Here is a 68685-nt window from a genome sequence, read left to right on the forward strand (position 1 = left end):
AGCTATTGTGGCGGGCGACGCGTTCGAATTGGTCGATCCAATCTTCAACGTCAGCGTGGAGTTCGCCGTGGAACGGAGCCGGTGTCCGAGGAGCGACGGGTAGGTAGACGACGGCAGGAGCGGCGGGGGTCTGCGACTGGTTGGCCATCGTCGACTGCCTGGTCCTGGGTGGTAGAAGTTCGTATTCCGGGTTTAGCCCTTGCGTGCGGCGACTTGATCGAGTCTCGATCTGGTCTTCGTTGGGTCCTCGGGAGCTTGGATTCGGACTTGTACTGCGGGAACTCGGAGGGCTGCGCTGCACGGACATGCGGTACCCCGCACCTCCACCAGAATGTCACGGGTGGTGAGTCGTGACCAATAAACAAGAAATAAACAGAAATAGATAAACGTTTAATGTGGCGAACTTGTGCCAAAAATAAAGAAGGAAACAGAAGAAAGCAGAGCGTCGCGGGCGTCGAAGTCGGCGTGTCAGCAGAATCGAGCGCTGGGGCGAGACTGACTCCGCTCGCCTTGCGGAATCCCTTATGTACCCTCGTGGGTTTCTGGATCGTTCGGCGTAGAAGGTTCGGCACGTGGAACATTCTAACCTCGAATCAGCAAGACGGTTCTCGAATTCACCAGAACCTTACATTACAGTGTCAACAAAAATGCATCTCCGCGGCCAGGAATCGAACCCTGGCTTTCAGCGTGGGAAGCAAGCGCGATAACCGTTAGGCCACGCGCGCGCTGCCTGCTTGGCCAGCTGCGCGCGAGGCAATATTGCCCTAAAATTGACATTTTTCAGCACAAATATGTTTTTAATGACACGCTCTAGGGCAATGAAATTAGCTACAGATGTAGTGCTTATAATTGGTAATATGCAGAAAAAATTTAATGCTGTGTACAATTTTTTTTTTGTTTAGATATTTTATATCAAACGTAGCACTTTTTTGTGCTTCGAATCATGGTACTTCAAATGCCGCTGAGGAAATAATTAAACTATAATAAAATCTTTTATAACATTTAGAGCTACAGTGGTTGCCCAAAAGGTGGACGATGGCTTTTTTTTTCATTTTCAAAGTCATAACGCTCCAGGAGCATTTCAAACTTACCTGTTTTGACGCATATCTTTTTTGGACATCAAACAGATTTATTGGCATCTAATAATATTTATTGTTTGGAATAGATATACATTGCGATGTATTAAATTTTCACAATGATTTTGCTTTGGTTTCTTAATAGGTGTAGAGCTTAGCTAATTTTCAAAACAATTAAAAACTGTTTGGGCGTTTTGTTGCGCTACCTGGCGGATGGCAGACAAACTGCTGATTTCTAATGTTCAAAAAATTTCTGAGGGCGGCGTTGGCGTCTGTATCATCATCAATCTCCGTGTCTTTTTGGCACGGAGATTGATGATGATACAGACCCTCACCTTTTACCCTCACATTTAAAAGATACATTGGAAGATTTACTATCGATAACTGAATGGTTTAAGTACTGGGTCAGGCTAATAAATCTAAGACAAATAATTACACAAGCGTAGCGTGATATGATGTGTTCATTATTCGATATGATTGAAATCAATAAACAATGAAGACGAAGAGGAAAAGAATATACCCGAGTTCACTTTATGCATAGAAACACTAAACGAGCTTCAAAGTATCGGCACTCCGTTCCCCAAAATTGTTTTGGCCGCCGCTATTTTGGGTCTTGCTCAGAGCAAACGCAACTGCCGATCATCATGATCCAAAAGTACGACTTCCTCAGCATTAGATGCGGTGCTAGGAAGCTGATGCAATATTGCAATGCTCTGTCGCGGGTTGTTTAAACATTTGTGAGGGACAGAAAAGCATTTCCTGTGATTTTAGGTAAAGCTTCATATAACTGGCAACCATGATTTTAAGCCACTAAATGGCCAAGTCTCGTTACTCTGAAGCGTAGATAATTTACTGGCACAATAGGGAACGATGAAGAAGAGGCAGGTGTCAAAAGGTAGTGGCTTGTGGAATCCACGGGGCTTACGTCATGGCCCCTCCAGGTATTACAAGCCTCTTGAACAAGAGCATGAACAGTGTCATTAAATAAGCTACGCTTCAGAGTAGCGACACTTGGCCTTATTGTGGCTTAAAATCATGGTTGCCAGTTATTTGAAGCTTTATCTGAAATCACAAGAAACGTTTTTCCGTCCTTCACTTTAAACAGTTTGCGACAAAGCAAAGCAACATTACATGAGCTTTCTAAAACCGAATCTAATGCTGAGGATGTCGCACTTTTGAATCATGACGATCGGCAGTTGCGCCTGCTCTTCACAAGCACCAAAATGGCGGCGTTCACAACACTTTCGGGGAAGAGAGTGCCGATCACTGATCTCAATGACAATTGCTGGATCGCGCTTGCCGCTCCCGCAAGTGAAGCCACCGGGCGTCACTCGCTTGGGATACGATTTGCCGTTTTTGCTAGCCTTTGCTGCGGTTTTCCAGCGTGCTGACGACACGTTTTCTACTCGTTCGTCGTCATTCGCCGAAGAAGTTTTTTGAAGACTCTGTGTATTGTTGAGACTTGCCGTTGTGAAAACGTGGAAAATTTTACGAAAGTGCAGTGTCGCAGGAAAAAGGCACAACGCGTCGAAAGGAAGGGCTGGCGGCGTGTTCAAAGCATCATTGGCACGCCGAAGTGCCGTGTCTCTGTGCCTTCGCGCGCATGGATACCGACCAAGAACCGACGCCGTGTGAATGTGTTTAGCGAGTGCAATGTGCGTGAAGCCGTATCAAAAGGTACAACTCGTCGAAAACGTGTCGCCGGTGTCGCGGCGTGATCAAAGCTTCCTTGGCACGCCGACTGATGCATCTTTGTGCCTTCGCACGCTTGGATACCGGTCAAGAATTGACGCCGCGCCAAAGTTCTGAACGTGTGTCGCGCGTAGATGCCTTTAGATCATTTATATATATCGGCCACGGAGTTCTGGATCGTCCAGCTGTTCCGGTGAGTTGCTATCAATAAAAGGGGGAGATCTGTACGTATTCTTATGTACTATATTAACCATGGCTATGTCCCAAATCTACTCTAATAGATTCCGTGGGAGCACGAATAGGGCAACGTTGTACGTGGAGCCAGGGGGGTTTTCGAAAGCAAATGTAAAAGACGGCGAGAGTGAAAATCTTTGAAGCGCGGCCGATATGGTCGTGTGCAATCTGTTGACCAATTACAATTAGGCGAGTCGCGTAGGTTGATAATAAGCCAGCACTGATCAGTGATGAGGAGCTGTTGTGCACGGTATTGTGTAAATCGTCTAAGGACGAAAAAAAGACGTACCTTCTCCCCATCTTCCGTCGCTAGTGGACGCTGGACTAAGCTCGTTCCTAAACCGCGAGGGGAAAAGACGCTGATCCAGAGGCACGAACAGCTTCACGCACATTGCACTCGCTGAACACATGCACACGGCGTCGGTTCTTGGTCGGTATCCAAGCGTGCGAAGGCACAGAGACACGGCACTTCGGCGTGCCAAGGATGCTTTGAACACGCCGCCAGCCCTTCCTTTCGACGCGTTGTGCCTTTTTCCTGCGACACTGCACTTTCGTAAAATTTTCCACGTGTTCACAACGGAAAGTCTCAACAATACACAGAGTCTTCAAAAAACTTCTTCGGCGAATGACGACGAACGAGTAGAAAACGTGTCGTCAGCACGCTGGAAAACCGCAGCAAAGGCTAGCAAAAACGGCAAATCGTATCCCAAGCGAGTGAAGCCCGGTGGCTTCACTTGCGCTGCAGCGAACAAGCGGGGAAGCGCGATCCAGCAATTGTCATAGAGATCAGTGGTGCCGATACTCTAAGCGCAGCTCATTTATTGGCTCTAGTTCCCGCGAAACTCCTTTTCCCTGACTGAAACTGAAAGTAAATATGAATAATACACCATTATTATAGCTTATTTAGTTATAACCAAATACACATAATGACAGGAGGAAGCGGGCGGGTAGGAGAAACGCGGGTTTTATGTGCGACCGTTCTAACCGTCTCAAAAGAGAGAACGCACGAGCTTGTGCTGCGTTAAAAAGAAAAGGCATCCAAAGAAAAGAGTCGGCACGCTGTGTTCTTTGTTATTATGCGCATAATTGCAAATTGTTGTGTGTATGTTTATACAGCCGGAAGTTAGTCTGCCTTAGTGGGCGTCTGGTGTCTCAGCTATAGATGAGCAATTTAGCCAGTGCGGTACAACTGCAAACGTGGGGTCTTCCACGTGCACCACGCAGTAGTGATACACGACCGCACGCCGGTACGATGCTCTTCCAGATCGAAACGGGCAGGGGCGGGGTGAATTCTGCAGCGCGAGCTTTCGCTCCAAGTGCTCCGAGCTGGTGTGCGCTAGACCATGCACTTGGCCACCGACCCCCCCCCCCCCCCCCCCCCTTGTGCGTCTAATTTATATGCAGGTATAAGTATTTGAAGATCGACGATGGACGTCAATCGTCTCGAGGTAATGTAACGTAATAACATTATATAAATAATAAACTTGTTGAAGGACTGAACGACTAAATTTTTGGTAATCCATGGAGTGGGAGAATCCGAAAAGGAAACGGAGTTGGACTTGAGAAAAAAAGTAGTTGAAGATGTTTTCAAAACAAAAATGAGTGTTGAAGTGACGTTTGTCGAAAGGGTTCACCGCCTTGGAAGGTTACATAGCAGAAAGCCGAGGCCGGTCATATTAAGCTTTGGAAGTAATGACGAAAAACGAAAGGTACTTAGAAATGCCGATCAGCTTAAAGGGACTCGTATTTTTATTAATTAGGACTTTTCAAAAAACGTAAGAGTTATCAGAGGGAAGCTATGGGAGAGTGCAGCTGCAAATAAACGAAATGGAGACAAGGTGTTCCTATCGTACGACAAACTAAAAATCAATGAAGTAACGTACGGATGGAACTCAGATACTAACCAGAGAGTTCAACTTTTTGCAGCCAATGTACCGCTCAATGTACCACATTCTGAACAATGACGTGAACCTAATTCACAGGAAACGAAAAACCTTCTAGTGATCAACCTTAATGCTCGAAGTATTGTCAATAAAACGCTTCAGCTCGAACACATCTTAATGGATCATGACCCCTGTATAGTGGCTATTACTGAGACCTGGCTTGATTCATCTGTGTTCGACAATGAGATAGTTCCCCCTGGTTATAATATTCTTCGAAAAGACAGAGGGAGTGGAGGAGGAGGTGTGGCCCTAATAGTTCAGTCGTCCCTCATCACTTCTGAAATGGAAGGTGCTTCAGGTTTTGCAAAGGTATGGTGTAAGATCAAGTTGAAAAACAGTGAATGCCAACTGGAAGGTGCTCCACAAATGCCTATTGGATATTTGAAGGAGTTAAATGAGTTTCTTTTTAAGTTAAAAGTTAGTTCAAAGAAAGTTATTTTGATGGGAGATTTCAACCTCCGTGGGATAGACTGGGCTGCATTTGGAACTGGGGACAGTGAAGTGTCGTGCTCTGAAGAATTTCTGGATTTGGCCCTCTCGCGCAACTTGACACAGGTTGTCAAAGAGCATACTAGGGTACAAGGAGAATCACGATCCCTAATAGATTTGATATTTGTCAGTGAGACCCCCTCACGTCACACGTACGATTGCAAGATTTACCCAAAAAATTCTGATCACAGAATGGTATACTTCGAACTATCGTTGGAAGCACTTAAGAAAATGGAAATATCTTCATACAGAACCTTTAAGGAAACTGATGACGAATCGATTATTGATAAACTAGGTTTTAACTACGATACATTTGAGGACATTGCTAGGAACCCCCTGATTGGAGTGGACGAGCAATGGCTTAATTTTAAAAGGACTGTACTAGAATGCATCCCTAAGTTCGTTCCAATGCGCGTAAAGAAGCGGAATTTAAATAGACCTTGGACTACAAGGGATATAATCCATCACAAAAGACGCTTAACCAGGCATAGAACAAACGCGCGTGGGAAAAGGGATGGGTTGCTACAGGCTAAACTATTGACGCTAAGTACGGAACTTACAGCAAAAATAAAGGCATCGAAATTCTCCTTCCTTAATGTTCAAATGCAAAACTTCATAAAATATTAATCGCGGAGGTTTTGGCGACAACTAACATCAAGTAAAAAAGGAGTCAGTAAGGTGATAGTAGGAAATAGGGTTATTGAAAACAAGAAACAAATCGCAAATTGTTTTAATGGATATTTCGTCAGCGTTTTTTTTTACTGATAATCGTGTCATACTGGAGTTTTCTTTATTTGAAAATGTTCCCCCAATGAATGACGTAGAAATAACAAAAGAAGGTTTTTTTTTTCTTTTTCTACTTTGTATCGATTTAAAGAAAGCTGCTGGTCCTGATAATATTCCTAACGAATTCTTATATCGTTGCACTGAATGGTGGTGGAAGTATCTTGGCCTTATCTTCAAGAGATCGTTGTCAGATGGAACTGTTCCAGATGACAGGAAAATCGCCAAAAAATACCTGTACATAAAAAAGGTAATGCAAGCTCAGTTGCAAACTATAGACCCATTTCGTTAATATCTAGTTGTTGTAAATTGCTAGACCACATCATTTCAAAGCATATAAGAACGTTTTTAGATGCTTATCAAGTACTTGATAGCAAGCAACACGGGTTTCGGAAAGGTTTATCTACCGTTTCACAATTAACGGATCGAATTCATGATTTTTCTTCGACTCTTGACAATAGAGTCCAGGTCTACATAATATTTTTAGACTTCCAGAAGGGCTTCGACAAGGTGAACCATAATAAGCTGCTCGTTAAGCTAGAACCTTTGCTAAAGAATTCCAAACTCCTGCGGTGGATTGAAGCGTTCTTGATTTTTAGAAAACAGTTTGTTAGTGTTAATGGGCATGATTAAATGCTACGAGAAGTTTACTCGGGAGTCCCTCAGGAATCTGTTCTCGGACCCTCGTTATTTTTAATTTTTATAAATGAAGTCCTCCATGACATTACTGTAAAAGCAAGGCTCTTCGCTGACGATTGCATTTCATATAATTATATAAACGATGACAGTGATTTCATCGAGTTGAACGGTTGCTTACAAAAAATTAGCCAGTGGCGTGAAAGCTGGCAGATGTCTTTAAACCTGGAAAAGACCGTTTGCATGTCAATGACACATAAGAAAACTCCTGCGGTGCATAACTAGCACTTAAACGGAAAGCCTTTGTCTAGAGTAAACGAATTTAAATAGTTAGGGGTAACAATAACTAGCGATTTTCGATGGGACAATCACATATATAATATAATTAAGAAAGCTAAGGTAAACTTTGGTCATTAAGAAGATCGTTAAAAATGGCCACTCCGGAAACTAAACTGTCAGCTTTTAAAATGACGATAAGAGCAAGCATAGAATATGCCAGTGAAGTGTGGCACCAGTACACAAAGAAGTTAGTATTAAAATTAAAGAGGATTCAGAAATTCGCGTTGCGCTTTATTTTCTCGAAGTATAAGAGGCTAGATTCATCCGCGGAACTGTATTCCAGGGCAGGAATCAATCTACTGGAAGAGAGGTGGAGGAATAAACGCTTGAAAATGCTTTACTTGATTTTAAATGGGACACTTCTGCTAGGCAAACATGGATTGATAAGACACCATACCTCTAGAATTATGCGAAACAAACACACACTAGAACACTTGAAGAATATCGTTACACCGAAAATCGCTTTACAAATTCATATTTCTCCCGAACGATAAAACAGTGGAATGCGCTGCCAGAAAGCACTGTTGTAGCCAGCACCGTTTCTAAATATATGAGAGGGTTGCAAAAGTTATTGTAAAATTTATGCACCTAACTCTGTTGCTCACAGTGCTTTGTGTATTTCGTTTTTGTGGGCGTCTTTTCATTGTGTTTGATAATATAACCGTAGAGTACGCTGGTAATGTTGTCTTGTACACCATGTTCTGCGTGGCTGTTTTATGTTCACTTTTGTTGCTCCCCCCTATCATGGTCAACGCTGTGAGGACTAATAGTATTGTCAAATAAAACAAATAAAATAAATATCTTGCATCAATATAAACGTTTCACTTCGGCATTCCCGTAGCCGTCGCACATTCCCCATAGATCCTATGCATTGTTTATCTCCTCTGTAGTCGGTGACAGGCTAGGAATTCAGGGGAAACTCCTCCCATGTCCTCGCCGCGATAGCAAAGCAAACGATGGAAAGGAGGCAATCTTCTCTCCAGCGTTCGCTCTGTTAAAGTGGAAAGACACACGGGAGGGGTTTCTTCTGAAATCTTTAACCTGTCACTGACTATAGTTGGCCGTTAAGAATTTTTTTAATCCCCTCGACTCAACCCATGTCGGCATTTTCAACGATGTCCTGATGTCTTTCTAGAATAGTATTTCCGACTGAAACCCTCAGTTGGGAAACTCACCCTTGAAACCTGGACCGCTGGCGTCCACCGAGACCGAGCCAAATACGATAACAGCGCCACACTTTAGCGACGAGCTGAAAGATGGAAGTTGCTTTGCATAGCTACTGCGAGATGGCACTGCAAAATGGCGCCACCGGCCCTAGCCCGACTCGACGTGCAGCCGTGCAGTTCCCAGCTAGCATGGACCGGAGCCACTTTTTTTTAAACCAGGCTCTATGGCAGTTTCCCAACTAAGGGGTTCTAGTAACGTTGGCTTAGAAAACGAACACCGGCACATCGCTTCCGAAGGCGCGTACCTGCGACAGTTGTTTGCTGCGAACTACGTTAATTGAGATCTACCTCCAAGCACCTCTTTAAACTCAAAACGACTCGCACTCATAAAATTGGCGAGCTCACCGGGCTACGCTCGTTCAGCACGTTCAGCACCATGTTCGTTAACGTTTCAAAACTAAGCGGGAGAAGCAATCTCAGAATACACTTGAAAATAATAATGACTCCATGATAATGCAATTAATGCGAAGGTGAAAGCGAGGTGGACAAGAACGACGATGATAATCCCTGGAGAAGGGGAACCCTAGTTGGTGTTTGACTGGTGTCAGCTGATGAAACCCGTTTGCTCTACTAACGTGTAAATCCTGGTTAGCTCAGTTGGCAGGGCACTCCAATGGAAAGGGAGAGGTTCCTGGTTCGATGCCAAGACCAGGCGAACTTCTTTGGTCGCGCACAAGTCACTTAGCACTGTTTGGAAATTTGAGTATTTCATTTGTCCCTCTTGTTCCCCATCTCCAGGGATTATTTTCGTCAACAATGACTCTATTTTAATTATTTGCTTCTTAAACATAAAATAGTTTTCGATTACTATTACGACATGGAGATACAAATATGCAACCAATCTTTCACACGTCAAGCATATATCCAGCCAATGATAGATGTAGCTATCTTGTAAGCACGGGGCGAAGCTTAGGAGACTGCGACCACCACTTTCTGCACCTAAATTGCGTCTAGCGGCCATAAATATAACTCAAAAAATATTTCTTTTGCGCGGAAAAATTTTGTTTTACTACACGTCTCCCACTTTAACGCTTTCGAAAAAAAATTTTTTTTTCATCGCGGTGTTTTTTTAGTGAGCGCTCGTGTAACTAGGTTTCAAACACATGCAAGTTTAAACCGCGTCGCATCGCATCGCCGAGTTGCCCCAAGCAACCGCCGCTGACGCTATCACGTGGCGGTGCGGCCTTCAGGAGAGTTTTGCTCATATGTGTTTCACGCTTTAGGTTTCCTCAACGACAGCTACGTGAAGTATGCGCATGGTGTCGGCCGAGAAAAGAAACCATGCGGGTTCATCGAGCAGAGTACGAAAATTTTTACCCCCTGTTCTTTTAGTTTGGGTGTAAAGATTGAACTTGTAAGCAGTATTAAAACTCTTGGACTTGTTTTCTCGGAAAACATGCTCTGGACTTATCATGTTAAATGTCTCTTCGCTAAACTGGTATAAATTGTGGGGATTACTAATAAACTCAGGTATATTCTTCCGACAAATGTAAAAAGGGTTCTAGATAATTCGTTAGTTTATTCTCATCTGTGTTTTTATAATCTAGTCTGGGGAAATACAACTTTCTCGAATTTAAACACACTACATTTACCACAAAAAAAAGTGATTAGAATAATGGCTAATGTCCCCTAGATACACCCAACACAGTAATTGTTTAATTCATACAAAATTCTTAATATACTCCAGGTCTATGATTATGAATTAACCATCGCGTAAAAGTATGCGGTATTTGGGCGCTCAAATATAGTTCTTAAACTTTCTGATTTGAAAAATGTGCCTTTTATTCACGTCGACATCACCAGCCTTGACACATTCCGAAGTGTAGGACCAATTACAGTAAACAAAGAATAAGTGACACTTTGCCTGTTTTACTGAATAGCTATTTTGATAGAAATATCGATGTTGTACATCTGTCTAATAGCATTATCCTTAAACTGTTCATTTATCATTGTAAGTTGTCCATTATGTTCTACTCACAAACTTTCTAAATCGAGTTTCCTGCGTTCTGTCGTAGCTGCTGAATAGGGCGGCCGAAACTTAGTAAAGCGGATATCTGGAGCTTTTTTTTCCGGCCCCCTATTCACTACATGTATCGTATCATATCGTACTAGGGAGTTTTAGTAGATCGTTCCGATACCTCCGATAGCCCCGATAACGATACTATGCATGCACAAGGGAGGCGGCGGCGAAGTATCGGGATATCGTTATCGGAGTCATGGGAACGATCTACTAAAACTCTCTATTATATCGTATCGTATCGTATCGCATGATGCGTGATTTTTGGAACTCTGAAGACGGCCCGTGGCCGCAATCACTTGACCCGATCTCGAGCACGAGAGTCCGAGTGCCCTACCGAACTCTGACGCAGAGCTCGCGACCAATCGTTCGGTGGTTAGACCTTCCCAAAGCTGCCCATTTTGGCCACCAGCCGCGCTGACTAGCAGCCGACCGAGGCGCCTCCTGTTCACCGCCCGGGTGGCGCAGACGCTCCACGCGAGTCTGATTTCTCTGCACTCGCAGCAGGGTTGGGCAGAAATACTTAAAAATGTATTTGCAAATACAAATACTGGGATACATTAAAATTGTAGCTGAAACACTGATACTAAAATATATCTGTAAAAATGTATCGCGATACGTATCGGACATACATTTTAAATAGAGGCAAAAAGTCTCTGGATATACAACTACTGGAATACATTTTAGGGAGGGCAGAAATACAAATATAGAAATACTGATAGTGCAATACATTTTTCAAATTTGTTTGAGACGCCAATTGAGATGAAGCTTAAAGTTTGAAGTGGAAGTTTTTGATCTCGAAATTACTTTCCACTATGCTTGGCACTTTGCTTTGAAGGTAGTGGTTTCAGACGACAAAGAGTCTTCAACGAGCTAAAAAAAAAAAAAAAATTCCACCAAGGACTAATTGCGGTCCCTTTCCTGACACGTCTGTCTGACGAAAGATGCGAAACAACTTCGACCTCAAAATAAATTCAATGTCACCCTAAATCCCATCAAAACGTCACCACGCCCCTGCCCAACAAGGACGCCCCTGTCAACATTGATCACATGACGTCACGGTGGACTGAACTAGTATTCCTTACTTGTAGGTGTGGCCTTGACCATGAAACTTTACCACGCTGCTTTATGAAAAAACAGTACGTACTTTCGTTGTAGGTAACCTCGTTGAAGATTGTGCAGGCAGTGTGTCACGCCCGTCGGGCAAAGAGGAAGACAAAGACCATGATAGTTTCGGGAATGAAAAATACGTTATATTATTTAAAGGAGCGGAGAAATTATGAGAAAGAGAGTTAAAAGTAAACCGTCAGAAAAGAAAGAGAGAATTAGCAGAAGAGAAAGTACAATAAAAAAATCTCTGCACGGATCTCAACGCTGATCAAAGTTCGGTCAAGTCATAGACACATCAGGTAAATCGCGCTCACGAGTCCTCCGTGGCGTGTCCTCGGGAAGGCGGTTGCCTTCGCCTCGATGGTTGGAGGTCGTAGCGCCGACGCGGCTAGGAGCCGTGCATGGCAGCCCCAGGTGTCGGAGCCCGGCGAAGGTTCCGTCGTCCAGACCGCTAGACTCAGCGCTCCGCTAACCGTGGCAGCTGCTGAGCAATTTGAAGGCCGACCGTTGCGGTCCGTGCTCAGCTTCCAACTGCCCGCTCGGTCGCACGCCCCCCACCTCGTCATCTTCATATTCTTCTTCGTCTTCGATCGCGGCCGCGGCGCAATCATTGTCATGAGGACCATGACACAGTGTCATTTGACATTTTTGAGGATAGTTAACTACCTGAAGCATCCTGGAACACATGTCTTATCTTCTGTTGCGGTTGAGAAAACGATACGGTGGCATCTCTGTTATGAAGGTCCTTCCTGCCGACCTTCCACCACCGACGCATGAATTGCAGTCTACAAGTTTCGCCTAGCATCATCCAAAGAGAGACCTCGTGGATTGCTACCTGATATTGCCGGCACAGGTGCGAGCCCTACCGTGCGTTCGAGACGAGTCGCAAGTGTAAAAAGTCTGGGTAGGCACAAAGAGGCCACGTCTGGCCTCCTTCTTGGGTTTCGGATCAGCAGAGCAGCGGGTCACGTTCACGTTGGCTGATGACGTACCCTCGAGCCGTGCAATATTACGGGCGCAACCGCAGACGCATTCGAATATGTGTTGAACTTCACTGCGTGAATCTTACTACTATTTCAAATCAACCACCGCCAGGCTCGTGCTGCAACGGACTGTGACGCAGCTTTGCCGGCTGGGTGTACTGTGTACGCTAAGGCAAGAGAGACGGTTAGCAGTGGGCATTGGATGCCAGCAATCAATGACTCAAGAAATCCCTAGCTAAGGACCTGCGGCAGAAGATGCTCTGACTGCACTTATGCCACGCCACCATGGTTCGAGTCCTCGACTACGCAACACTTCGCAGAAGAGAGAAGAGGACGCATAGGGAAATAGTTTGAAGAATTGGTGGGAACCTTGGTCAGCATGGTAACAACGCCCCAGCATCTCCTTGACCCTGGTGCCCTCAAAAAAAAAAGCGTTTGGATTTTTTTTTTTTTTTTTTGGGGGGGGGGGGGGAGGGGGGGGTTGGGAGTATTTTTCAAGAAATGTAACGAAATACATTTCGTCCTCGTTTTATTGAAATAGAAAGAAACATTCCAAATGTATTTCGATACAGGGATACAGATGCTGGCGAAAAAAAAAAATGTATCGCGATACAGAAATGCAGATACGAAATGTGCTTCTCAAATACTTTCGCGATACTGCCCAACCCTGACTCGCAGTGCCCAAGCCTCGGGTTGTTGTTGTTGAAAACATATTTTACTTTATGAAAAGAAGGGGATAGGGGGACTAGAAAGAAATAGCTGATCTTGATCGAGGAATCAGTTTTGGCAGGGTGCTTCTAGTCCGGGGCTCCGATCGCGGCTTGCACCACCGTCGCTCTCCGTGCTAACCATTGTTGGCCTCCCGGATCGCTCCAGTGGAGGGCCGCGTTCCAGCTGTCCCTCGTCGGGTTCGGAATCGGATCCAAACCTTTAATGTGCTTGCACACCCACATCAAGTGGTACAGGTCCCCCCTCGTGTGGGAACTGCGCCTTTGCCACAGCTCGTGGGGACTTGGTTGGAAAAAGCGCGTTGGCCTGTACGCATTGCCGAATCCTCCGGCCGAACGGTAGTGTTTGGGATGAGATGACGGTAAGGAGTTTTCGTAGATCGTTTCCGCCACCCCGCAGCGCGATCCGCAATCCGCTACGAGATTCGTTCTTCGTTCAGTCAAGGCTGCAGGCGCGGTAGCGGCCTCTTCGTTGCGGATCGTCTAGCAGAGGTAGCAAAGCGGCTTACGAAAACTCCCTAATCTTTCAAAGCGTGACGCCATCTGATTAAAACGTTATCCCGATCTTCGGAAGTTTCCGATAGGAAATAGCCGTTTTAGGCAGCAGCTGATATGTGTTCCTCTCGCTGAAAACTGAGCTAGGCTGACGTGAATTTGTCCGTACTGTACGTAGACCAAGAAGTTGCGCAAACTTTTCAGGCCCGGAACCCCTAAATTACCCAAACGCCGTTCGGTGACACCCCGTTTCCTTTTTTCCTCCTTTAGAGCAGTATGAAAGCTACCAGCGCCTGTGGACAATATGGAGTTTAAGAGTAGAGCCGGTGCCCCAATGCTTTACGTACGTTTCCCGAGGGGACGTCGCACTACGCATGCGTAGAAATTTTGCGCCTGCGCATAGCGACGCCCCAAGCTCTTCGAAGGACCCAAAGTGTTGGGCCCCCTATTCTAAAGCCATCTATTTGTAAGATGGGATATATACGCATCCGCAGGGAGCTCTTATAATGAGTTAAGACACGCAAAAAAAAAAAAAAAAAAAAAGTCTGAGATAACTATATTGCTAAAACCCATTAGATGCCACTATAATTGTGGTAAATTCGTTTTATAAGAAAAAGCGTTAGATTCGTCGATAAATTGGATTTAATTTGAGGAACCCGCGGATCCGCCAGTTTATGAAAGCCGCCTTGTTAGGAAGGTCACTAATGCAATCTGCCTCGTCTCTCGACTTATTTATTATCGGGCCTATACAAGTTACACAAAAAAGTAAATAAGTTACTGATTATTGAGCTCAAATTGATTTGAGTAGAGTAGAAATTATTCAAACGGCAAGCAATTGAGTAAATTATTACCCACCGTAAAAAAGTGGCAAATTACTTTTGAAGTCACTTTTATGTTTTCTATGGTAACAACAAAGTACATAAATTTCGATCCGTTAGCGAAATTCTGCTGGCCAAATATAAAGCAGCTTGTGTTTTCACAGAAATGCTTTAATAGCTGGTTCTGCTTCTACGTGCCGAATTGTTTTGTACTTTTTTGTTTTTTGGTCAATGATGTACTGCGAATGTTTCATTTTAACCAGGCATAGCACTTTAGGATTTGTTGAGAGGAAAGGCAGCGCAAAGAGAGAGGTCATCTTTGCATTGTCCTTTATCACGTGATTCTTCGAGTGCAATACTCACACCCGATGCACCAGATGAGCTTCCACTTCTCCCCAACGCAGAGTTCCTGCGTTGGGGAGAAGTGGGGACCAGCCCTTTCTTCAGATGAATAAAGTCTCCTTGAGCTTCGGGACACAAAGAAACTGCAGTAAAGCGCAAAACACATGTACGACGAAACCGTCCGATCCGACGTCCGACCGCGCAATACGACGGTCGGAGGCGAGAGTTTTTAACGCTCTCCGGTGCTACGAAAACCCTCGCCCCCCAAGGTCATTCCGGCAGTCCGCACGTCGGATCGGAAGGTTTCGTCGTACATGTGTTTCGCGCTTTACTCGGCCTCACTGGCGACGTGCCCTTCCGCTAACCACGCGGTGCCCCCCCCCCCCCCCCCCTTTCCAGCCTATGCCGCATGCTTCCCCCTCTTTGCAAATATCAGCTGATCTTCCAACATCTTATCTCTTTTTGTGCAGCAGTGTTTGCTGACAAGCATTCCGACCACTAAAATTCGCAAGTAATTTTTAATTTGAGTAGAAGTTACTCGAAAAAGGTAATTAAAGTAAACTACTAATTACTGAAATCAAAATGTAATTGAAAGTTACTAAACTAGTGTGAAAAGTACTTAAACTAGAGTAACTTAAGTAGAGTAGTTGAACCGCGTACAAGTCTGCTTATGATGCATATATCTGCTAATGTCCCAGGTGGCGCGGTGGCGCAACTCCGATCGTTCTCTTGCATGCACTCTTAAGGTGCTTCTGCCGTAACCTTCCTTGTTTCCGGCCCTCGTTTCGAGCCGATGGAATCAATGGCAGCGTTCACGCAGTCTAAATCTTTTGGTTTAGCGGAATAGGAGCAAGGAGTTGCGTCACGCCGCGGTAGTTCTGCTTCGGGTGCACTTCTGCTCTGGAGGTGTGGGCGGCAGTCCCCACGCGGCACGGGCATTCCTGTGTTGTTTTGTAAGAAATCGGACTAAAACTTGCCTTCCCGTCAAAACGCTGACTCTGGAGCACAACGTGGTCTGGAGCTGCATCAAAAGAGCCGGGAAAGGTGTGAATATCACTTTCCATGTGTTGTCCGCCTGCTGGGTTTGTCTGACAAACTGTGGCGCTCCATTTTGGGTAGTACAAGCTCACCTGATTGGGCCTCGCACTACGTAAGGCACGTTGGCTGAGCTTTTCTCTTCTTTCTGAATGGTGCTGAAGAACGGAAAAACACCTTTGGAGGTCGAAAATCGGTTAGATTCAACGACGCAAAACAAGGGAAAGTGCCAGATTTATGCTACCACCGCTAGGGCACGCGTTTCTTATCTTTGGGTGGTGACGCCAGAACATTGGGCGTCGTGCAACACCACCTAGGCTGTGTTCCAAAATTTACTCGATCCGAATCCGGAGTAAAGATTTTGACCCGTGGCGTTTCCAAACTTCTCGCGCTTACTCTACGACGTCATAACTGGCGTTCCAGAAGTCGGTTGTTTACTCCGGAGTAATTACACACGCTGCCCTCCTCGATCGTCCGATCATAACGTCGGATCAAATCGAGCAAATATGTCACGTGATCTGTTCGCCGTCTCTTCGTCGTCTGCTTTCTGCACCCACAGCCGTCAAAGCTCGTTTTCTCCGTTGGCTTTGGTGGCAGACGTTCGGAAGGACAGAGATTGAGGTACAGCCATATATGTGTGGGTTTTTGCGATTTTGTGTTTTCAAAGCACGACTTGAGTGTGCAGCCCATCCTGACTATGCACCATTTATCAGAGTGCGAGCGTAAACAGGATCTTCTACGCATCCTCGTCCTCGCCGTTGGAGGAAACTCGTATTTTTACGTTCAAGGCTGAAAATATTTGAATACAATAAATGATGTGAAGCTTTTTGTTTAATTTTTTCCAGAGTGTGTGCGCCTGTAAAGCAGGGAAGGCTTCGAAGATTTCATGTAACTGACCAGTCAACAACCCCACCCCAGCTCCCACCACAAGAAATATAGCAGTTTGGAAGTTCTCTCTGTGATCTTGTAACCATACTCTGGTCAAAGCGATTGTAAGTTACTTGTCACTGTTAAGAAAGCCCCCTGCGCTGTGCCGCTACGCCGTGTGGAAGCGATTTCCACCAAACGTGATCGGTGCAAATTACGACGCCTGGAACGTTTGCGTTTAGGGCGCCTGGACTAGACTTACAGCGATCGCGCTGGTTAATAAAAACAAATTTTGGATTTCTAACTAAAAGGAATAACTAATTTTCGTCTCAATGCACAGGCCAGAAGGAAGGTGGGCAAAAGGATTTGATGGAGCCACCTCAGAAAACTCCGCATCATCAGTGTCAAAGAAAAACTTCACAGCGGTTAATGTTATCGTCTCTTCGAGTGCAATTTCTCCACGATCAAAAGAGGTTGTCTACTATTTTCTGCTATCGCTGCGATGTTTTCTTTGTGCCGTAGCCCAAGATGAAGCCAATTCGCGTAGTATCCAGGTGATAATTCCAGCCGTTCCAAAATTGATTCACGGATCGTTTAGTCGCGATGTCACGTAGTATTACCCGCTGATGTAGGAGACGGGTTACTTGTGTAAGATTTGGAACACAGCCCAAGAATTCCTCAATATGCTCCCCCGAAGGGAGAGAGCAGAGTTGCGCATTTGGTTTCTCCGAGCAGCTACGCCCTTATTCGCCGAGATCAATCACTTGAGGAGCAAAGCATACGGTGCCGTGTAAAAAAGCCACCGCTACGGTCGCTCTCCCCACGTTGCACGCGCCCCGGCATATGTTCTCCTGCTTCCGCCTGCCTCCGCTTCCTTCTCCTCCTTTTCTGCTTTCCATGCGCCGCAACGCCGCTATTTGCCCGATTTCAGTCACGTGATGAGCAAAGCATCCAGGACTGTGTAGAAAAGCCGGCGCTACGGCCACCTGCCGAAGCTGAATGAGCAACTCTGCTACCGTTTGACGATAACCCAGCGAACTGTGGAGGCTACGGCCCCCTCGACCCAATGAGAGCGTCGAAGCTAAACACGTGTCACCACGTCAAGAGAGCGTGCGTGTAAAAGAGCCGAGGAACTGATTGTCGTCTGCTGCGAAACCAACCAACTTCGAATGGACGTCCACCGCCTCAACATTGCTATCCGCTAGAGCAGCGAGTTCTTCGGAAACAGTTCATGGGACAACCATACGCTAATTTATTCGCGAATCTGTGGTGGGTGCTAATGCAAAGCGTTCTTTTGAGCGTAAGTGGCCGATTACACGGCTGAGATCAAAAACAGCCACGGCGCTACAAGATGAAAAAAATGGGGAGCGGATACAAATGGTGGTGTCACTTTTTTGGTTTTTCATTTCCATTAAGTTTCTCATTTCCCGAAAGAAACAAGAGAAAAAGGAGTGTGCGTCCTTCGTGTTTCCGGATTTCACCGCTAGGACATTCTTTGGCGCTGCCTGACAGGCCCCCTGAGAGGGCCCTCTTCCCTGATTTCCTTTCCCCTTTACAGCGGTCGCGTTTTTTTTGCGATTTGACCGGCTTTCTAGAATAAACTAGGCTACTGCAGAAAATGTGGATATACAAATTCAATACTACTCCATTTTTTTGGCACCTCTGAAAACGAAACAAAATGAAGCTGTAAGATCATAGTTCATGGAATGTTTATTTACGTCAAGCCAGCTCTATCAATACTCATTGACAGCTTAAGGAACGCAGGGCGTGGCGAGTCACGATCCTCCTCTTATTGCACCGCAGCCGATGAAGTTGCGATATTAGCCGATATTCACGCCAAAACAACCAATCATTGAACATCAAACGCAAAAAGCCACGCCCATGTTTCTTCAGCTCTCGAAGACTATGCAGCTAAATAAGTGGACGTTTTGCGACGTTTTTGTCTGTTCCGCCGTATTGTAACGTTTCTCGAGGTACTAAGAGAAACATTTTTTTTTGTACATTCTGTGATGACGTTCGAAAATGGAAGAAGAGATTCAACAAAATCTGTTTCTGATTTTTTTTTTATTATTCTCTTTCAACGACACAAATATTTCTAGCCCCGAGCTTTCACTTCTTCTCTATCAGCACCGTCACGGATGCATCTGGGGTCTTTTCAGGAGATCGGAGTAGTACTGTTGGTGGACAACCATCTCGGGCCTGAGTTGATCGACGGATGTGCACCCTGCGCGGCACAATAAAAAAAAAAAAAAAAAAGTTGTAGACTTAAGCCGTAGCCACGCAAGCTCATTATACAACATGCAAAAGACACAGCGTTCGCTGCACACATGATGACGTCATCTTCTGCAGGCACGCCTCAAGGTTGTTCGCAGCATGTTTGCTTGAGACGTCTGCATGTCTCGAGCATGTCTGCATACAGTGTTTGTATGACTAATGTGACGTCACACAAGGAAGGCTTCTGGCAGTGTCTGCCGAAAGTCTTTTGTTGGATGTACTATCAGTGTGACCGCAGCCTTAGAGGATCATATGAAACTCAATTTTATTATCATTAAACACATTAACACAGACCTGTTCGCCTTCACCACTGCGCATGCGCGGCCAATTAATTTTCTGGAAAGTGAAACAATGGCGCATGTTTTGTCCGACAGCCTACGCTAATAACAGGAAACTGCTTTAAAAAAATCGACTTAAATTGTAATTTGATGCTAATACGTTTACAGTCATATTTCCGTGCTTCCTCTCTTTCATTGGCCGGACGTACACTTGGCGCTTTCCGCTTTTGCCCGCCTCCTCCTTTAGCATATTCTCGCCCTTTCTTACTTTGCCCCGACTGGTTTGTTATGAGCAGGGTTCAGGCAGCGTATATGGTACGCTGGGATTCGCTTCATGCTTCGTTCTGTCTTCCTCTCGCTCAAGCCCCGCCCTTATCACGCTTGAGACTTCGAGTGACTGACAGCCAGCCCTGTACACGTTACCCGAAAAACTTGATCGAGTTCAATAGACCCTTTCCGAAGTTGAGTGCCGTATGGCGGCTGAAATGGCGGTTTAGCTTTTGCCGTATTGAATGGCGGCAATGAACTTGTAGCCTGCAGTATTTTATCGCGCACCGTCACTTTCGCAAGTCAACGGCGCACAATTAGTTCTCTATCATCTCTTTCAGTGTAGATGGCCACAAAGATGCAACCAGTCAGAACGAAGTGCCATCTCAGATAGATGCCTCTATAAAGTTCCATACATGAAGGAGCTTTCAAGTGGATTCTCGGCTACTAACAGATTGACTGGGCCCGATTTATAGAAATGAACGCTTACGTAGCTCTTTTATTCAATTCCTTCTTCGCAACGTGCTAACGTCTCGAATGTACGGGCCTAGAATCCTCAGCCTTAGAAGAATCTTCAGCTTGTTCCTTCATGAGTAAACAGAAGGCCGCCATTAGTACGGCACATATGCCATTTTCCAGATGATGATAGTCATCAAAGTGGCCAGACTGATTTTCGGAAAGGGTCTATCAATTATTCTTGCTTAAAAAGCTACGGAATTAGATCACTCGATTACTTGAGACAAAAAAAAAAATAGTTGGCCGTTACTTGAAAAAAAGTAGCCGGTACTTCTCCATTTACTTCGGATCTTCAAAACGACAGAGTTTTCTGCAGCTCTGAAATCGGGTCTTTATTGTTCTCCAGTTGTGAATTAAAATCAATGAACTATAAACTCCTTATTTTTTTAATTCACCAATCTTGGTAAACTATCCTCCGGTCGGGGATTTGGTTTGAGAATTCCTCGGTAGGAACCTCGTACGAATAAAGGACGTCAAGAAACGGGAGGGGGAATATACCGGTTACAAGAAATTTTATTACCTTCAAGAGTAATAAGATTACTCTCGCGATCACTTCACCAGAAACGTAATCAAATTATTACAAAATTATTCTAAAAGCAATTGATTACAAGTAATATTGTTTGTTAACCAGTAATGAGTACTGAGCAAATCTGCTGACTGCACAGAATCCCCACAACTTTAGAAATCTTCGCTATAAAATACTGTTAACTAATCTATAGGCCCTCAAAATGCTGAACACAAATGAGTTTTTGGTAGCCAATATAAAATATACTACGAAAAACAAATTTTTAAATCAGTTTAAAAAGTATGGAAATAGTTTATAACTTATAACGTATAGACCTTAATATCCTTCTTCTACACTAATGTTTTATATTTATTTTATCGTAAGTTACAGGTCAAGAAGGTATCGGCCAATGCCCCTCGAAGGGAATCATATATCCCTCCGCCACCTCCGCATCCAATAGCGTCCCATCGGTTCCGAGACGGAGCGGCACACGCGCAAGGGGGGTCTTGCCTTTCTGTACATATTTGCTTTATCTTTCGACTTTGACTTAGCGTTGAGGAAGCCACGAGAGGGAGATTAGAGTCTTCCCCCTCTGATGAAGACAAATACGACTTTCGGGGATTAGCTTCCCCCTCTGATGCTTTCAGGGGATCGGATCCGCCTCCGATGAATACAAAGGTCGCTTTTTTTTAAAAAAGTGGGATCGGAGACAAGTTGGAATCCGTTGAAGCGGAACAAGGAGCGTTTCCAGTGAACTCTTCTGTCGACTGCGGAGAGATTCGAAACGGGTTCATCACGCTTGTGGGAGGAGCTTCTCCTACCTTTTTGACTCTCATGACGTCATTTCCGATGACCTCCAGAGAGGAGGGAAAGAAGGAGCTCCCCTCTTATCAGGATCCTCCTTTGTGCCACCCAGATTTTCACAGACGTCGCTATTTTCCTCCCAGAAGATTATAGAAGATTAACCTGTCACTCAAACTTTTTACAAAAGCAGCTTCCCTCTCCTCCTTTTACATGGTGATCAAAAGTATGCGATGTGACGTCAGTGCAAGGAGCCTATAGCAATTTTATTTTCCCGGAGGACCGTATTCTGTCGCCTTTGACCTAAATGTGAAACCGACTCTAAACGTCCTCATTCGCAGAGCGATCAACAATGCACGCTTGTGGCATCGGCCCAACGCATCTGACGCTATAAATCTAAGTGATAATAGAGAGTTTTAGTAGATCGTTCCCATGATTCCGATAACGATATCCCGATACTCCGCCACCGCCTCCCTTGCGCATGCATAGTATCGTTATCGGGGCTATCGGAGGTATCGGAACGATCTACTAAAACTCTCTGTTGTAGAAATTGAGTTCGTGGTTTTAATGTGTTGGCATTAGAACGCGCGTTTTCACGAAAACACGACGGTGTCAGTCCGTACGTCCGTTTGTCGTCGCCATGTATTACATCGCGAAAAGAGTGGAGTGGTTAGCAGGTACCGTGTTTGCAGATTCATTTTCTCATCACGGCGGCGGAGAGAGAAAGAGAGGTTGACGCGTGCTGACATCAGCGCTTCAGTCCAATACAAGCGTCGCACAGCTGGCGTGGAACCAGGGACGGGCAGGCGCTGCGCCGTTTCTGAATGCTGCCCAGGTCAGTTGCCGCACCGGTGATGGATATGGTTCTTTTCACCAGTGATATGACTGACCGTACTGAAGAGCGACGACGGACGCGCGTTGGTGACGTAGGGGGCCCTAAACTCGTGAAACACAAAGTTTGAGCAGAAAGAAGCGTGCCGATTGGACGTCGGCGAAAAAAGCGCGAAGTCATCATTGCGATAGGCCAATCGGTGCGCTCCGTCAACTTCGGCCCCAACTTCGCGTTTGACGAGTTTAGCGACCCAGGCCGAGACAGAGGAAAAGCGTAAAGCGCGATCCAAACCAACGCTTCTTTTTGCGCCTGTAGGTCGTGCGGCTGCGGATGTGACGCATTTTCGTGACGTCGCGCCGCTTCTTCGCTCGTTCCGGGCGCGCACAAGAAAGTTGGTTGATTTCAACTTCTTTCTCAACGCGCACAAAAACGCGCGGTGACGTGGTAGGGCGCTCCTGTGTTCCGGCCAATCGGTGGAGGGCAAGCTAGTTCCGGCTCAGCGTTTCTCGCCGTCTGGCTGCCCTCTCCTCCCCCCCTTTTATTCTCTTCCAACATGACAACGCGATCTCTCTCTCTCTCTCTCGCCGTCTGGCCGTCCAGTCTGTCGCAGTTGCACTTTGCTTGTGCGCTCGTGCCTGCGGGCGCGCGTGCGCGCTCGCCCGAAGTTTCGCCCGTCCAAACCAAAGCGCACGGTTCTGACTCAGAAAGCACGCCCGGAAACAGCAAAAACGCCACGAAATGCGTCACATCCGCAGCCGCACGACCTACAGGCGCAAAAAGAAGCGTTGGTTTGGATCGCGCTTAAGCGTTGTTTGGCTGCTGCCGCAGAAGGAAGCGTGCAGCGGAAAGCAAAGAGGAAAAGCATTAATAAACAACAAAAAAGTGGTGAAAAACGAATGGCCAGGGGTCCTATTTATTAAAAAAAAAAAAAAAGAAACTTGAATCAGTGTCTTGTTAAACTAATACACACATGTGATAAGTATTTTCAAAATCTTTTCAGCACTATTAGTTTCTTAGCATGAACCGTGGGTGGGACAAGCTAATCGGACGTTGTAGAAGGAGCGAGAAAAATCGGCGCCTGCACATGGAAAGTTCGAACTTTCACCGAATGTGTACTAAGTCAGTTTTAGCGTCTAAAATAATAAAGCGTTGTTCTCTTCCTTTAAAAAATAAAGGCAACATATTTTCCAAAGGCAACGTCAGGCGTGTTCGGAGACGATATTGTCACGGGTGGTGACCAAAAGAACAATACATAAACAGAAAGAAATAAACGTTTAATGTGGCGAACTTGTGCCAAAAATAAAGGGGTACAAAAGATAACAACAGAGCGTCGCGGGCGTCGGAGGCGGCGGAGCGGCAAAGTCGAAAGCTAGGGCGAAGCTGACTCGACAAGGTCGCTGTTGGTCTTGAATCTTGATTCTTGCCAGCTGACGAGCTTCCTCCGCGCGCTGGGAGATCAGTAGAGCGTCGTCGTTGCCATCATCGGTTGGCACGTGACGTAGCATGGCGTCGAGCATTGTGGTAACCGCCCGGCCGTGTACCAGTTGGAAAGGCGTCACTCCCGTTGTTTTTTTGAACCGCTGTGTTGTACGCCAACGTAACGTACGGCTACACCTCGTCTCACGTCTTGTGCTCCACGTCGACGTACATGGAGATCAAGTCAGCGATCGTCTTGTCGAGCCGCTCTGTTAGTCCGTTGGTCTGCGGATGATAAGCTGTGGTTCGTCGATGGTTGGTGTGATTAAGCCGAAGAACCTCTTGAGTCAGGTGTGCCATGAAAGATGATCCTCGATCTGTGATCAACACTTCGGGTGCGCCGTGTCGAAGGAGGATGGACTGGACGAAAAACTTGGCGACCTCCAGCGCTGTTCCCGATGGCAGGGCTTTCGTCTTGGCGTATCGTGTAAGATAATCGGTAGCGACGATGATCCACCGATTTCCTTGCCTAGATGTTGGGAACGGCCCAAGTAAGTCCATTCCGACCTGCTGAAAGGGCGTAGTCGGGGCGGGTATCGGCTGCAGGAGGCCTGCTGGCTTCGTCGGAGGCCTCTTACGTCGTTGGCACTCATGGCACGATCGTGTGTACAGATGGACTGGTTTCGGGAGTCTCGGCCAGTAGTACTTGTCACGAATCCGTGTGAGCGTCCTGCTGTAGCCGAGGTGTCCAGCCGTCGGGTCGTCGTGGCATGCTTGAAAGATTTCTTCTCGCAGGCTGGCCGGAACAACCAGCAGCAAGGCAGGGTTGCTCGTTCCAAAGTTCTTCTTGAAGAGCACGCCTCGCCGCAGAAGGAAGCTTGACAAGTCTCGGGCCAAGATTTGCGGAACTGAACTTCCTTGACCTTCGAGGTGGTCGATCACAGCGCGAAGTTCCGGGTCGTCTCGTTGAAGTGTTCCCATGTAGGTATCTGTAACTGCGCCGAGAAAACGGGTGTCATCGTCGTCGTCAGTGCTTTCGGTAGGAGATTCGACTGGGGCCCTAGACAAACAGTCGGCGTCGTTGTGCTTGCGGCCAGACTTATGCACAATGGTTACGTCGTATTCTTGCAGTCGAAGGCTCCAGCGAGCGAGGCGTCCTGACGGGTCCTTGAGGTTGGCGAGCCAACAGAGAGCGTGGTGGTCCGTGACAACGCGTAACGGGATCCCGTACAGGTACGGGCGGAACTTGGTTAACGCCCAGATGACAGCGAGACATTCCTTGTCAGTCGTTGAGTAATTTTTCTCTGCTTTGGACAGTGCCCTGCTTGCGTAAGCGATCACCCTTTCTGCTCCGTCTTGCCTCTGGACGAGTACCGCGCCGAGTCCGTCGTTGCTGGCGTCCGTGTGAACTTCCGTTTCCGCTGATGGATCGAAGTGTCCGAGGATAGGGGGTGACTGGAGTCTTTCCTTCAGTTCGTTGAACGCTTGTTCTTGCTCCTCCCCCCACTGGAAGTTGACGTCGTCCTTCGTCAGATGCGTGAGTGGTGTAGAAATCTTAGCAAAATCGCGAACGAAACGTCTGTAGTAAGCGCACAGCCCAAGAAATCTTCTGACGGCTTTCTTGTCTGATGGCTTCGGAAATTTAGCAACAGCGGATGTCTTCGCAGGATCAGGGCTTACACCCTGAGCACTCACGACATGACCCGGGAATTTGAGTTCGCCGTAAGCGAACCGACATTTTGACGGCTTTAGTGTCAGTCCAGCATTCTGGATAGCTTTTAGCACGGCTCGCAAACGTCTCATGTGCTCGTCGAAGTCGCTTGCGAATACCACGACGTCGTCGAGATAGACGAGGCAGCTTTTCCATTTCAGGCCGGAAAGAACAGTGTCCATTACGCGCTGGAACGTCGCCGGTGCTGTGCACAGTCCGAACGGCATCACTTTAAATTCGTACAGTCCGTCCGGCGTGACGAAGGCAGTCTTTTCACGATCCCGTTCGTCGGCCTCGATCTGCCAGTACCCACTCTTTAGGTCCATCGACGAAAAGAATCGGGCGTGGCGCAGCCGGTCCAGAGTGTCGTCGATGCGTGGCAGCGGGTAGACGTCCTTTTTTGTTACGGTGTTTAGTCGACGATAGTCCACGCAGAACCGAAGAGTCCCGTATTTCTTTTTCACCAGGACTACCGGTGAAGCCCACGGACTGTTTGAGGGCTGGACGATGTCGTTGTCGAGCATTTCTTGCACCTGCTTCTGGATGACTTCTCTCTCTTTCACAGAGACACGATACGGTGACCGATGAGCAGGAAGCGCGTCGTCATCAGTAATAATTCGATGTTTCGCAACCGTCGTTCGGCGCACCTTTGACGACGTGGAGAAGCACTCACTGAACTCGGCGAGAAGATCACTGAGCTGTCGTCGTTGTGGGGTAGGCAGGACTGGGTCTATGTCAAACTGCGAATGCGGCGTTGCCTCGTGTGGCCCCGAACAGATGTTTTCTGCTATTCCGGCGATTGAGGCTGAGTCCACGAGTTCCTCGGCGTGACCCACGGCGGTGCCTTTCGTAAGGTGCTGAGCCTCCTGTCGGAAGTTTGTTACGAGTGCAACAGTATGTCCGTCTTGGAGCTCCGCGATGCCTCTTGCGACGCCGATCCCTCTTCCTAGAAGCAACTGGAGGCTTCCCTCGAGCAGAACGTCACCGCAGAAACCCCCGTCGATCCCGATGGGTACGAAAACACTGGACCGCGGCGGTAAGTTCACGTGATTTGCGAGGACTCGGACCGCGGATGACGTCGCTTTGGGTTCCTCCAGCGCTGCAGCAGGTTTTCATAGCGTCAGCCGGTTTTCTCCGAGGTCAATGACGGCGCCATACTCGCAAAGAAAGTCCATTCCTAGGATAACGTCTCTCGAGCAGTCTTGCAGAACGACGAACTTGACAGGGCACGTCTCACCGTGGATCTCGACGCGAGCAGTGCAAATCCAGATTGGTGTGATGAGGTGCCCTCCTGCAGTTCGTATTTGAGGTTCATCCCACGGCGTCGTTACTTTTCGAAGGCGGCGGAGAGCCTCCCACTCAAGACTGAGTAGTCTCCTCCGGTGTCCACGAGTGCTGATGCGTCGTGGCCGTCGATGACGACGTGTAGGTTATTGGACACCACTGCAGGGGCGTCGTTTTGGTCTCTGGTAGCGTTCGAGTGGGGGCCCCCCGACGTTCGTGGAGGATCTTGGCGTCGGACGTCTTCGGCAACTCCACCTCCAGGGGTTGCCGCGCCTAGTTTCCCCGGCGAGGAGCGAGGGGGGACAGGCTTTCACGTCGTGGTCGGTGTATCGGCGATGCTGGACGTCGCGGCGACGGCGACCGAAACTCTCGGCGGGACGCAGGCTCGGGGGACTGAGGTCGTCGCAGGTACTCGTCGATCTCAGTAGGGCGTTCACTATGACGGGGGCGCGGGTCATTTGGGTGGAACCCGCGTAGCCCGAGTCGTCGATATATGGGCATCGGCGGTAGGTGTGGTCCGCTTCCCCGCAATGGAAGCACAGAGGGCGTCGGTCGGGCGTTCGCCACACGTCGGTCTTGCGGGGTGCGCGAGGCTCCGGGCAGGCGTACTGGACCTGGTCGTCGTGGCGTCGGTCGTGCTGCGGCGCAGGAGACTGACGTCGGGGCGGCGCGACATAGGTGCGACGAGGAGGCGATGGCCGTCGGGCCGCTGCGGCGTAACTCAACGTCGGTGGTTCCGGAGCGGTGCTGACGAGAACCTCAGGCTGCAGCGCTTGCTGGACTTCTTCCCTGACAATCTCGGCGATTGAGGGCGAAGCTGGGCTGGCGGCGGCAGGTAGACGCTTCTTGATCTCCTCCCGCACGACGTCCCGGATAATCTCGCGGAGGTCCGGGCTGTTGCAGCTGGAAGTCGAGATTGCAGCGACGCCGGGAAGTCGCTGGTAATGGGAGGCCCGTGCTTGAAGGGCACGTTCGATGTTTGTTGCCTCCGTGAGGAAGTCTTGGACGGTGATAGGCGGGTTCCGCACAAGGCCGCCGAAGATGTTTTCTTTGACGCCTCGCATCAGGATTCTCAGCTTCTTCGCTTCGGAAGCTTGAGGATCGGCGCGGTTGCTGAGTCGCAGGACATTCTCCACGAAGCTGACGATGCTCTCGTTAGGGCCTTGGATCCTCGCTTGAAGAAGCTCTTCCGCGCGTTCTCTTCGATGTTGGTTCGTGAATGTTCTTCGCAACTCAGCTTTGAGTTCCTCCCAGGAGGTGATCGATGCTTCGTGGTTCTCGAACCAGTTCCGAGCGGTTGCTTCCAAGGCGAAGTACGCATTCTGTAGACACTGTTCTGGTGTCCACCCGTTATGACGGGCCGCTCGTTCGTACTGTTGAACCCAGTCGTCGATGTCTTCGTGGCTTTCGCCGTGGAAGGGAGCCGGTGTCCGAGGAGCGACGGGTGGGTAGACGACGGCAGGAGCGGCGGGGGTCTGCGACTGGTTGGCCATCGTCGTCTTCTTCGGCTTGGGTTTGTCCAGCAGCAAACCGTACTCAGGATCCTCTCCCTTGGTGCGGCGGCTGGTCCGGGTTTCAGGTTCCGCGCTGAGTGGTCTTCTCACCGAGCCGGGAAACGGACTTGCACTGCGGGCCCTGGGAGGGACACGCTGCACGGGCATGCGGTACCCAGCACCTCCACCAAAATGTCACGGGTGGTGACCAAAAGAGCTATACATAAACAGAAAGAAATAAACGTTTAATGTGGCGAACTTGTGCCAAAAATAAAGGGGTACAAAAGATAACAACAGAGCGTCGTGGGCGTTGGAGGCGGCGGAGCGGCAGAGTCGAAAGCTGGGGCGAAACTGACTCGACAAGGTCGCGGGCGGCCTCTTATCTAGAGTGAGTCACTATCTGGAAGAATCGGCGGAGAAGGTTCGAGCGTAGCGCGCTCGGGCGAGAATGAACAAACACTTTCTAGAACAACAAAAGCTGGGATGAACGATAGAAGTTAGGCCGCAGGAAGAATAAACGAGAACTTTCTACAAGTCCGTGACCCTGCGCGTGGCAATATTACTTTGTGACGCCATCCCCCGATAGGCGCAGCAAGAAGAAGACGCACTATATTATCTGCTCGCTGCGTCTATCGGGAGATGGCGCCACACGTGAATGGCGTCACTAATTCTGTGCTCTGCGTAACACGACGTTAGCGCTCGACGTTGACTTTGGTGAGTTTGTTAGTCTAATGATTTTTTTTTGTTGGTGTTTTTTTTTTTTTTTACAGGAAGAGAACTACGCCTAAATTTTCGCATGGCAAAACTGACCTCCTCAGTGCATATTCGGCGAACCGTGAAACTTTCCATGCGCAGGCAACGTCAGATGCTCTTGTGGCATGCCCTATACTTCTTCCCATGCAACTTGAAAGGTATGAAGTTCAGGCTCACCCATCAGCGCGAGTGCCCGATCCAACTCCTCCCTTAGTATCTCCAGCATCTTGCTCACGCCGGCTTGACCCTGCAAAGTGCGTCACGAAACTGACGATATTCCGCGCACGGACGATATCCTATATCGTCCGTGCGGTAGGACTACGCATTCAATAAATACCACGGATGTCAGTGATTGAGCGAGAAGCGGAACTTGGCACATGAACATTATCCGGGTCAAATCGTGCAAAAAGCAAAAAATCGTACGCCTTTATTTTCGGCGAGAGGTATACGACGGTACAGGTTCAAATTGAATTGAATTGAATTTATTTCCGCCACATTGTGCCGAGGACACCGGACAAAAAGCCTTCACGAGGAGACTTGACAGGGTCCGGTGCCCTTGTAGGTACAGGACATCGTTTTTAAATGAAAGCAAAAGGACACAAGAATATCTATCTACGCAAAGTAAGCATACAGTGATTTTTTTGTTAAACAATGAATATCAACACCATCTGTAATGAATCTGTTCAGCAGTTTAGGCAGGTTATGAACAAGGGATTGTAATGCATAATTGATGCGAAAATGAGGAACATTCAAGAACTCTTTGTGACGGATATTTATGACGAATTCGCGTTTGGTTAGATTTGATAGAACGGATAAAAAAGCAATGCACTCTGCAGATGAGAATAAATACGAAGACAACAAACGATAGTCATAAACATAAGAGACTTTCATAACATTATGGTTTGAAAACAATGGTTCGGCATGAGTATCATAAGGAACATTCGCAATAAACCGTAGCATCTTTTTTGTAGAATCATTAGTCAACTGATATTTGTTTTAGTGGTGGTGCCCCATACCAGGTGGCAATAATTAATTTGCGAACTAAACAAAGCATGATAAACTTGAGTTTTAACATTCGTAGGCAATAGAGACCGACAGTGACCGAAAGTACCAACCACTTTTGCCAGTTTGTGCGCTAAATATTCTATGTGATGATCCCACTGCATAAATTCTGAAAAAAATTACACCTAGCGTTTTATGATAGCTTACTATTTCAGTCTGACTGCTGCCAATTGTTAGAGCATAACTAGTATTAATGAGTTTATTTACAGGTCTGAAAACAACAGCCTTTGATTTGGCAGCATTTAGCTTCAAATCGTTTTTCTCCGACCATAAAAAAATATAACTTCTCCAGCACATTGTTTCCGCTCGTAAAAAGTTCATCAATATCCGTCGCAGACAGGAAATTACTAGTGTCGTCGGCATACATAATAAGACGTGATTTATCACAAATATTCACTATGTCATTGATATACACATTGAACAATAGCGGGCCAAGTATACTGCATTGCGGCACACCAGATTTCAGTAGTTGCAAAGAAGATACATAATTATTCACTCAGACACATTGCTGACGTTTTGCCAGGTATGAATGAACAAGGGTTTGAGAGATGCCCCGTACACCGTAAGACGAGAGCTTATCAAGGAGCGTTGTATGACTAAGACAGTCGAATGCTTTACTAGAATCAATAAAAAGCCCCAGCGTCAATTGTTTCTGTTCTATATTACGCAATATAAGTTCCTTTTGAGATAATAATGCACTTTCTGTGAACTTTCCCTTCCGAAATCCGAATCGAGAGTCCGTTAACACTTAATGTTTGACAAAGAAGTCGTCTAAACGGCACAGAATAATTTTTTCTAGCCCTTTAGAAAATATGGGCAGAACAGTTATCGGTCTCTAATTCGTAACTATATTTTTGTCCCCTCCCTTATGTAATACAGAAACTTTTGCGAGTTTCATGTTACTTGAAAATTGGCCGGTTGACAACGCAAAGTTAAATATATAAACTAATAATGGGGAAATGACATCTATCACAAATTTAATAGGCTTTATTTGTATGTTATCGATGTCATTACTTTTGCTATTTTTCAGTCCGATAAAGACACGAAACACTTTTGATTCGTCCGTAGGTGCCAGAAAAATAGTTTCATTTGCCCTATTTACGACGAACGAGGACGCACTCTCATTGTGTGCTTTTGAATGTATGTTCGTAAAGTGGCGGTTAAAATGCTCCGTAACCTGTACCCCCGATACGGTGTCACCGGCAATTGAAAGTGAATCTATTTGTTTCGTATGTTTGCTTTGTTGAAGCACTTTGTTTATCGATTGCCATACAAAGACAAAGCGCTTTTTTTGCGAGTCATAAAATAGATGTCTATGATATTCTGTTTTTGATTTTTTTAGAGCAGATGTAAGCTGATTGCGATATGTTTTGAAAACTGTAAGATCCCCGTCATCTCTTGAAGAAAGGTAAGCCTGATAAAAGCGATTTTTTGTTCGTATCATTTCTAAAATTGCTGGGGTAACCTATGGGTTACGTATTCGCTTTCTAACGACAACCGTTTTTATACGGGAAAGAAGTGGCATAAATATATTTAAATATATTAAGAAACTCATCATACGCTTCGTCCACGCACTGCTTGAAACAAACAGAACTCCAGTCTGTGTCAATAACTGTGTTACGAAAAGAGTGCAGTTCGCAGTCTGTCATAGTTTGATAAGTAAACACCTTTTTAACGCTCCTTGATAACCCTTGTGTTCTAAAACAAAGAAATATTGGCAAATGATCGCTTATGTTGGTGCTTATTGTGCCGGCACTGTTGACATTAGTACCCACATTAGTAATGAAACATTCAATAGCACTTGATGTTGAATGGGTGATTCTGGTGGGAGAATTGATGACGTTAAAAGAAAACACTACTAGTTAAGGTACTTCTCAGTCGAGACGAAATGGAAGAGTTTTCTAAGGTGTCTACTTTTTAATCACCGCCTAAAACAAGCGAGTACATATTTCTAGAGGCAAAATCTAGATATCTCTCAATAAAAGACAAGCAATTTTGAAAGTTACCGGCTGGCGGTCTATACATCACAGAAAATAGCTGGCTTTCATGCCTGAGACTTACAATTTCATAGTTTCGTTTCGTTAAATAGATCGACTATTTCGACCTGGATATCTTGTTTGACATAAATGCAAACCCCTCCCCCTGGTTTCCCACTTCGGTTAAAAGAAATGATTGTAATCAGGCAAAACAAGAACATCGTCTTCGGTTTGATACCATGTTTCAGATAGCATTACTATCTGAAATTGAAAACAAAACTGATCTGAGAGTGTAATAAAACTGTCAGTTTTACATTTGACCGAACGTATATTCAGGTGCAGGACAGCAGTTGAGCCTTCTATTCTTGCATAATTCTTTACTTCTTCAGGCAACAAAAGTTCATGGTATCCTGCCATGATGCATGATTGGAAGAATTACGTCCCAACAGCGCCTGAATTAGCGTTGCCGTCAACATTATCGAAGTGGCGTGATACAGGAAGCGGTCCCAAAAATCTGTCTGAAGATACAGCCCTCTGGCCTGACAGATGCACTTTTCGAGTGCATCTTTTTCAACAAGAACGTGAAATGATGTATAATACATGAGCTTGGTTTTTAGTTTCGTGCATACATATAGATTACCTTGCAAAACAGCGCTGATCAGCTCTTCCACGTCGCCGGTTTGTGTTTCGGGTGAAAGCCTTGACACGAAAAGAGCACTTTTCTGGTGTGGCACGTTGTATCGCAGCTACCTTGGATGCCTTCGAAGTACCGACAGACAGCGGGGTGGGCTTGCGGCGTGCCCAACAAGGGTATATATAACCTTCACAATCCACTTTGTTTCGCTGAAAAGCATCCGATTTCATTGCAGTAGCCGGTGGAACAGATCCAGTTTGACTGGCGTTGGGGAACCAGGGGCGGAAAGGCTGCAGTAGTTGAGGCGTATGAACGCAAATCACAATTTTCAGCTGCGTCGTGCGTCTTCGAGGTGGGCTGGTTCAGAAGCAGTTGAACGTTATCGTTGAGGCGACTTGCATACCTCTTGGCGAAGCGCTGCCTTTTCCGTTTTCAATAGTGCAAAGCTTTCGACGAGCTCTTCAAGCACCATCTGAATATCTTTCTTGGAAGTTGCAGGGTCCTTGGCATCACAATTGTTGTCGTGACGGAACGCGGCCTCGTTTGCAGCTTCGCTACCATGAACTTGCGTTGTAATAGGCGTAAGATCGTCACCGTTGTGGTTACTTCGCTTGGTGCATTTTGAACATTTGTAGCGGCTTATGTCATCTTCCATCAGCATGTCGTAGTCCTCGTTCAAGACATTGGCGCTATTACAATGAAACTGCGTCGAGCATACACAGCAAGCGATTACTTTCTGACGACCGAAAAAACCCACGGAGCAGCTGCCGCATGCATCCTTCGGTACCGTCGTCATCACGAAAAAAAAAAAGAAAAACTTATTTTGAGGAGTTACTTAGATTATATGGTACGTCTTTTTTTTCAAACGAAGTTGACATACCTGTACACGACGTAAAAAGATTCAAACGAAGCTTACATACTTCGTTTGAATATTAGATACAGTCAGAGCATAGCTTACGTTGTACGCCAGTCCCCAGATGGCGGGTCGTCCGACGAAGACCGCCTTGGCTCCCAGGGCCAGCGCCTTGACGACGTCCGTACCTCGACGCACGCCTCCGTCCACGTAGACCTCGACACGACCCCGAACTGCCCTCACGACTTCGGGGAGGGCTTCGATCTGCGCACCAAACGGGGCACGGAGTGCAGTCCCTCATCCTCTCCGAATCCACGAGGACAACCCTCCGATCGCGATTTCCCTTCATAGTGGAGCTCTGTTTCAGGAACGCCCGCCATCTAGTAAATGTTGCGCCAGTTATCCCATTCCCACATTGCTTGGATACGTTCTCTGATGGATTGGACACGAGGGCTGCGGCAGCGTTTGGCAAGGACTCGAACCCCGTCGAGGGCTTCGTGCTCAAGAACTGGCTACCGCCAATGTTGCTCGAATGGGCTTTGAAAAGGGTATATTTTCCTTGCATGCACTCGCAGCTGAAAATGACCGAATCGAAAAGTGGAGAATCAGGGGAGGTCCTCGTTACAAAACGACAGACAGGAAGAAATTTGCTCGCTTGCGTTCATCGGTGAAGAGCTTACAACAGCTCTTATTGCTACCGTCTGGTGTGCTTATGACGAAGAAAAGATGATGTTGTCGCCGACTATGGGCGAACTCTGTCGCGACCCAAAGCATGGAGAAGTGGAGAGCGCACGTCGCGTGTGGTCACAAGTGTGAGCCCATAGAGGGTGAAAATAAACGAAGGTGGTGAAAAGTCTTGTATGAGCTGCCATGTTAGCACCACCATTTTGGGCAACGTTTGCATCTGGGTCTCGATTGCGCATTGCGGGCATTTTAGTTCCACGGCGTTCCCTGGTCGCTCACGTACAGTCAACACCCAAGGTCCCCGAGTGACGAAGACCATCAGACCCTCTCTTTAGCGGATGCGGCGTTCCTTTGAAAATTAAGTTTTAACACACGCACAGCCCTTCTCATAAGGAGGAATACCTTATCATATAAGTTTACATCCCTAACCTTAATATTTGTTAAAATCCTGTGTGACGATTTTTTTTTTTTAATTTTAATACGTATAACACTGCATGGGCAGTTGATAGAGTTACGTTCTTTAGCGACTTTAGCGACATGAGGAACGCAGCTCATCGCATGCGTTCCTCATGTTTTATTTTCCTGATTTTTTTAAATTTGCTTTATGAGTTTTTTTGTCATGTAATACCGTCTCCATTTTCGTAATGAACATACTTTGTTTATCTTACTTCATCCGACGCAGTCCAGCAACGGCAAACGCTTCGCTCATATATTTAACAGATTCATATCCTATTGCCATCGATGCAAAATTTACCAGCTAATTGTTTTAGAGCGCAGCTCTTAGGGGCCCGTTTCCGGCTTGAGCGGCGTCGGCGTCGCCGTCGGCGTAACCGCGAGGTCACGTGACCCCCCGAGGTCACGTGACCGCCTGAGGTCACGTGACCCCCTTGAAATCATGCGACCCCCTCTCCCCCCTCCTCCGAGGTCACGTGACCCCACTGAGGTCACGTGACCCCCTGATGTCACGTGACCCCCCTCCCTCGACGTCACGTGACCCCCCTGATGTCACACGACCCCCCCTTGAGGTCACGTGACCTCAAGGAGTCACCTATCCCTCAGTACGCCTCCATCCTCCTCCTCAAGAGCTGCGCTCTAACCGGCGTTACAGGGAATTGTAAACGGCTTCCATTTTTTCTAAATAAGAGTATGGTTGACACATACCGTTGACGGGACGCCATCTAGTTGTCGTCCACCATGGTTCGAAACCAAGATGGCTGAGACCCCGTGCTTGACAGCTTCCTCGGCGTCTTCGGCTGGAACGTTTGAAGCGTTCAAGAAAACTTCGCAAAAGTTAGCAAAGCCCGTTCACGACGTAACAACAAAAAGACATGACAACCGCCTACGCCGCAGTATGCATACCTGGGGGCAACTTTTTGATTCAGTGAAGTCCAAGCTGTTTTAACATGAAACGTTCTTTGGCTAGTGTGCTGGGCATTTCGTGAAGCCCTGATTAAAGTGAATGCTGGATAAAAGAGTGGCCGCGTCGGCTCGAAACTGATTATCATCGTTATCGGTTGGGAGAGGAGGGGTGAGCTGCTCGACGTTGAATGGTTAATGGGGAGGTCATGTGACCCAAGGGGTAAGCAAGGAGGGATGAGAGAGGCGTGGAGGAGGTCGACCACCTGTGCGCACTGAGGGAGAGAAGCTCGGGAGTATGGAAGGCTCTGGATGATCGTTAGGTTTATCAGCCCGATTAGCGGTGGTATCGCTTCATTCTAGGAACAACTATCAAGAGATCATTGAACGCCTGGAATATGTATACATATGCCAGGCGTTATATCATCTGTCGATGAGCGCTGTAAACCTGGGCGTCCATATAGCGTCCGGAAACTCAGAGTATCTCTAAACGTTTGTGATGCAAGACCCTTTCAGGTATCCAACACTATTATTGCATAGCGATTCGCCATACATTTTGTTTTAAATTTTCGTTTTAACCTTTATTTTTTAGGGTTGTTTTGAAAAAGTACTAGTGTAGGGAAGGCGAATGAATTAAAATCTGCGCATCTTTCTCATCTCGTTGAGAAAACAAGAAAACCTCCGCTGTGCCTTGCATAAGAGTACTTCTCGAATATACTACGAGTGCTCGCGCAAGAAAGAAAAATAGAGAAAGAGAGAGATATTGAATGCATCTTTACATGCAAGTAACAAGAAACTAGAGCTCGCTGTCTGACCCCTCTACGAAGTGGGGTGCCTGATCGTGCGTGTACGAAAGCACCCTAAAACGAAGCCTTCTTCTTAGTTTTTACCACTGTGTTGTAAAGACAGCATTCTTACACAAACAAATTCAGGACACATCGGTGTTCTATTTCATTGCCTCGTTTGGTTGCATTCTTATACTGGGAAAGTCTGCAAAGCTCCAAGAAGCTCCTCTCAACCACGCAGCATTGGCGTCGCCTCTAGGAATTCAGATATCGCGTCTACGCTCTCCTTTTGTTGGTAGAGAGAATTCATCAAGAACCATGGCATAAAAAAGACATTTAGGCAATGACCCTCCATTCGATTGAGCTCGTAGGTAATGTTTCCAAAGGAGGCGTCTCTGTTTTGGCGCCATCTATCCGCGCGCAAAAAAAAAAAGTGCCAGACCCACAGAAGAGGGGCCCGATTGACGCAGTGCAGAGGTTGGGCTCTGTTCGAGTTTACCTATGGCTGGCAATTCTTTGTCCTTCGACCAATTTTCAGAACATCGCTTTACCTTAAGACCAGACGCAGCCTACGCTAGCAGCTGATGGGACAAATCAGAAAACGTCAAAAGGGCACAATCATTGTCTTCGCCTTGTTTTTGTGCGTGGTCAATCATTGCTGAACCAATCATCGACAGAGAAAAGGCCTAGTGTCTTGCTCTTCTGACCCTGCTTGATTGGTCCCATTAGCTTGTAGCATCGGCTGCGTCTTGACTTAATCTGAAATGAAGTCTAGTCTATCATGAGCGCAGCTTTGCCAGTTTCTTCCTTTCTAGAGCCGGTTTCTTCACATGATCAGGCAATGCCGCTTCATCATGGGCATGCACCGACGGTTGTGCACGCTTTGGGTGTCCACACCACCAAAACTGCTGCTTTATTGAGCCTGCGCTTTTTTTTATCTTATTTTTGCAATGCCTTTTTCATTGGTGCACCGCGAGTTCGAAACTTTTGCTACGAAGAGCTTAATAAACGCAGTGCTTGGCAAGTCGGTAGAATTTAAATATTATTTCGCTGCCAATCAGATTAACGTAGCTATGAATATAATAAGAAACAACCTGCGTGTCTTAAAGCTATCAGTCACTACACAGTCATCGACAGATCATAAATGCAAGGCGGTCTTAGATGCGTCCTAACGCCTTGCTTCATAATTCCTTCTTCTGCGTTCTTATTGGCGAATACCGCTCTCGGGCTGGTTGCGGAGCGACCATAATACCATAAAGGATGCTCGAAACTTGCCACATTCTCGATTTCTTAAGCTGTCTGTAGAACCCTACAGACAGCTTAAGGACATGATCTGACCACTCCCGTTGCTTTTGTCGCCGCGGAGTGAAACATCCCCTAAATATGCCCCTTACGCCGTTCGAAGTACTGAACACTCCGCCTGGCTCACAGAAGGCGACATTTTAGAAAGGACAGAAAGAAGCGCGTGTTCACGTGTCAGAATCCCCTTCGCAATCACGGGCAACTTGCTGATGCTCTTGAGCCAGGCGACGTCATCCCAGGTGACGGAGGCATCGAGAACTTCGCGATAAAGGCCATTCCAAGTTTCCGCACGGGGTATCCCGGAAGCGCCCAATACGGTGATAATGCTGGAGAAAGAACAACAACATAAATCGGTTCGAAAACTACATCAGGTCGCTTTGCGTTAGCGTTGCCCGTTAAATGATTCAGTTGTCTTTATCGAGACGTGAGTTTTTTCTCGGCACTGCCACGGATCTCAGACCTTAATTTATGGATGGTTGTTTGAGTCACTCATTTTATTCTCTTTTTGTTTTGTTTTTTAGCTAGGAAAAAACAAAAACAAAAAACAAACAGCCGCCGTGTTGTATGTGGGCACTGCGGGATAGTGGCCTGAAAGAAGGAAGAGACCTAGCTGGTTGAGAAGACGAACAGAGAATGAGTTACTCGCAATATCACCCATGAGATTGCGCTCACTCTAAAGCATTTTGTAAAATTGAACTCCTTCTAGACAAAAAAAGTCAAGGCCATGGATCCAAATGAACAATATAAGCATTTTCGGTGAACGTGGGGTCTATATCCGGTTCGTGGTTTGTCGACAGAGCGAGCATAGATATGCAACCGCGTCTAAATCCGCCACCAATGGGAAATTCACTTCAGCTGAACATTCCTGCGAATCCTCATTACAATGGTCTCGGCATAACTTCCCGATGTCCGCGACATTATCGAAACAACATGCGTGTCAATCTGCGACCGCAGATCAACAGCGAGACAATTATCCTCAATAGCCTGGAGTATTTCAGCCGTGTTGCCTGAACCGTCAATCTCTTGTTAGTGAAAAGTGCCACAGGAACATTAAAGCCCACTTAAAGAACTGGGCTGAAAAATTTTTCCGGCACGGCAGTTTGGATTCCTCTATGCATATCCTTGAGACACTACTTATACTTCACTTCGCTAACATCTGCGGTGCTCACAAATGTATAGGTACGAGCGTGTAGCCTTGAGAAGTGTCTTCTGTGCGTGAGTTATCCAAACAGAGCCTTCTGCTGAGCGTAGCTCACACGCCCGTGCCTTCCTCCGCTCTGCCAACATTCGTTAGATGCAGTATACCTTCAGTGTACACATTGTAACCATGACAACATATACCAGCGGGAATACCCCACCCAGACATCCTGAAGCAGCAGGCTTTCGTTACAGAGCGTGGCGAGTACACTAGCGCCATCCCTTGGATCGAAGCACATTTGCTTCGTACATCTTCAAGCACGTCAGCAGACTGTCACTTGTGTGATGTATGGGCAAGTGTGGCTTTAGACTCTTACCGAGGGGTCGTGCAGAGCCTGTGCGTCGTTCCCGAGGGTCGCGCGTCCGAACTACCTTTCAGTGTCGCACACCGAGCTGACCACCAGTCAACCCACCTGTTGCTCGCTGCCTTTCTCATTTTTATCCAGAGTCCCGGCACGGGCACGTCCACGGTCATCACGAGTGCCTTGAAGCCCGCTTGTTCGGCGCGCTCCACGAGACTCCTGGTAAAGTCGCGGTCCTTGTAGATGGACAGCTGGAACCAGAGGAGCCCATCTGGGACCGCGCTCCGGATGTCTTCGATGGAGGTGCCACTAAAGGTGCTCAGAACCATTACGGTTCTCGCATTCTGTGCAGCTGGTAACGAAGACATCAAGAAGCAGTAAGGTTAGATGTTCAGTCACTCGCAACATTTAAAGTGTTCACCCGCGGCTGGACGGGAGAGAGGCCTCCCTCGCGGCCTTTGCTCTCGCTTTGGAACAATGGGATTTTTGGGCCGCGATCCCGGTACAAGCTAGCTGAAGTACGCTCGAGATCTGTTCTGCCCACAGTGATTAAAAATGTGTTCTAATGTACTCATCTTACACGACCCTAGTGCGTTGATTGATCCTTTTTTTATAAGTAATCGCTTGTTTATAGAAAACTGTTTTTTTTTTTTTTTTTGAGAAGACAAAGAAAAAGAGGTGATCCGCATAAGTCTCTGCAGGCAGGCGGCCTCAAGGTCCGTGGCACTGACTGGTCTGGAAATCGCTCCAATTCAGACCCTGGAATGAATAAACCCACATAAAGAGGGGGGGAGGTGGCCTGGTGCCTGTTTAGAAGGAGATACAGTGCCGTAGGGGGCGCTAAGACTAACCGTATATGCTCTGCTTACGTAGCAGAGTATAACAACGGTTTCGAATTTGTTCCTTCAAGTATTGCGGGAAAAGTTCGGAAGCGCGCGATCGCGCGCTTGGTCGTCGTGGTCATTGTGTCGCCTGCTTGCTCACGGCCACTTACGCACTTACACATATCTAACACAGAATGTCCGAAGGTTTATGAAGCTTCCTACTCGCTATACCTCCGTGTAATATCGGCGTTTTGCGAACGCAAGGCCAAATACACGTTCCGCCTACAAACCCGGTGCTCCTCAAGGCGGCTTCCCCGCAAGCGCGAAAAACAAATTTGGCGCATGTGACCTCTTCTCCGCCAATCAGGAGTTGACAGCGAAAGACGAAAATAAAGGAAATATCCTCTTTCCGCCATTTAGTTACCCTAGGAGAGGTTAGAGCTGCACTTGAGCAGGAGTGAGGTCGCAGCGACCCAACCATGATGCGGTGCCAGGGAGAAACTTTCCCCGTGTGAAGGCCGGAAGAGAGTGATCCGTTTCACTCTAGCCCAGCCCTGGTGCATCGAAGCGAAAAGAAGAGCCTACGCGGTGAGCAATTGCGGGAGAGGAGGAGATGAGGCGCGGTGGAGAGAGGGTGATGACGCGTGCAACAAAGCCGTCCCCGCAGTTTGTCCTGGGTCCGGAGCAGACGCCATTTAAGCCGCGATTTCCTCGTCGGTTGGAACGCGAGAAAAACGACGTGCCCGCAGATGTATTTCCTCTCCCCTTTCTCCAAAGTCAAAGCAGTCATGGCTACGACGAGCAGATGACGCAGGCGTTCGCTGCGGCGAACGGCAGGCCCTGACGCCACTGCTCGCCCTGGGCGAAGAACGGACGACGGTCTTGCTCGCGCCGATTGTAGCGTGAGGAGCGCGCAGAGACAAAGGCGCCTTGTCTTTGCACTACTATCCTACCAGACTCGCAGGCACGTGACAACAAACGAGGAAGTCAAGGCCGAAATTTCCGCTGAGGAGCAGCTGCAGGTACTCCGCTTTTAATAAACATTTTCAAAAGTTTTTTTTTTTCTTTTTTTTTTTTAGCTTTCATGTTTGACTGCGTGACTCGAAACTTTGGCATTTTGTCCCAACCACTGTCGCTACATTTGAGTGTAGTATGCGCCACCAGTGTCGCTCGATTTTGTTACGATTTTAAGTAACGGACAGATTTCTTCTTTTTTTTTTTCCTTTTTTTTTTTTAGCTTTCATGTTTGACTGCGTGACTCGAAACTTTGGCATTTTGTCCCAACCGCTGTCGCTACATTTGAGTGTAGTATGCGCCACCAGTGTCGCTCGATTTTGTTACGATTTTAAGTAACGGACAGATTTCTTCTTTTTTTTTTTCCTTTTTTTTTTTTAGCTTTCATGTTTGACTGCGTGACTCGAAACTTTGGCATTTTGTCCCAACCGCTGTCGCTACATTTGAGTGTAGTATGCGCCACCAGTGTCGCTCGATTTTGTTACGATTTTAAGTAACGGACAGATTTCTTCTTTTTTTTTTTCCTTTTTTTTTCTAGTGACGGTGAACGAGCATAAAACGTGTCTTCAGCACCCTACCGTCCATCCTCTGCAACGCTTCAAAAGGTCGACTTCCGGTACATGCATCGTGGCCATACAAGGATCATGTGACGGGCTAGTTGGTTATACATTACGAATTTAAAAGTAGCGCTAAAGACGAGGACAAGTAGAAGACACAGACACGGACAGGCGCTGACTCGCAACTGATATTTAGTGAAGAATAAAAGGAAGATAAAGCAGAAGTGCAAGGACATATACGAAATGAAAAAGAAGACTAACCAAAACGAAAGAAAGCAACAATTATTTTTGACTTCAAAATTAAGAAATTTTTTGCCGTATTTTTCTTATTTCTTAATTTTGAAGTCAAAAATAATTGTTGCTTTCTTTCGTTTTGGTTAGTCTTCTTTTTCGTTTCATTTATGTCCTTGCACTTCTGCTTTATCTTCCTTTTATTCTTCACTAAATATCAGTTGCGAGTCAGCGCCTGTCCGTGTCTGCGTCTTCTACTTGTCCTCGTCTTTAGCGCTACTTTTAAATTCGTAATGCATCGTGGCCACCCGGGAGGGGCAATGGGGTACAGCGGGGCTTGGGCCGCCGGCGGGCGCCGCGAAGCAGCGTGTACGGGTGGGCCAAGTTAGTTAATATTTTTTTAATGAGCCATCCGCAGACTGTTGCCGCCAGCTGTGTTAGGGAGGGGGGGGGGGGGGGGGGAGGGGGTTACGCGCGCCCCATTCATACACCCGCTGTCCCCAATTGCGCCTCCGAAAAATGCGACCCGCCGCATTCACTAGAAATGTCGCCAAGTTTTGTCGAACCTAAGATTCGACGTCAAACCTCGAGGTTCGACTACTTCGACGAACCTTTGAACTTTTTTGCGATGTTCGAAGAAATTCGACTTATGGACGGTGTAGCCTGGCTTCTACACGAAGGTCTCAAATTTTAAAAGACAAACCATTTAGAAAGTAGTTTATTTGGTCTTATTTTTCTTAAATGATTACGAATGTGTAAGAGATATAAAAACTAAAATAGTTTATTTTAAGGGGGATTCACGCGTTCGTCCCTCAATGGACAAATATCGCTACACAAACCTGAGTTACTGATTCTTTTGAAAGTTCATTATGAAGGCCTAATGAAAGTCGAACAACCCTTAGATTTTCCTCTGAATATGCTAGAGGTTTTGAATAAAATCTATAAAAATGACCATTTTGATTGATTTGAGCGCATTTGAAGGCAATTTTAGAATTAAAATTACTTAGGAGATAAAAGGGACGAAACGAATGGTTATAGATACTAGGGTGTTTGTGTAAATAAATTTGACAGGACAAATTTCGCTCGATCTATTTCGAATAGGTTCAACGAGATGGCGACACCCAGCACCAAATGCCCCAATCCAGAGCATTTGTTTGTGGTGGTGTTTTCTCGAGTTTGCACGGACGGCGGCTCGCGGCACACGTCGACTGACACCGCTGAGATAAGTTTTGCCGGAGAATGGCCTCTAAGAACTTTGAGCATACATTACATACATTACCGTGTTCCGCGTACCGCACTACCGGAGCCTTTGAAGCAAGCTTTTAAGCGCGCGCCCCGGTAATACTGCGGCTGCTGGGCGCGCGCTGAAAAGCATGCTTCAAAGGCTCCGGAAGTGCGGTACGCTGAACACGGTGACGGCTTGATAAAAGTCCCCACTGTTAGAACCACTGGTTTCTTTGAAACAGGCGACCCCAAAAATCCCTGGATGCAACAATGCGCGCGTTGCATTATGGGACCTCTTTGGCCATAGAGGGGAGTGACGTGGTTTCGATTTGGATTGCTCCGTTGACGAAGTAGTGCATCTAAGCGCTGCATAAATATAAAGTCGGAGCCCGCTTGCATTACATCCATTCCACTTACTGAGAGCAACCGTTGAAACACAAACCCACAGCGGCCGTAAGTGCGTGCCTAGATTTGGCGAGGAGTTGGAGCACGACCGGCCGCGTACTATACCTTTCTGGGGCCTGGCTACCACTCGAAAGTTCAGCATTAGCATGCAGGCGGCAGCATAGCTAAGGAAGAAAGCGGGGGGGGGGGGGGGGGGGGGGGGGGCGCCCTCGAAGATTTAGCCGACCCTATAATATACACATGAATTTTGACACCCCCTCCCCCCTCTCCGCGCCCCAATTGTCATCGACATCCCAGCCTCCTCAGCCCCCCCCCCCCCCCCCCCCCCCCCCCCCCCGATAAAAAAAAAAAAAGAAATAATTCCTGGCTACGCGACTGCATGCAGCATGTGGAAATCTGCTTACCAGCCGAGTTTTACATTACATTTTGGGACATCCTCGCTGACAGACTGTAAACATGGGTCACCGGAATATACGTGTTTCAAATGCCGCGTGCCAAGTTGTTTCCTTGAACTCATACCATGCGGCATTCGAAGCACGGACGTCACGGTGACTCGCGTTCGAATTTGTATGCAGATTGTCTTTTGCATGGTGCATAAGCAGTGTGGCCCCGGCTTTAGTCCGCCTCGTTCATATTTTCCTAGAGATGGTTGAAGTGCCGCCATCCTTCAGGCGAGGTCGTGTAATTCTTCTCCCGAAGGAACGTGGCTATCTGTCAAATCACCTTGTTGAACGCGGATTACAAGTTGGTGGAGTCTCTATTTATCTCGTGCCTGTGCTCAGTTTTGCCCCACTTGGTATGGTCAGTTCAGACATGCTCTTTGCCGGGAAGGAACATTTTTTTTGTCCTTGTCTCTCACACGTACGCGACCCCTTCGTCTGTGTCAATTTCACCCATCTGTGGCGGCTTATGGTTCCCTCGATCAGGCAAAGGGATTTGATAGGGTCGAACACCATTTCTCTGCTAGAGGTTCTGAGGGCGTTTAGCTTCCCGGACGCGTTCATTTGTCTACTGCAGTTCCTTTACACTGGGTTAACCAGTCATTTACAGGTAAATGGGTGGCTTCTTGCACTTCTTCCGGTCACGAGGGGAATCCGCCAGGGCTGCCTTTTGTCCCCCTGCTGTATGTTTTCACCCTCGACCTGCTGCTTTATTGTTCTTGTGTCAGGCTTCCGGATAGCTCCCGGATTGGCACTGGGTGCGACGCCGGGAGGCGTCGCTCCTAGTACACATTTGTTAGAGGTCACATACTCGTGATGGCGGAGACCTTATCTGGGTCCGGTACGTGCTATGCCCTTGGCGTTGACGACCAGGCCCAGGAACTTGAGGGACGACACGCCAACCTGACACTTGGAGGCGTTAAGCGTAACGCCCGCTTGCTGCAGTCTCTTGAGGACGGCGTCGAGTCCGGCGTCGTGCTGCGATCCGTCTCTGCCGAAAGCGATGATGTCGTCCACCATGTTCACACACCCCTCGAGGCCCTCGAGGATACGTGGCATCTGGCGTTGAAATACTTCTGGCACTGAGGTGATGCAGAAGGGAAAGTGTCTGTAGCAGTAACTCCTAAAGGGCATGATAAACGTTGTATATTATCGGCTGGTTTAGGACATGCTCTTGATAAAACCCCGACGTTGCATTGAGTTTCGAAAAGACTATGGCACTCCTCAGTAGTCCCAGAAACTGGTAGATGGTCGGCATCAGGTGCCTCTCCCGGAAAACAAACAGCGCAAGGACTGTTTGTTTTCCGCTAATATGAATGACCAACTAGCCCAATCGTCAACACTACTGATCTCCCGGAAAACGACCTGGTTGAACTTGGTTAGATCGACGCAGAGCCGATAGCCACCCGCAGCCTTTGGTACCCAGACGAGGCCGGCCCACCACGCCGTAGGTCTCTCAACACGACGGACGCCTTGTCTCTCCATTTTGTCGAGCTCGTCTTTCACCACCCCTCTGAGAGGAATTGAAATCCTTCTTGGTACGCTCAGCGAGAAGGGCACAGCTCCGGGTTTGATGCGGATGTGGTACACGTCCGGCATCGTACCAAGTTCCGCGAATAGTGGAGCAGCGGCAGCAGGCGGCGTCTGAGCGGACGGCGACGGAGTCGTCTGCAGCAGGTCGGCGTCGGTTACGGAGTCGACGACCCCGAGAGCGACTATCGCAGCGTAGCTTAGCAGAGGAGTGTCTACGCCGCCGACGACGTACGGCTTCTTCAGCACTGTACGACCTCGCCATGCCAGGGTAGCCGGGAACGTCCCGAGAAGGTTGAGACGGCAGCGTCCCGGACCGACGAGTTGCTCGCCCCTGGGTTTGTCCAACGAGGCACGACGTCCCGGAAAAAAGCGGCGGACGACAGAAACGTCCGCGCCGGAGCTCCATTTGAACTGGAAAGGGCAGCCGTTGACGTGTACGACGACGTACCGGCCGGGCGCTTGCGGTGATTCCACGGTGTGCAACTGAATATGGCTGAGACGCTTCGTTTTCAAGCGTCAAACGGACGCTAAATGTCCCGCTTTTCGGCAACGGTTACTCGTAGCTCTCCTGAGAGGACACTCGGAACGTGAGTGCGGTGCGTTGCCACAGTAGTCGCACGACGCCTTCGATCCACGAGGCTGGCTGGGTCGTGGTCCCGGCTTCGAGAAAGTTCTCCCACTCTGGAGACGGGCGCCATCTTGGTTGACTTTCTCGACTGAGCGTCAACGTTGAGGGCACTTGACTGCGAAGACGTTGTTTGAAGTTTTCTCTCGTTTTCCGCATCCTCGTGTTTTCGAAGCAGCATGAGCGCGTGTCGGAGCGTCAGCTTCGAATTCCGGCAAAGGTGGTCGGACAGGCGCGGGCTTTGCAGCCCAACGACGGACCGGTCTCGTACAATGCGGTCCTCCACCGCCGGTGCCGGATAGTCGCACTTTTTGACGAGGTTATGCAACGCAGTAAAGAACGCGTCGATGGTCTCGCACGGCAACTGCGTGTGCTTGTGGAAGCGGCTCGACTCGTACACCTCGTTGACGGGGTGCACGAAGTAGCCCGTGAGCTTTGCTGCGATGTCGGCGTAGAAACTGATTGCACTTAAATGTGCAATCAGTTCGGAATAAATTTGATGAACTAAGCATATTTTTGGACAGTTTCAGTTTTCGATTTGATGTGATCATGCTTAAAGAAACGTGGTATAAAAATACTGATGAGGTGGATAGATAGGAGGGCTACAATATATTCAATTTAAATCGTAGTGATAAGCTAGGTGGGGGTATAGCTATGTATGTGAAAAAACACTTCAAATGTACTGTTATTACCGAATTCACTATAATTTCAAATGACTACGAAATCTTAACTTTGCAACATGAAAAATCTATATACTCAGTAGTTTATCGTCCGCCTTGTGGGAATATTTCTCCTTTTTTTGAAATCCACGAAGTGTTCTTTCGGTTTATTGGTGAAAACGGCATTACTCTATACTTTGGCGGCGACTTTAACATAGATATGCATGCTCCCTCTTATCATAAACAAGAAATGATATCTTTATATCAATCGTATGGGTTGTCCAATGTTATTCTTCAACCTACTCGTGTAACACCTGTGCATGAGGCGTTACTAGACTTATTTTTAACGAATTTTTCTACGTCGGAAGTAATTGCCGGAGTAGTTGGAGAAACAATTAGTGATCACCTTCCGATATGCCTACTTTGTAATGTGAGCTATAACCTGAAAGAAACTGGTGATCCTGAAGTATACTTCAGGAATATAAGCGCTAAAAACCTTGAACTTTTTGAACACCATATGAATTCTGTAAACTGGAGTGCGGTACTGTCCAGCGTGTCCGCAGATGAGGCGTTTGACTGTTTTCTTGAACAGTTTAGAATTGTGTACGACCGCTGTTTTCCTTACAAATTGCAAAATGTTTCCCGAAAATCTCGTAAACCCTGGGTTACGATAGAAATATTAAGAATGATAAATAAAAAAAAATGCTTTTTACCACCAATTTGTGCGCACTAAAGACGCAAGTATATTGTCTAAATTCAAAAAGGAACGAAATCAACTAACAAAGAATTTAAGGCAAGCTAAACGTGCTTATTTTAACAATTTATTTCTAGATACTAAGCGACCAGATGTTATGTGAAAAAAGTTGAGTGGCATAATTAAGCAAGGATCGTATGGGCATCGAATCACAGAAATGGAAATCGGAGGTGTTAACTTAACGGGATCCGCTTTAACGGAAACTTTCAATGAGCATTTTGTTAACCTTGTTCATAGTGTATACTAGGCGGATGCTTCTAGATTTGTGCAGAGTATTTCTCCTAGTTTCTTCTTCTTTCCAACTGACGAAGATGAAGTTTGCTCAGTTTTCCAAAATTTAAAGAATAGTAAAAGCACTGATATATATGACCTTCAAATTAAACCTGTAAAATATGTATTGCGGTGCATTGCTCCCTGTCTGACGTATATTTTTAATCTGGCACTAGAGAATGGAACTTTTCCAAAAAAACATGCAGGTGGCAAAGGTAAAGGTACTGTACAAAGGTGGGGAAAAAAACAACTTGGGAAATTTTAGGCCAGTGTCCGTTCTACCTGTATTTTCTAAAGGACTAGAAAAGATTATACATAACCGGTTGTATAGTTTTTGTGAAAAATATTCCATTCTTACCGATTCTCAATATGGATTTAGAAAAGATAAATCTACAGAACTCGCATTATTAAAGCAAAATGAGTTAGTCTTAAGCAATCTAGAAAATAATCGGTTAACACTTGGAGTATTTATAGATTTTTCAAAGGCTTTTGACCGCCTCAATCATAATACTTTGCTCCAAAAGCTTTATATGTACGGTGTGCGTGGTAGATCCCTAAGTATAGTTAAAAGTTACCTTCAGTATCGCTACCAGTGCGTTGAAATAGATAAAGAGCGATCTCAATTGCAGCCATTAGCAGCTGGAGTGCCACAAGGTAGTATTTTGGGACCACTCCTCTTTAACTTGTATGTCAATGACATCGTAAATATTGATGACAATGTACGTTTTATTATTTACGCGGATAATACCAGTGTATTTTTTTCAGGTACGAATACTGAGCAGATTATAAGTACCGCAAATAAATTTCTAGATAAATCAAATACTTGGACAGTGTCTAATTCCTTGCAAATTAATTGTAGCAAAACTAAAGCCGTTCTTTTTAGAGCAAGAAATACAAATTGCTTTCATACCTCTGCTTTCATACCCTTGGTAACCATAAAATAGATATAATCGAAAGTGTAAGAGTTTTGGGTGTAATATTTAATCAATACATACTATGGGATGAAATGGTACATTATACATGTCAAAAACTCTCAAAGGTCGTAGGTGTTATGTACAAACATCTTCATATACTCCCAATGTCAGCAATGCTTCTTATATATCATTCTTTATTTTATGTGCATTATAATTACTGCTTCTTGGTTTGGGATAATACAACGTCCACAAATCTTAAGCAGATACAAATTCTGCAAAAAAAAAAAGTTGTCCGTATTATGTGCCATGCTGCATACGGTGCCCATACAATACCATTGTTTAAAAAACTGAATATTGTAAAGATTCCAAATTTCTGTAATTATAAACTTTGTATTACCTATAAAAAGTATTTTCATCAAACGAAAACGTATTTCTGTCTATTTCACAGATTACAACTAGAGACACGATTTATGCTACACGCAGCGCCGATACGTGGCTAGTGCCGCACTCCAGAGCAGATTATGGAATTCAGATTTTGCGAAATACCCTTCCTCGTCTTTTAAATCATTTGGGGGAATTAAACATAGAACCTTTGACTTTGGTAAACAAATATTTGCTTTCATTTTTTGTTTAGCTTTCAGTGTCAGTGTAGGTGCATGACGTGTGGCGATTTTTCATTTTTGTTTTCTGTGATGTATCTGCTTATGCTATAGCAGATGGCGGGACATGTTGGGAAGCGCGCGGTCCCCGCGTGCTGAGAGCGCGCGGTTTGAAAGAGCACGGGTCTCGGTCAGTCGGGAGCCATGATTAAAACGAACGAGTCGAGCGACTAACGGCTGCAGCTGGGTCTTACTCGCGATACATCACACTTTTGGCGACGAGGTCGGTGAACGGACACCTCAAGGGCGAGTGAACGATGGCTACCCAGGGCAAGCTGGAAGAATTTGATGGAACAGCGTGGCCCTCTTGGGCAGAGCGACTTGGATTCTACTGCGAAGCAAACGGAGTGCTGGAGCCTACAAAGAAGAGGGCTTTACTGCTGACCCTTTGCGGAGCCAAAACCTACGAAGTTGTACGAGCGCTCCTGGCACCCAAGACTCCTGGTGAGGTCAGTTTCGACGAGCTCATGGCGACATTGAAGAAACACTACGACCCGCGGCCGTCGGAGCTTTTCAGCAGGACGAGGTTTCAGCGAAGAGACCAACAGGTGGGCGAGTCGATATCGAGCTATGTCGCAGCTTTAAAGAAGCTTTCTGCCGACTGCAATTTCGGAGTTTTGACGGCAACCCCAGCGGCGGTCACAGCTAGCACCAGCAACGCAGGTTCCGCAGGCGAAGCACAATCTCCTGCTCGACAGCCAGAGCTGAACCCAACGTTGCTGCCTCTCGAGGTAATGTTGAGGGATCGTTTTGTGTGCGGCCTGCGCGACGAACATTTACAACAGCGACTGTTCGCAGAAGTAAGCCTGACCTTTCAGAAGGCGCACGACATGGCGCTGCGGACAGAGAGCGCCGCACAGCATCAAAAGGATTTGAAAGCAGAGAATTCCGAAATTCACGAAATCCAGAACGAGAAAACAACACAAAAAAAAGAGATATTAAGGAAAGGAGTACATCCGAATCGACCAGATGTTACAGGTGCCAGGAACAGCATCCAGCTCCGTAACGCGCGATGTAACTTCTGTCACAAAACGGGCCACATTGAAAAGGCTTGCTTTGCGAGGACAGGATTCAAGAAATACCCGAACTCTACACATATCATCGAAAAAGAAGATCATGCATCTGAAACCGAGGATGATTCCCCTGGAACTTCGGCAGATCTATACGAGCTTAATGCTGTGCGAGCATCAAGTACATCACCCAAGTTCATGATCAAGCTCAAGATTGAAAATCGAGTCATGGATTTTGAGGTGGACTCGGGAGCGGCCTGCACCATCATCAGCGAGGAAACATATCGTCAAATGTGGCCAAAACACCCTCCGAGGCTAGACCAAGAAGATGTGACCCTACACACCTGGTCAGGCGAAGGAGCGGAAGTGCTCGGCACAGCCGATGTCCAGGTACGACATAAGTCCAAGGACTACGTACTACCTTTGTTAGTGACGCGAGGGAGGGGCTGCAACCTGCTAGGTAGGAACTGGTTCAACGCACTAAGAATCCGAGTGAGCGGAATACACAACGTGGGTGCCAACGACAACGTTGCAAGGGTTCTAAGCACACACGACAAAGTTTTCGACTGCAAGATCACCGGACACAATGGCCCACCTGTGCACCTGGAGTTGAAAGAAGATGCCAAGCCACATTTCCTCAAGGCACGACCGGTGCCGTTTGCGATGCGGACAGCAGTGGAGGGCGAAATTCAGATGCTCCAAAATCAGGGCATCCTCGAACCAACTCAACACTCGGAGTGGGCTACGCCAGTCGTAGTCGTACGGAAGAAAGATGGCACTATCAGATTGTGTGGAGATTACCGTAGCACGGTCAATAAAGAAGCAAGGACAGCGGTGTACCCAATGCCTACGATTTCCGAGATACTAGCGAATCTCCAGGGCGGATCAGTGTTTTCAACTCTGGATCTCACTCAGGCCTATCAACAACTGAGCCTGACTGCTGAGACTGCAAACGTGTTGACCATCAACACCACAAAGGGACTTTTTAGGGTCAAGAGGATGCCTTTCGGTATTGCAGCAGCTCCGGCGATTTTTCAACGATTTATGGAGACAGTGCTAGCAGGGACTCCTGGAATCGGAATATACTTAGACGACGTAATTATCAGCGGATCAACACCATCACAACATCTGGAAAGGCTCAATACTGTACTATCACGACTTTCCCAAGCAGGCCTTCGTCTCAAAAGGGAAAAGTGACGTTTCGCAGTTGATCGAGTGCGGTACCTCGGACACGTCATTGATGCGGCAGGCATTCATGCTACCGACGATAAGCTCAAAGCCATCAAGGAGATGCCTGAGCCAACGAATCGCACAACTTTGCTGTCGTTTCTCGGCCTGTTGGCATTCTATGACCGATTTATAGCAAATCGGGCAACCATTGCAAGGGAGCTCTACGCTCTCCTCGAAAAAGTCGCTCCCTGGAAATGGGACAAAAGGCACCGGGAAGCTTTTCAACAGTTGAAAGAAGCCATTACCCAGGAAACGGTGTTAGCACATTATGACGAGAAGAAAGGCTTGGTGGTATCATGCGACGCGTCACCGTATGGCGTTGGAGCGGTTTTAGCGCAGCTAGACAAAGACGAAAACGAAGCTCCCATCATGTTTACCTCGAGAACCTTGGAAGAAGCGGAGAAGAACTATTCGCAATTGGATCGAGAAGGACTGGCGATTGTGTTTGCCATGCAACGTTTCCACCGATATCTTGCTGGACGTCACGTGACAGTAACCACCGACCATCAGCCTTTGCTTGGGATTATGGGTCCGAAAGCTCCAGTGCCAGCGGTTTTGTCACCGCGCATGACACGATGGTGTGTCAAATTAGCTGCATACGACTAGGAACTCGTCTACAGAGCAGGAAAGCACAACCAAAACGCAGACGCGTTGAGCAGACTACCATTAACAGTAAGTGAAGATGAACCGCGACCACCAGGGCACGTTCTTATGCTGGAAGCACTGACTAAGCCTCCCATGATAGCTAAAGACCTTGCAGACCAGACTGCTGTGGACCCCACGCTTTCTGAAGTTCTACAAGCAGTCAAGAGTGGAGAGGTCAAGAAGCTAGCTGGCGAGCGTTTCACAGCCTACAAGATGAAGTCCACGGAACTATCAATACACCGAGGTTGCCTAATCTGGGGATCGCGCATCGTAATTCCCCCCTCTATGAGACCAGAGGCATTAGCCTTGGTACATGCAGGACACAGGGGAGTGGTCGCCATGAAGGCTTGCGCCCGAAGTTACCTCTGGTGGCTGGGGATCGACAAGGAGATTGAGTCCTGTGTGGCCAAGTGCGACACGTGTCAGCGACACCAGAAGGTGATACCCAAAGGAAGCAGCCCAACATGGGAAAGACCGTCGACTCCGTGGGTCATCCTTCATGTAGACTTTGCGGGACCGGTGGACAGGAAAGTGTTCCTGGTCATTGTGGATGCGTTCACTAAATGGCTTGAAGTACGTGCTATTCCGAGTATGACCTCAGCATACGTTATCTGTGAGTTACGCAACGTTTTTGCGATGTTTGGTGTACCACGAAAAGTCGTATCGGATAATGGGTCGGCTTTTGTTTCCAATGAGATAAAGACATTTTACCGCTTAAATAGTGTTTTGCCGGTCACAAGTGCGCCGTACCACCCCGCAACAAACGGTCAAGCGGAACGGATGGTGCAGCAGCTGAAGCAGGCACTTGCTAAAAGAGAAAGGGAGGAATTGAAGTGTTTTCTACCACGGTTCCTCTACAACCAACATACCACAGTGCACACGGCGACAGGCAAGACACCAGCGTGGATGATGTTTGGACGAGAGTTGCCATCGCCACTTGAGAGACTGATACGCGTACCCAAGGACGAGGTACAAGCGACAACCGAAAATCCACGCCAGTTTATGGTGGGACAATCCGTATGGGTTCTGAGGTTCCCAAGTGGACGAACTTGGATGTCGGGGGTCATCACAGAGCGCCTGGGTTCGCGGTCATGGATAATCCAGACAGAAGACGGACTAGTTCGACGGCACATGGACCACATACGACCAAGGCTATTAGTTGCGCGTCGGTCGAGTGATACACCCTCAGCAGCCTGGGGCTTGGACGTTCAGGCCGAAGAGGTACCAGCTGACGCGATAAGTGCAGAAGGCCACGAACTGTCTGAACCTGTGGCTATGCCCATCCGGGCAGGAACGCGGGAGCGAAGACCGCCCACAAGATACGGGATCACAGCCAAGTGAGGGGAAGATGTGATGTATCTGCTTCTCCAGCTCGACGCTCGCCCTCCCGCGGCGGAAACGGGAAGCGCTCTAGTGAGGGTCCCCCGACTCTCCTGCTCAGCGGGCATGGCGGAACTTCTCGCGATCATGGCTCCCGAAATGTCGTTTCCGAATGTAAACAAGACTCTTCACTGTCCCAACGTAGTGCTGCAGCCGGTATGGGATTCTACCTTACTGGAGAGTTTTAGTATTGCGCATAGAAGCAAACGCAAGCGGTATGCGTTTGCGTTAGAGTTCCGTGCCCCACGTTGTGCGTGCGCCCCATCGCCATGCGCCATCCAAGACCGCAGTTTCGGGCTCCGCGCACGCGCAGTGTAGAACACGTAAAGCTAACGCAAACACACAGGGCTTGAGTTCGCTCGTATACGCAATATTAAAACTCACAACTGTTTCACCGGCTTCCAACGCCAACGAAACGTGCTGCAGTGACCAGACGTGCAAGCAGGTAGGCGTTCCTTCGAACTGGAAAGGTTGGTATTGGCAAAACAACGGCGAGCAAATACAAAAGTAAATAAATGTTATGAAAAAACTAATAACTAAAAAAAAGCTTTTTTATTTTTTTCATTTTTTTATTTTTAATTTTTTTTAATTTTGGGCATTTGGTTTGGAAGGTTTGGCGGCGACTTTGGGCGTTTCGCCGGTTGTCAAAAGTGGCGACTTTGAGCACAATATACTTTATTCACAATTAATGTAATTTTACATGGATTTCTCACATTCGCTAAAATGTTTTCATTGATTTTAGACTATTTTTTATTGGTAATTAAAATGCAGCAACTGAAACCAGTGATGATAATTAGCACAGTTTTTATTGTCATATTTCTTCGCGCGTTTAAAATTAGATTATAAGCAACAAGTTATATTATAACTTGAAGAATTACTTATTCAAATATGTGACTTTTAATATTATTATTATTAATACAAATCGCGGCAAAGTATGCCTCCAATTAACGCCAAGATCGCGAGAATACGCTATTTAACAATAATAGTCTTTCCAGAAAGGTATAATTCTGTTTTCTTTTTAGCATATGAAAAACTCTGACATAGTTATCAAGATAGACAAACAGTCAAACAATGGATGTAATATGAAGTCCTACATGTCACGCGGTGCTATAAACACACACACACACACTTCAGCTGTCTGACTCGGATTCCGCCATTGGGTTGTTGCAGTGAGAGCAGCGTTTATTAGTTTATACGTTTCGTGGACATATTATAAAAATTAGAATTATTTTCTTATTCTTGTGCTAGAATAATTGTCATTATTTCGCATGACAATTATCTGAGCGAGAGAAAGGCTGCGAGAACGCATAGATATCAGCACTGATTTTTTCAGCAACTACAAATATCACCCTGGATCGAACAATATGTCACAAAATAAAGTTTCCGCGAAGAACTTTTCTAAGTAAATAATTACGATGTGAGACACATCTTGAGTCGTGAAATAATTCGAAATTAAGGCCTATATCGAGAAATTAAATCCAAAATAGAGGTAAGTTTCGGTTTCGCTCCAGAATTAAAACGCGCATCCTTCCGTAAAAAAATACGCTAAACACCGTTCTTGTTTTCAGGTTAAAGGGGTAACCTGCGCTCATAAAACATTAGCTTCCTTGTATTACCAGAAATAATTTATGTCGCTCAGTGAAGCCAGCACACTAGACGGGCTCAACAGTGGCACGCATCTCTGACCCTCACTAAACCCGCCATCTTGGAAAAGGAGTGGCGCCACCTGTAGTTAGTTGGAGTCGCGGATAGCAGATGGCGGGACATGTTGGGAAGCGCGCGGTCCCCGCGTGCTGAGAGCGCGCGGTTTGAAAGTGCACGGGTCTCGGTCAGTCGGGAGCCATGATTAAAACGAACGAGTCGAGCGACTAACGGCTGCAACTGGGTCTTACTCGCGATACATCACATTTTCCTTCTGTTTTATATCAAACGAATAATTACATAAAACATTTATTTTTGTGTTAACTGTTTTGTGTGCTGTCTCAGCTGCTGCTGAGGGGAGATGGAGACCTGTCAAGCAACTGTCATGTTGCTTTTTTCTCTGTCTTCCCTCTCCAAATGGAGAAAAATAAAGCATTTTTTTTTATTGAGCTGTAGGGCCTCGTCGTCTGGCATCATGGACGAAAAGACCACGCGAGCTTGGGGACCCATGCAGTATAGGACGGTGCGCACTTTGGTTTCTTCAGACGCGGCGGACAGGCCCGATGGAAAAGAGTAATCTTCAAATTAAGCAGAGCCAGACAGGCCACTGGCTGGCTTCGTCAAACTTGAACGGCGGCAAAGCCCGGAGCGAGAAGGCAGCGGCTGCTGGCAGAAGCGGCATCGTGGAGTAACCTCCGACCATGCTTCGGACACCATGAAGTGGTCGCGTAACAGCGTGGCTCGAGGCCCATAAGCACGGGGCTCAGGCGCGAGCGGCCGGAGCGGCCGAGAGGGAGGAGACCCGCCAGCCTAGTGTGCCAGTTGAAAAACGCCCCCCGTTTATTACGCACGGCGTTCATAAATACAATCATCACCGAAAAGGGGTGCCACAATTTAGATACAATTGGGTTGCTACATTAGTGCCCTCTACACGTTGAAGGAGCAACAGTAAACGCGGGAGTACTTTGAAAGCCGACTTTACGAGCAGTCCGCATTGTTCCGCCGGATCGCCCGCATCCACAGCTGCCGCTTCGTTGGATGCAGGCGCATAGAAGGAACAGGCTTAAGCTGAGCCATAGTCAGCGACAACTTTTCTTTGCAGTGCAGTGGAGGGTACAGGCACGCGTTCCCTCTCCCATTTTGAGCGCTGAATAAAGCTGTGCGCGGGCTCTCCTCCTCTTTACTGCATTGCCAAGAAAAGTTGTCGCCGCGTTAGTTGATTCAAACTTCTGGTAAGGCCAGCTGCACTAGAATAAACATACACACCGCTGGACTAACAACTGATTTTTTCCCCTCCTATTCTACTAGGAACCCCACATTAGGGAAGTATTCCTTTTTTTTTCCTTCCTACTTCACCGAATATTTATGTCCCGAAGAGACTTTTTTCTTTTTTTCTTGTGTAGCGCGAGAGAAGGTGCACTAACGATTTCATCGCCCTTTTCCTCAATGGCAAGGGCCTCCAGGATTTCACGTCCCAGTGTTTTCCTGTTCCTTGCCACAATGTTTACATTGTAGAACAGTGCTGAACATTGATATGCTCGACATTGGGTTAAGAGATGTCCTCCTTCTGACAGGTTTTTCACTGATGTAGCGTGCTCCCCCGTCCGATCGTTGATGCATCGGCCGGTTTGTCCAACGTAATTTCGGCCGTATGTCAGTGGAATGTGGTAGACTACCTCCTTCTCACACAGGCCGTATTGAGACTTGTGAACTGCTCCACAAGCCTAGATCCTGGTAGCGATTTGCGAGTAGGTCTCCAGAACCATCAAGCGCGGATTTGGTTCCACGTATAAAACTATACAAAGGAAAAGAAAAACTCGACATGCGGTGGTGCTAGCGCCCTATGTTCATGGGATGACCCACGAGTTAAAAAAGGTTGCTGGACGGAAGGAGTTCAGGTGGTGTGTTCGGCTCTGAACAAAGCCTATTCCATGTCTCGCAGGGTTAAACAGGAGCGAAGCAGCAAAGAGAGGGTGTGTGGCACAGCTGACAAGTTTCTCCGCTCCTGAAGGAACATAGGCTAAGAGCGTTCCTCCCTATGGGTAGGACCACATAAACCCTTTCTTCTATGAGTGTACCTTACGTCAGAATCGCAGCCAGCGCATCTTGCGGCGTGTCACATCGAGCGGTACGCGTCGCCAAGACGGACGCGTCTGCTGCTTTGCGGAGGTTCTAGTCGAGCTTCAACGTGTTTGCCGCTTGGGGTGGGTCGGGGTACCACTAACAATGGCGTCGTAGGCCTTGTCTCCTATAGGTGGTATTGGCTGTATATACAAACACGTGACCCTGACGTCACGGTGCTGCTGGGGCGCTGCTATTGCAAGGGGCACGCTTAACGCGAATATGGTTCCTGCGCGGGTGCAATGCCCCTCCCTCGTGTGGGGTTGTTTGTAAACGTCGCGTTAGTCGATAGACCCACATGCCTGCGTCTTTATCTGCTGGACTGTATACATTCGTAAGATGGAGTATAAAAGATTGTGCGCTCTAAACTAACCGTAAATATCGGCGCCTGCACATAAACAGCTTTCTCCGTATATACATTTAGGCGGTGGACTTCGTGGATATTCAAAGGCGTAGCTCTCTTTATGCGAAAAATGAGACTAAAAAACTTGTCAAACTAAAAAACGTCTGACGTGTTCGCAGACGACGAGGTTAGGGATGATTGTAACGTATGGCGCCATCTTGGGTCCATATCACATGAGCGAATGACGTTTTACCGAACAACGGTCATTTGGGCGAATCCAGGTTTTAGCGAAAAACTTGGGCCTGTGTTAACCCACCTCTCCGCCTGCGCTCAGACCGCTTCGCGGCGACAGTCTGCGGCGGCTCATTGGAAAAAATGTTAGCCCACCTAGCCCACCCGTGAACGCCGCTTCGCGGCGGCCGACCATTCGATAAAGGTACTTTCGATGAAAAGTAGGCTTTCAATAAACGATTTTTCGACGAACTTAGTGCCGCCCCGCCATCTTCCGCTCGGTGCAGTGAGCTGAAGACAGAGTGTGACATCTGCTCGCTGCACCTATAGCGAGAAAATGAGCCACGAATGACAACCATCGCTAGCTGGGCCGTCTGCGAGCGCGTCCTCTGTTGGACCCGGGCAAGTTTGTTCGTCTCATTTTCCACAGAACGAGAGAAACGCCTTGAAGTTGCACCGAGTAATAGTTACCACTTAAATGCATATTCGGTGAAAGTTTCGAATTTCGGCGTACAGTCGCCGATTTACGGCTCGTTTGAAAGCGCCGGGGTTCATTGTGGAAGCTCTATATAACGAAGTCGGAAAATCTGTAGAATTACGAAAGAAAAAGATCCAGTGCGATACTCGGAGGAAGCCTTCTAAAGGTGTCTCGGTGACGGCGGCTTGCTCACCCTTTGCGGTAGCCACTTCACCATCCGGGTGGGCTCCCGTGTGAGATGCTGTGGGCGAGATGCCCACGGGGAGGGAGAGCTTCTGGTCTCCGAGTAGGGTCACCTCCGTGCTCCTCACCGCGACGCCCTGTAGCACCCGTGGACGCAGGCGTAACCTGTGCGCGCAAATCCAGCAAAGTTACTGGCTATCAACCCTCGGTCGTTCGTGCGTGTATTCGCTACTTTAGGGTTATTACGCAACTCCAGTGGAGACGACGCCTTCCGGCGGAAAATATGTGAAAGGGAAAGCGTTGAGCTAGCGTCTCTGAGGGTGTAGCGAAAACTGTCGCGGCCTGGCGATGAAATTGTAAAACGAAGGAGTGGTGTAGCCATATATATATATATATATATATATATATATATATATATAATGTGTGTGCGATTGCACCAGCACCTTGAAACGCCCCCCGAAAATATTTTCTGGCCACTGGTTCGTGTGTTTGGTTCTCTTCTACCTCAAACTGGAGCCAGTGCTCTGCTGTCGCTCATGCTCTCGCTCTGCTCTTGTTCTCCTCAGCTGCCGCGTTTTCATTGTTCCGCCTCCCGCGCACTCCGTATACTTCGTCTAACACTCCAACAGGCCTCGAGAAAGTCGTATTTACATTGCCATCGAGGTACCATTCGCACCATCCATTCTCCTCCACAAGTGTATGCACAGTTTCTCCCCACTAACGCATCACACTCTGTGTTACCACTGGCTTCCATACTAATACGGTCCATAGGGCGACCTTTCTTTTATTTTACAGCGATGATTGTCATAGAGGCTTTCGAGTTGCACGCGCGATGTCTGCGTTGTTCAGGACGGAAAACTCAGCGACGACATCCAAATCAAGTTACCACATAAAACCAGAGTAGCTCACCCCTCGACCGAGAGATGGCGGTTGCACCCACTTCCTGGGACCCTAAACTCGTCAAACATAAAGTTGGAGCCGAGAGTCCGCGGAGCGAGCCAATCGGACGTCGGCAAAAAAAGTGCGAAGTCATCGTCGTGAAAGGCAAATTGGTGCGCTTGGCCACAAATTTCTGTTTGACGAGTTTAGAGGCATTTGATGATGTAAAATCCTGAAGCAAATCCGGAGCCCTGATTGGCCTATTTGGACGTCCCGCTCTTTTACAAGCAGGAGACGACGGTGTCCCTTTCGCACTCGTTGTTTGCTTCTGGAGATAAGGCGGCTCGTGACATTAAACAGAGGAACGCTGACGGCGACATCCTCTGGGACGGCCACCGAGGACGGCGAGCGGGGACACGATGGCGGCTGAGGGTATTTTGGCGGGAAATGACGGTAGTTTTGGCCCCTTCCCTAGCACACAATCAGTTGTAACGACGCGTCTGCTCTGCAAAAAAAAAAAAAAAAAGGGGTGTCGTTATCGTTTTTGTGTGCATCAAGTAGACGATGGGAATAAACTTGACCTTGAGTACAAACAGACTGGGTGCTCAAGGTGCTCAATTATTGGTACTGGTTGAGTGACTGTATATTCTTTCGAAAACAACGAACGCTATGCCTCTGAAATGAAGAAGCTCGTGTTTAGGCTCATTTTTCTTTATGCTACAATAATACAAAAAATCGAACAATAATAGATATGAAAAGAAGACGCATTAACAATGGTAATAGTAGTTAGCACCGAGTGCTATTTAGCGAGGAACGAACGACTTGCCATTCTTAGGGGTAAGACCAGAACGAAGAAAAAGCAGGACTGTATGCACGAGGTGTGGAGTTTGTAAGGAAGAACAGCTCTTTTCCGGCAAACAATTTCCATGCGGACTGTACACCGGGGGGGAATTATAGTCGTAAAAATACGTCGCTGGTAAAGATGCACATTGCCTATAGCACAGTCCAATAAGGCTGATTGACCGCATATCGCACCGCCATGTTCAATATCGATTGCCCGCAAAAGACACGAGGAGCATCTTAAGAAGCGGGCACACACGCACCTCATGAAAGCCGACTTGTTCTCCCGAAGCGTCTGCTCCTGCTGTGCACCGCAGTTGTAGTAGACGAAGTACCGCGGAATCAGGCTGGCGTTTGCGAGGCGTTCAATGTCGTCCAGCGTCACCACGACGTCGTCATCCGCAGCAGCGAAGGTGTCGTTCGTGGCGGGGGGCAGACCGTTTCCTTCATTCATGCTTCGAGATTTCGTCGAATCAGTTGAGACCAGCACGTCCACTATTCGGCACGTTCTCTTAATGCTTGAGGTTCCTGCAGGTGCGCCTACGAGTGCGCAGTGTGGACGTGGACCTTTAGATGCCTGCGTGTGTTTCTGTCTGTGTGTGAGAGAAAGAGAGTATACGTGTATATGCTGCACATGTGTGTGCGAGCGCATACATGACCTCGTCACCGCTCTGTGACTTTGCACTAGAATACGTGGAGCGCGCATCCGCCTGCTCACTAACGTCAAAATGGGACAACCAAGTTTCAGTAACAAACAGTTCACTTTGTACAACGTGTCCCTCTACAAAAAAAAAAAAGACCTGTTTTTTTAATGTAAAGTTGAACTATACGCATCGTTGAACGCCCATTCTCTCCTCAAAAGTTAACGCTAGCCGTTCTAACCAGATACCAAAGCTTCAGAACTAATCCTCCTCTCATTCAAAAGTTACGTGATTTGATGAGGGTAAATTATGCTTTAAAGGCTGGAAAGTGTAGTTTGTGGAAAGGAAACACTTTCGATTCCTTGGGGAGACGGGTGAGGATGGTGGGCGTGTTTTTAATTCATCCCGATGTCTGTTTAAGAATGGTAATGATTTCAGGAGATAAAAAAACGACATGTCTGAATCAAAAGGTACTCATAAATTTGATGTATAATTATTGTTTTATATCGTGAAGGTATAGTTTTTGTGTGAGCTGGTGAAATAAACGTTTCCAATAAAACGCAATTTTATTTTGCATTAATAATATTTGGTTAAGATTTGATTTTGTGGTCGTACTCGAAAGAAGATGGCAATAAGATATTTGTGATTCAAATAACGCGATTTTATATACTTGTAGTTTTAATTTCTTGGGGAGAATGACTCAACAACCTACAAGCACAACAACAATTTTACGCAGTTTGCTAACGACCTGGAGTATGTGTTGATCCCACAATAGATTTTCCGAAGAGGTAATACCTAATATTTTATCTTCTTTTACTAACTCAATCGGAATGGATTAAAAACGGAGAGTTTCACTTATATTTACATGTTTATTAAATTATTTGAATAACATTGCCTTTGTTTTTGTTTCATTAATATATAGAGCATTTGTATGCTACCACGAAACAAATCTGGACAATATAAAAACATTTATATAAAATATAAATTTAAATAAATAAAAGTTTAAAAAATTAAAAATATAAAAAATATAAAAAAATTAAATATAATTTTAAATTTTTATTATAATTTATTTTAATTTAGTAGTGTAATGTAGGATTTAGGGTGATTTATTGACATCACTTTAGGTGTGAATCTTTTGGTGAAGGTGATGAAGTAGTATAAAATTTCACCATCTTCCCGAGGGGAACCATGGGGTGATGCGGACTATCGCGGATCGTTATTAACGGTGTTAGTAACGTTGTTGAACTTCACGGTCCCGACCCTCAGGTTCTGCTGTTCGACGTTCACGAACCAACGCGGCTTCCCGTTCTCGAAGGTCGGGTTCCGCCGCTCGCTTCGTACGTTTACGTTGAACTTCACGGTCCCGAACCTCAGGTTCTGCTGCTCGACGTTCTCGAACCACCGCTGCTTCACGTTGTCGTAGTTCAGCATCCGCCGCTCGACGTTGACGAATGGACGCCGCTTCTCGTAGTTCAGGGTCTGCCGCTCGCTTCAAGCGTTTGCGCTCAGCGTCGCGTGCCCTTCGCTGCGCAGCTTTGTCTTCAGTGCACGTAGCGTTGCTGTTAGTTTGTGGGGTGGTGCTGACGCTTGCTTGCGCCAACCCACTAACTGACGGGACTGTTGCTTCCATCACACTTCATCGGAAGAACGGAGTGGAGTCAACAGCGGTGAACTGAACGCGCGCAGCGCGCTACCGCTGCTTATATTCACACTTGAAGGAGAGGAGTCTAGAGGAGGAGAGTTGCGCATGCGCGCGCGGTGTGAGTAGAAGCGAACGCACGCGAAGTGCAAGCAGCTGGTAGAGAGAGAGAGCGGAGAGAGTAACGCGCAGCTGTTGGAGAGAGGGAAGGAGGAGAGTTGCGCATGCGTAGTGTGAGTGCGGACTACGACGCCGCGGGACATAGACCCGAGCAAGAGATGCTCCGCATCTAAAAGTTTCAGTTGATAGTCAGCGGTGTGTATGTCTGTTTCTCCCTGTCTGTGTTTTGTCCCTGTCGTTCTAGCTGACCGTTTACTTTTGCATTATGTACCAACTAGCTCAATTTCAGCTTGTTATTAAATTTTCTTTGGTTAGTAAGTCATCCGGATCCGCGTCACTGACGAGCTGACTGGTGTCATCCACGGAAAAGAAAAGAAGACATTTTCAGGAATGTTCACAAGATCACTAATATTAATATTAAAGAGCAACGGACCCAAAATTCTACCTGTGGCACGCCGTACTGTATCTGTAAAAGTGATGAGAAGTTACCGTTGATGATTGGAGATTGCTTACGTTCATTTAAGTAGGAAGACAAAATGGAAAGGTGTGGACCACTTATACCATACCTGATTAGTTTGTCAAGAACTATTTTGTGTTTCAGGCTTCGCTTGGCTAAAATTTATGAGTATGACAAGTGTCAAACGTTTGTTTTCTATATACTGTAGTATGACTGTTTTGTTTTAATAAAAGCGCAAATTCGGTTGATTTTCCTTTTCTAAAACCAAATTGGGATTCTCAAATTACAGGGCTTTAGCGAAAAAAAAACCTTTTTAAGACGACAAAACTATTCTTTCCGAGTCCCTTAGAAGAAACAGGCAAAACAGAAATGCTTATATAATTAGACAGAACATTTGTATCGCCACTGCTATATATCACAGACGCTTTTGCAAGTTTCATTTTTGGTGAGAATTCTCCGCATGACAAAAGAAAAAAAAATTAAAAATGAGTACAATGCATGGCGTTATTATATGAAGGATAAATTTAATTGGTTTTATTTGAAGGTCGTCAATATCGCAAGTTTCGCGGTTTTTTAGGTTTATACATACGCGAAACACTTCCTGCTCGTTTGTCGAATTAAGAAGCAGAGTTTCGCTAATCCTCTGAGATATGCCGCTTACTGCAGCTTCGCAATATAAGCTCGAAGCCAAGTTGACAAAAAAAAAAAAACACTCAGCTAGTGAGGCACCAGACATCAATATTCTATGGACATGGAGTTCTCTTGTAGAATTTGGTTGAGTACCGCGCAGGAGAATTTCATTTATTAATTTCCAAACGACATCTGGACGTTTTCGTGCACAGTCATTAAATAAAGTTTTGTGGAATATTTAGCGTTGTTGAGTTCCGAAGTCAGAGCATTGCGATACTTCTTGAATACCATCAATTCATTAGGGTCCCTCGTAGTAGTGAATTTTTTTGTACAAACGAGCTTTATCTTTGCATACCGTGAAGACTTAAGGCCCGTTCACACTCTTGCGACTGCTTGCGACCTCTTAAACCTGGGTGCCTTAAAACTTCTTAAACCAGAGAACACACTGGCGCCATCTATATTGGGAAGCAGTGTAAACTCGGCGGTCCGGCATATTTTTTTTTATTTCTCGCGCAATATCCTTTCTTTTTTGGCTCGAAAAACTTTTGTCAATGTTATAAACGCGCCTTTCTATGGGTATTACGCACATTTGACCTCGGAAATCCCGCAAAACCTTCGCTTTTGTGAAATGCAGTTCTAGGGTCACCGCATAGATGGCGCCACAATGTCAGTGTGTTCCCTCATTCTAGAAACATTTAAGAAGTTGTAAGAGATCTCGTCTCTCTCAGTCGTACTCGGTCGCAAGAGTGTGAACGGGCCTTAAAGTCCAGGAATTCAGAAAATGCAATTTGTTTGGGTATCCCTCAGTGACCCCTTTAAACTACCCGATGGACAAAGCCGTAGAAGTAGGCACCTGAAAACTCAGAGTATCTCTGAATGTTATGATGCTCGAACGTTTACCGTATGAAACACAATTGCCTAGCAATTTATCATAGTATTCCATAGTAGAGACCTATGTGCGTCTACCTCTACACAGTACCACTATGTGCACATATCGTTTTATCCCATAAATGCACATTTAAACCGCGTCACAGAGTTCTCCGTGCTGTGTGTACACGCCTATATATATCTTATGCCGTGATCGACTTTCACGGCCGCATGTCGAGCTGACCGTGAATCAAGGTTCTTGTTGGACTGCTTGATCGAGCCAGTAGGCTTTGCCTTCTTCAAAGTTATCCAGTGTCCCGACACGGCCGCGTCCATGGTCAACAGGAGTGCACTGTAGCACGCTTATTCGGAGCGTGCCACGAGATGACTGGTGAAATCACGATTCTTGTAGTCGCACAGCTGGAACCTGTGGAGCCCATCGCGCACCGTGCTCAGGATGTCTTCGATCGAGGAGTTGCTAGATCTCAGAATCATTACCGCCACGCGTCCCGGGCAGCTCGTAACGAGAATATCGGCGGGCACGATTAGCCTACACTCGTAGAAAAAAGGGTATCTATGGTCCTCCCTAAAGGGAGGAACGGTCTTGTAACCTATGTTCCTACATTAAGGGAGAAACTTTCATCCCTAAAGCAGTAAAGCAAAAGTTCCTCCGTCGCATGCATCTCATTATGGCGGCCCCGAATCGAACAAATCGAGCTCAATGAGGCTTAACGAGGACGCTACGTCTCTTGTACGGGACGAGAGGAGCGGCGAATAAGAGCGTAACACGAGCTTTCCGCGAACTGTGTTTATTTCCGAAGGCAGATTTCCCCAGCAGGCAAAGAGACTTCCGTTTCAAAAGCAGTTACTCAGTCTTCTCGTCGTCAGCACTGCTATGTTAAACGGAGACAACCGTTGCCCAGTTACTTCGCGCACTTTACGTCTTGCCTTTGCTATTCTTCGGGTAAAAATTCCTTCGTCAATCGCACAACACGGAGGGGATGGTAGACCGATTCGCGAAACCAAAAGCCGCTCTCAAAAGAGCGAACTCGAAGCCGCTGTTTCACGGTAACCAGAAATTATCGCATAGCGTGAAAGAAGGTTAAATTGCTTGGCATCAGATGGCAGGATCGAGGAGAGTAGTTGCAAGTAGCTAGGCTAGGTGGCGCTAGGTAACACCCAATTCATGTTCTACAAAAATATTTTTATTTGCTTCCGCCACCATTGCGCTTCGGGATCTTCAGGAAATTATCATAGCCGATCACTACTCCCGAGCTTTGCGTTTCCGTCTTTTTGTACTGGTCGTTTTGAACGTACGGAATTTCTCGGTGACTGAATAAGCAATAAAAATATTCCCAGCACGTTGATTTTTTTCCCAGCAATGTCAAATCTCTGAGAGTATTTTAAATGGCTCAGGGGATGAACCTGTTAATAAAAAGTAAACGCTCGTGGCGTAATTATTTGAAAGCCAATAAATCAAGCTGATCCAACACGGTTCCAAGCCATGCGTTTATTTCCCCGCACGGCACGTCGTAGCAAGTATTTCTATCGCAGTGTTTCTTTTTCTATTTGTGCTGTTCGTATGCGGCTGCAATTGCCGTCTTGAATTAATCTCTGTAGACCGGATATTCATCTCAACTGGAAGTGATGCTTCACGGGCAGAGAAATCGCTTTTCGATCAACTTGAATGCAGTCAAAGCCGCGACTTGAGGCAGGTGTTAAGTGTACGGAGCTACGCCGTGACGAGCTCAAAAACTTCTAGCGCTCATCCCAGAGAGCCACTTGGAGGGCAGTGTTTTCAGGAACCATAGTATAGTTAAACAGAAAAATAAAGGATAGTTTTTTTTTTGTCGATTTTACCTACTATTTTCCTTTGATACTAAAATTTCAAACTGTAAATATACGTACTTTCGTCATAGCTTCATACTGTTCAGTCCTTTCCCCAGAGCGCAATCGCTCTAGAAAAGGAGACAACCGACAGTCACAATGGCCACTGTACGATAGGAGCTTACCGTTCAGACCAGCGTTCCAACATGACTATCCGCACGTCGATTGATGGCACCTAATCCCTCAAGTGGTCTTAAACTCTTTAATGCAAATTACAACGGTTAAACCAGCTGAACTACGAAATTAGGGAGAAAGGAGTAAAGACAGGTGATCGCTGGACTACCAACTATTTAATAAAGATTCTTCGTTTTCCTCTCATTGTCTACTGACGTTGTGGCTACCTTCTCTTCTTCCTACTTGATTTTTCTGTTCCATCTCGGATACTGGTTTTCCGGAGGAATCTTTTTTCGCTTTCCTGTAGCGCAATAGATGGTGTACTAACGCAATTTTCTTCTTTATCTTCTATGGCCATGGCCTCGAGTATTTCACGGGCGAGCTGGTTTTTGTGGTGAGCTAATATGGTACCCAGGTCGAGCTTGGCCTCGCACGTGCATGCTCGACAATGAGCGGATAAATGCCCCGGCCCTGTTAGGGCTCTTATGTTTGCTGCATGCTCACGTGCTCGATTGTTCACGCACCTTCCCGTTTGTCCAATATACACACGCCCACATGACAGTGGTATGTTCAGCTGGTTTAACCGTTGTAATATGTACCACCAACTAGCTCAGCTTCTACCCCCTGTTAGTTTCTTTAATGCAAAGCGGAATGTCAACCTGCGACACCCTCCCCCTTCCGATCACGGCCGACCAGCGGCATCATTGTCCATCAGATCATCTTGTTGTTACACCACTGATATGCAAACACACGGTCACATCGGCGATAATTCCAGTATTCTGTTCACAACGCACAACATTGCCATCGCGATGTTGCTGCTATGTTGCTGACACGCAGAAATACAGAACCACTCGGCATCGGAAAACAGAACCGAACTCAGCACAGAAGGAACCCAGGCACCCGGCAGCAAAACCGGCCTGTCTTGGACGCAGTTTCCGCGATTTCTATAACGTCGTCAGCGTCGAAACATCCACTGTGCACACATCGTCCCGTGTGGCCCGCAGGGTTCCGTGAGGGTTCCGAAAACCGGAGATGGCTATCTTAGCCCAGTGTACGTATGGCGCTGCTGGCACTGCTCCAGAAATTCGCTTTTTCTAGCGGCTTCGTTTGCTCGTTTGATAAAATTAGTGGTAAAATTAGGCGGCCTTCGCTTCCACTGAAGCTCAATCAACGCAACAACTTTTATTAAACAACGTGTGCGACGTGCTTGCAAAACGAAACCGAAAGAAGATGAGTCGGGAGGGCGGAAGCTTTCTCCCGTCTGCCTGGAGAAGGAGAAAAACGTCTCGTTCCTCCCTTCTTCTCGTGTCCGCTTGGGGGTGCGTCAATAGAAGGGAGGAAAATGCGCCGTTGCTACTTTTTACCTCCATTTTTTCTTAGAGTATAGTTACCCGAGCGCTCTCAACTGTCATTAAGTCAATGATCGTTGGCATCTCCCAACTGTCCATGAGCTCGACTACGTTTTCCGGTGTCACACGGCACATGGGCCTAACAACCCCAGTTGAGATGCGCGTCACGTGACATAGATGAAACCGAAACGAAACCAAAACTGATGTCACATTGTCTTTGTATAAAAAGTGATGTAAATGAAAGATACGCACACGTTTCATGCATTATAAACGTTTAAAACAAAATAAAATGAACTTTTTTTGTGTGTGTATAGAAACAATATTCAGAACGAAACAACACACATTAGTCGTTAGTTGTTTATACAGCAAGCCTTTAGTCTGCCAGAACATGGCTACAATATTACCCACTGTAGATAAGCAATTTAGCCAGTGCGGTACAACTGCTAGCCTGGGGTCTTGAAAGTGCACTACGCAGAAGTTATACACGACCGCACGCCGGTACGATGACCATCCAGATCGAAACGGGTAGGGGCTAAAGCCCCTCGATATGTTTGCGTTTGTCGTGCAAGTAGCGCCAAATGCGCGAGTGCACGAGACCCACGTCTCGAGCGGCCCTTGGAAGCGAATGGCGGCGCAGCACTGAAATGAGCGGCCCTAGGAAGCGAATGGCGGCGGAGCACCCGCTCGTGGCACATGTCTCGCGCGTTTCCACAACAATGGTTGGCGGTACTTGTAAAAAAACGCCTTTATCAAGGGGCTTTAGTAGGGGCGGGGGGGCGGGGGGGGGGGGGGGGGTG

The 68685-nt window shown here is 46.9% G+C and overlaps 1 protein-coding gene across 1 annotated transcript; it reads right to left on the minus strand.

The window, feature by feature from the left end:
• Nucleotides 1–18925: 18925 nt before the first annotated feature.
• LOC115318287 (hydroxyacid oxidase 1-like) lies at nucleotides 18926–60638 on the minus strand. Its single transcript, XM_042290801.1, has 8 exons — nucleotides 60448–60638; nucleotides 58476–58630; nucleotides 39206–39446; nucleotides 37767–37921; nucleotides 35314–35405; nucleotides 33532–33732; nucleotides 29121–29190; nucleotides 18926–19037 (listed from the first exon to the last, which is right to left on the minus strand). Exons 1-8 carry the CDS (start codon nucleotides 60636–60638, stop codon nucleotides 18946–18948), a joined length of 1197 nt encoding a protein of 398 aa, XP_042146735.1. The 3' UTR covers nucleotides 18926–18945.
• Between the last annotated feature and the right edge of the window lie 8047 nt (nucleotides 60639–68685).

This window comes from Ixodes scapularis, unplaced genomic scaffold (assembly GCF_016920785.2).
Source record: "Ixodes scapularis isolate PalLabHiFi unplaced genomic scaffold, ASM1692078v2 PGA_scaffold1__304_contigs__length_218370807, whole genome shotgun sequence".
In the NCBI taxonomy this organism is placed as follows: Eukaryota; Metazoa; Arthropoda; class Arachnida; order Ixodida; family Ixodidae; genus Ixodes; species Ixodes scapularis.

Bases quoted from the DNA above. Each gene is read 5' to 3' on its own strand.
- LOC115318287 (XM_042290801.1), bottom strand. From the start codon at position 60,638: ATGAATGAAGGAAACGGTCTGCCCCCCGCCACGAACGACACCTTCGCT. The intron at 58,631-60,447 runs GTGCGTGTGTGC...TTGCGCGCACAG, and splicing joins AACAAGTCGGCTTTCATGAG to GTTACGCCTGCGTCCACGGG. The intron at 33,733-35,313 runs GTATGTGTCAAC...TTTGGTGCGCAG, and splicing joins TAGATGGCGTCCCGTCAACG to ATCGAAGCCCTCCCCGAAGT.